The 67,453-nt window shown below is 37.2% G+C and overlaps 3 protein-coding genes across 3 annotated transcripts in view; 1 reads left to right on the plus strand and 2 right to left on the minus strand.

The window, feature by feature from the left end:
* Positions 1–3,059, minus strand: part of MAP7D2 (MAP7 domain containing 2) — a 183,194-nt gene extending 180,135 nt beyond the window's left edge. Inside the window, exon 1 of the mRNA XM_044666814.1 lies at positions 2,973–3,059. Coding sequence (XP_044522749.1) covers positions 2,973–3,024 — 52 coding nt within the window. The 5' untranslated portion in view covers positions 3,025–3,059. The remainder of the gene's footprint in view (positions 1–2,972) is intronic.
* Positions 3,060–13,001: 9,942 nt separating this feature from the next.
* Positions 13,002–13,508, plus strand: LOC123241594 (protein C1orf194-like). The gene has a single exon (XM_044669207.1). It carries the CDS (start codon positions 13,002–13,004, stop codon positions 13,506–13,508), a length of 507 nt encoding a protein of 168 aa, XP_044525142.1.
* Positions 13,509–31,308: 17,800 nt separating this feature from the next.
* Positions 31,309–59,009, minus strand: EIF1AX (eukaryotic translation initiation factor 1A X-linked). Its single transcript, XM_044670136.1, has 7 exons — positions 58,674–59,009; positions 40,851–40,934; positions 39,157–39,260; positions 36,022–36,072; positions 34,840–34,921; positions 34,031–34,122; positions 31,309–32,464 (listed from the first exon to the last, which is right to left on the minus strand). Exons 1-7 carry the CDS (start codon positions 58,687–58,689, stop codon positions 32,459–32,461), a joined length of 435 nt encoding a protein of 144 aa, XP_044526071.1. The 5' UTR covers positions 58,690–59,009; the 3' UTR covers positions 31,309–32,458.
* Between the last annotated feature and the right edge of the window lie 8,444 nt (positions 59,010–67,453).

Consider the following 67,453-nt stretch of genomic DNA (forward strand, 5'->3'; position numbering starts at 1 on the left):
TGACGGTTACACAATTTCATTGAAAGATGAAGATATTCTGCCTTTGACAGGTAATGTTAACAAAACAAATCCTGGAAAACTCTATCTTAGCTCCTCAGGAAAGATATGGAAGCAATTGAGTGTCACAGTGGAAACAGCATGGAGTCTCTAAGATCTGGGCTTTCACAGAGCCTCAGCCACTAGCTCTGTGACCCCGGGGCAAGGGACTTAATTTCTGTTTGCCTTAGTTTCTCATCTGTAAAGTGGGGGAACATAATACCCATACTTCTGAGGTGCTTTAAATGTTAAGCACCTGGACATTCATAAAGATTAGGAATGGAAACATCTGTCAAAAGGCATGTTTACTATGGAAATAGGTTTTGTGAGATAATACATATATAACCCAGTGGAATTATTTGTCAGCTCTGGGGGGAGGGGAAAAGGGAGGGAGACAAGAAGAATAATGTAACCATGGAAAAATATTTTAAAAAGAAAATGATATTTTAAAAGGCATGTTTACATATTTTACAAATTGTAATTGTTTTTAATTGCTCTGCTTGAAAAATAGAGAAATTTTTTTTAAGCCCAAACAAATGAAATTATGGATCACAGAGGTACAAATGGACCTTAGGGATCATTTAATGATCTTATTTCCTAGATGAGGAAAACAAGGCTCCAGAAATGCATCACTTGTTCCTGAAGAGAGCCATACAGTTGATCAATGAGCATCGCCTAGGTTTCTTTCTTTCCTGCATTTGTGGTAGTTGCAATACAAAAATGCCTATCTTAGCTACTTAAATAACTGGTTTTTTTTATAAAGTTACTTTAGACAAAAATCACCCGAACATTACGAAATGATTCCCTACCGCTTATCCTCCAAGACTCTACGTAGCCACTTCAAAAGGGTTAGTGGGGCCAAAATTCTTCTCCAAAATTCCGCATAGTTTCAATCCGATTCTCTTTCTCTCCAGCGAGAGTGTGAAGTTTGGAACAAGTTTCTAGCAACTGCAGTCTGGGGCTGGGAAACTTATTGGGTACAGCTGCCACGTAAGAACTACTGGGGCAGGTCTAAACACCTGAATTCGCCTCATGGCGAATAGCTTCGGTCTCATAAAACCAGAGTCTATTTTAAAGCAAACAGAAGAACTTTGTACAGGCGTACGTGCTGATGAGTAACCGAATCCACAGCACGCCTCCCTCCCGCTCAAGTCGAAGCACATTTGCTCCTATTGGGCTCTCTTCTCTGGAGATGCCGCTTTGTAATGAAACTACGCTTTGCACCCCCAGGAACCGTGAACCATTAATCTAGAACAGCTTCTGCCTATAGCTGTCCCGAAGTTCGCACAACCAGGAACTTAAAAGTAGAATACTAAGCAATCCCACCATGCCTGCACACCATGTTTTTCAATGCGTGTGTGTGTGTGTGTGTGTGTGTGTGTGTGTGTGTTGGGTGGTGGTGGGGCAATAAACCCACATCTATGGCACAGATTACATACATTACACCTCCCCACCCCCACCCCAGCCTGCTTTGGGCCCCTCTCAGATAGCAGCGCTGTCCTTGAGCAGAGCTTCTCAATGCGGAGTGAGGTTCGCTTCAGCCTTCCCCACTATCGTAAGCGACCCTACCGACCGCCCCTGTGTACTTACAATACACACACACACACACACACACACACACACACACACACACACACATTGGGTGGTGCTGACACCTTTACAAAGCGCTAATCTGCACTCCAGGTAAAGACACTGCCCAATCTCCACCCCAAACACACACACACAGTGTTGGCTACACCCTACCCTACCCTGGGATTTATAGCTGCTTGTAACGCGGGTGAGCGCGCACATACGTATACACACAGGCACATACATTGGCCTTTGGAGCTCGGCAACAGGAGGGCGTCTGGGCAGTCGCCCCTTCCACCTGCTAGCCACCGAGGCTAGGAGGTTGAAGGGGGCGGTGGCGAGGGGATAGCTGTTGGTGACAGGCAAAGAAAGGGGAAGGGCGAGTGGAAGGATGTTTAAAAACCCAGTTCTTGGAAAGAAGTGGAAATCAGGCTTAAATCGGAAATATCCTCAGTCCTTGCTCCCCAAGATCCCTCTCTCTGTTCACGCGCACGATCTGGTACCAGGCCGAGTAGGGGAAAAAAGGCATTTTAAGTCTTCCCGGGAGAGGACCAAGGCTCTCTCCATCACCGCAAAGCACTGGTCCATGAGCTCCCCCTCAGGACCGAGTACTGAACCCTTTTCTCCCTCCCCCTTCCCTTCCCCATACGTATGTGCAGGTTTGGGGGTTGGAGGAGGATGAATGAAGTATGGCCTTTCTCTCCTGCTGTGAGTGTTTGTGCGCGCGCCTGTGCGCACACCTCCGGCCCAGGCAGGGAGAGCCGAGCATAGATAGAATAGGGGACCCTCCATCCCCTCCCCGCCCCCAGCCTCCTTTCCTCTTTCTTCTCTTTCACGACCCTTTCCAAGAAGCAATGCGGGTGGCAGGCTGACCCCCACCCCCCGCCTTCCTCCCTTCAGTTCTGCAAAGAGGTGGTCTGGGCAGGCAGGTGGCCAGTGCGGGCAGATGGCCCGCCGCAGGGACCCGGACGAGAGAGCTCGGGCGCACTCTAGACACCAACATCTTTCTCCAACAGAGCAAAGAACAAGGACATGCCTTAACCTCCAGCGGCAGGCAAAGGAAGGAGAGCAGAACAGATCTCCCCCCACCCCCACCCCCCCGCAATCCCTAGGATTGCACTAGCCCCAATAGACCACTCTTACACCTCTCTTGCCCCCACCCCCACCCCCACCTCCAGGGGTCGACTGTGCGCACACACTCCTTCTCTGGTTCTCTTTCTCTCTCACACACATACACACACATCACACACACACACACACAAATACACAGCACCTCACTCCAGCTGTGCCCCACTGCCGACAGGGCAAAATGAAGAAGAGAGAGGACAAACGCCGGGCAGAGCCTCGGAAGTCCGCGCGTCCTTTACCTGCTGCTCGATGGTTTGCCGGAGAGGCCCGCACCACTCCAGTCTCGGCCATCTTCCAGAAGGAATTAGCGATTCGTAATCACACCTTTCTACTCCGAGAGGCGGCGGTGGCTTCGCGGTTGTCGCCGTCTTTGCAGCCCAAGCGGCTTCGGCTGCTCCGGCTCCGTTGGGCCCTGCGGGGCCACCGCACAGGCGCATTCACCAGCAACCTCGGCACCTGATCCACATACACACACCACGCAAACACACAAGGCAAACACATTGTAAACACACACCACGGCTGGGGGCGGGGGTGATGGAGGGGAGGTGGCGTGCCCTAGGGAAACAATACGTAGACTGATGCCACCAGATACATCAGTGAAAATGGTGACGGGACAATCTGGGGCGGGTGTGTCTGCCAGCTGTGTAAGTGGAGCGAGGGGGCATGAATCTGGATAGTGGACTGTCTAGGAAAAGCGGGATGAAGCGGGTGTCCTTTAGAGCTTGGTATACAGGGAAAGAACATTGCGTTTAGAGTCGAGGGACAAAGCTTTGAATCCCAGCTCTGTTACTTCCTCTCTGAGTGACACTTCCCCCCTCTGGTCACCTACATTGTAAAATGTGTGGATTGGGTTTGATAATCTCTCAATTGAGTTTTACTGGCTTCGTGAATTAGATTAGCCTTGTTGCAAGCGATCCACGTAATCAGACCTGGGCCAGAAGCACCTCCAGGAAGAAAGCAGAACAGCCAGTGACCCTACCAGAGGCTTCGAGGATCCCAGGTGCTTTGAACTACCTGCAGAATGCCCGGAAGAGGGGAGAGATGCTGCCAAATTTTTCCACTTCTCCTCAGCCACCCAAAGGGCAAGTGTCTCATAGAATCCTCCCTTATGGCAAAGTAACAAGGTCTACTGAAATGGGAGGCTGCTGTGAGCTGAGGCAGTCATAGAGCAGAAGCAGTGAAAAGAGCATTGGGTTTGAAGTTAGGAGAATTCGTCTTATTATTTTTTTCCTAACTGTGTGACTTTGGGCAAGTCATTTAACCTCTCTGGGCCTCAATTTTCTCTGATGTTAAAATGAGGCACTAGAATACTAATCTCCCAAGATCTCCTCCAACTGTAAATCCTATGATGATGAATGAGCTTTTCCATTGACTGTTCCAGGCAGGCTCGCTTTCCTCAGGTCTGTTCCCAGTAGAAGCCTGGGGGCTACTCGTGTTTATCCTTGGGCTGATAAATTTGAGGCTCTTATCCCTACCCTCAGATGTACAAGATTAAAAAGATCCGTAGAAGTCTTTAGGCATACACCCAGATGCCACCATCTAGATTCTTTGCTATGAGCTTGGAAACAACATTTTGAGTTCCAAAAATATCTGCCTGATGACTGAATTCCTGGCACACATTGAAAGGTATGGAGGAGAGTGAACTAGGGGTGTGGTAAAAAGCCAGAAAGAGGGGATTAAGAAAGACATAGATACAGGCACTTTAAAAAGTAGGCAGGTTAGGGCAAGCGTCCTGAATAGAATTCAAAAGCACTCTTTAGCTACCGGTGCTGGCTAGGTTAAGTAACCAGTAAACTGTTTTCTAAAAGGCAGGATAGTTAATGCTACATAATAATCTCCCCGACCCTGGTCCCAGTCTATTCATAATCTAGACACGAAGAGAACACAAAAGCTTCCCTTAAAGGACCTCTAAAATGAATGCACATTGTGATTCTGGCTTTTCTTAAAACAAAGAAAAACAGATAAACTTTGAGGTGGAATCAATGATTCAAGCACAAGGCATTTAACCAATTAATGAAAGGATGCTTAGGTCTATAAACGTGTGCAATTGTGCTGAAAGGAGATGAAACTGATTTAGTTTGCTTAATTAATGAAAAGATACATTACTGAAAAACATTGAAATCAAGAGAACTGGTTTCTGACCTGGATTTAGGCTTAATCTTTAACCTTAATATTTAACTTTTTTGAGATGGTTTCTTCACCTCTAAGGGGTTATATAGTGCACTCCAACTCCTAAAGGTCCACACTGGTTTCCTTCTCTTCTCAAAGAGTATTTACTCCTCTCTCCAATATGCATAGCAGACTAACATCCTGGGACAATTCTATCCCTTGGAACTGTCTAGGATAACAATCAGAACTCATTCCTCAATGCTTTTTTTAAACTTTGCCTCTAATAATATTTCATTTTCCCCCAATTACTTATAGAAACAATTTTAAATATTTATTTTCTGACATTTTTCTATCTAAATTCTCTCCCTCCCTCTCTTCTCCACTCCCTAAGAAAGCAAGCAACCCGATACAGGTTCTACATGTGTTATCACGCAACACATATTTCTATATTCATCATGTTGTGAAAGAAGGTGCATATCGCACATGCAAGAAAAAAATTATGAAGGAAATTAAGGAAAAACTGGTTTGCTTTAATCTGCATTCAGACTCTTTTAGTTATAGTGCATAGCATTTTTTCATGAGTTCCTCAAAGTGTATTGCTGATAATAGCTAAGTCATTCATAGTTGGTCATCTTACAGTAATGCTGATGCATAATATTCCCTGGTTCTGCTCACTTAATCTTGCATCAGTTCATATAAATCTTTCCAGGCATTTTTAAAAAATCATCCTGTTTGTCATTTCTTATGGCAGAGTAGTATTCCATTACAATCATATCCCATGACTTGTTCAGCCATTCCCCAACTGATGGACATCCCTTCAATTTTCAATTCTTTGCTACCACAAAAAGAGCAGCTATAAATATTTTTGTATAAATAGGTCCTTTCCCCCTTTCTTTTCAATCCTCAGCACTTAATATGAATTGCCCTTCATACTCAACTGCCCTCTTTGTCATAGTGATCCTCAAATCTTAGTTATTTTTCAAACATAGTCCCCCACTGAATGCTCCCTTATTCTCCTCTTCCTCTTCCTCCTCCTCCTCCATACAACCTCTCCTTCCTCAACTTCCCTCTTGTGTTGTTCAGTTGTGTCCAACTCTTAGCGACCCAGTGGACCATAACATGCCAATACTGTCCATGGACTTTTTTTTTTAATTTAGAATATTTTTCCCTAGTTACATGATTTATGATTCCCAACCCCTTTCTCTCCCTCACTCCTGGAGCTGACAAGCAATGGGTTATACATGTATCATTGTTCAAAGGCTATTTCCATGTTATTCATGTTTGCAATAGGGTGATCTTTTAACAACGAAACCCTAATCATATATCCTTATTGAACTACATGATCAATCATATGTTTTTCTTCTGTGCTTCTGTTCTCTGTCTATGGTTGGGGAGTTGGATTATTTCTTGTTCCTATATCCACTTTCAAGCTCTCTCTCTACCACCATCACTCAGTAACCCATCTTTCTTTGAGGTTCAGTTTATATTTATCACTAAACCAAATTTTTAGTAGCTATTATCTACTCACCTCTAGGACACTTTTTCCTCCCTCAACATATTCAGTGACTAGTTCACAGTCTTTCTGCTCTCCTCAGTTCCCTGAAATTCTTCCAGTACCTTAATTTACTCATTTCCCATGACCTTCTTCTCCACCCACTGGGGACACATACGGCAGTGGCCTTTCCTTCAATCTTGTCATCTTCTCACAAGTATTTCATTTCCATGTTCACAAACCGAAATTTCTTTATCTGATCCTAATGTTGTCTTTCAACCTCTGTCCCTCTGCCTTTGAGCCCCTAACCCTGTTCTTTGTCCTCACCACAAACTTCAATCCCTCAGTTTTGTTTTGGTTTTTAAACCCTTACCTTCTGTCTTAGAATCAAAAGTGTGTATTGGTTCTTAGTCAGAAGATTTATAAAGGGGGGAGGGAGGATTGGGGGGATTTTGGGGGGGGGTTAAGTGACTTGTCCAGGGTCACACAGCTAGGAAGTTTCTGAGGCCAGATTTGAACCCAGGGCTTCCCATCTCCAGGCCTGGTTCTCTAACCACTGAGCAGGCCCCTAGCTGCCCATCTCTTTCCCACCTTGACTCCTTACTGAACCAGTTTCTCTCTACCCTGTCCTCTTCTCTTAACTCTTTCTCCTCATTGTATGGTCAGTCTTGCCCTGTCAACCTTCAGTTTTGGATTATGGTACTTACCATCTGCTGTTTTTGCTCCTACTCACATGCTGCTGAACAAAGCTAGAGGACATCACTAGACCCTGCTGACTACTAACTCATATAACAGAATGTCAACTGGACCCTCATCGCAGTAAGATAATTTTTTTAAACCTCTTGAATCAAATCTGGATCTCACACATCATAGCAAGTTCTCCAAACCTTTCCATCTCTCCTCATACTTCCCATCGTCCCCTCTCCCCAAACCTTATCGGCTGAGAACTTTGCCTTTCTCTGAAAAAACTCAGGTCATTCACCAAGAGCTCCCATCTTTTTACTGTGCTAGACTACAGTCAGGAAGCCTAGGGTTCAAAAGCAGCCTTGGACATTTAATTTACTAAATTACCTAAGGCAAGTCATTTAATCTTAACCTTTGCCTGCTCAATTTCCTCATGCATAAAATGGGAATAATAGCACTTTCCTCCCAGAGTTATTATGAGGACTAAGTGAGATAATGTTTGTTAGGTATTGTATAAACCTTAAAAGCTATATAACATTATTATGACATAATACTACATAAATACTATTATTATTAGCTCTGTGACTTCCCTGAGATTTCTCTACCAATTTCCTGGCCAGTCACAATTCTCTTAAGTGGGAAGGAATCAATACATCCAATAAATCACAGCTACTAGGTGTACCAGGGGCAGCTAGGTGGTATGGGGGAATAGAGCTCAGGGCCTAGAATCAGAAAGATCTCAGTTTAAATCATATCTTCCTAGCTCTATGACCCTGGGCAAGCCAGTTAACCTGTTTACCTCAGTTTCTCATCTATAAAATGAACTGGAGAAGGAAATGGAAAACCACTCTAAGATCTTTGCCAAGAAAATCCCAGATGGGGTCACAACAACTAAAAAAAAAAAAAAAAAAAAAAAAAGATTGAACAGTAACAGCACTAGGTGCGCTGAGTTTTATGAGAGGATTTGTGTCTTAGTTTGCAGTTCCTTAGTTTCACGCAGCATTCCGTCTCCTTTCTCCATCCCTCCACAAATGACTATCCCTCAAGCCTGGCATGCTCCAACCCATCCATCCTTCCCCCATCCACCCCCAACCATTTCATAGTTTCTTTGGATTCTTTCAAGACAGTTCAAACCTCATCTGAATTTCAGGAGGTTTTTGTGGGTCCCATCAGCTGCTAATGCTCTCTTCCATTTAATTTTTTTTGTATAGAGCATTTATGCACCTCATTATTTCTATATTGTTTCTCCCAATGGAATATGTAACCCTTGTGGGCAGGGACCCCCCCCCCTATTTTTTGGCCTTTTTTTTATATCTTTGACACAATATGATATCTGACACATAGTGCTACTTGGTCTCATTGGCTATGTACCACTACTTGTGGTACCTTAGACAGAAATGGAGAAGTTCAGGAAAGGGATAGATTTTAGGGGAAAGTGAATAAGTTCTGTTTTGGACATATTGAAAAGGAAATACCCTTTTCATGAAAAGTTAATACTCTTACAATGAAATATTAAAAGAGGAAAGCCTACACCAAATGATGCCTAGCCATGAAAAATAGTATTAATATATGTCTAGGCTGATGCTTCTACCGGATATGAACTGGCATTGACAAAACTCCAGAGAGTCATATGATTGATAGCCCATTTAAAATGAACTAATGGTTTCAGGCTGGCTTTGCTGAGGCCCCACAGGCGAGCTGTCATGATAAATACAAGACAATTTGTTTGGTAAGCCCAAAATGTAATATTCAAAGATTGTAGCTTTTGCTCAGTTTTCAGGACTTAAACAGATTTTTCATACCCTTATTTGTTGGAAATAATTGTCAGAGAAACAACTTTATTAAGAGCAGAAATGTTTCAGAAGTTGATGCAAAAATCTGTATTACTAGCTAAAATTTATATTTTCTAAAGTGTAAATAGTTCAAAATATAAGGTTTTACTTTAAGATTTAGTCTGTGTTTTGTTTGTGCATTTGCTGAAAATGTTATTCAGTATCATTCATGCTGGATAACAATTAAGAATTTTGTAAAAATTTTGTTGAATGAACATCATTACAGCTAACATTTCTAATAGGACCTTGTGCCAGATATTTTGCTAAGCACTTTGAAAATATTCTTATTTGATCCTTTCAATAACTCCTTGAGGCAGGTGCTATTATTATTCCTATTTTACAGCTGAAGAAACTGAGTCAGACAGAGGTTGACATGCCCAGGGTCACACAACTACTAGGTATCTAGGGTCAAATTTGATCTTAGACTTTCCTACCTCCAAGCCTGTCACGATCCACTGTGCTTCCTTGCTGCTGAATTCATCCTTCCTAACTATATATCAGCACTGTTGCTACCATTCTTATACTTCCTAATTATAAGAAAGGTAGCCTGGTATGGTAAAAAGAAGTTTAAATTTAAGATAAAGGACTTGTGTTCTAATCCTACCTATTGTGTTCGTTAGCTGAGACCTTGAGACAGATTTCTTTTTCTTCTTTTCTTTCTTTCCTTTTCTTTTTCCTTTCCTTTCCTTTTCTTTCCTCCCTCTCTCCCACCTTTTTCTTTCTCTTTCTTTCTTTCTCTTTCTTTCTTTCTTTCTTTCTTTCTTTCTTTCTTTCTTTCTTTCTTTCTTTCTTTCTTTCTTTCTTTCTTTCTTTCTTTCTTTCTTTTTTTTTCTCTCTCTCTCTCCCAAAGGACAGTATTGCAAGGTGTCTGTAATCTCCCAACTTTCCTCCTTAATAATATCGCATTATAAGTACCTTCTATGCATTCAAGACATTGCTACTGGACAGCTAAGTGACACAGTGGATAAAGCTCTGGGCCTGCAGTCAGGAAGAAATGAATTCAATTCCAGGCTCAGATATTTACTAGCTGTGGGACCATGGGCAAGTCCTTTAATCCTTATTTCCTCCAGTTACCTCATCTGTAAGAGCTGGAGAAGGTGGTAAACCCTTCCAAGATCTTTGCTAAGAAAACCCCAAAGCTGGTCACTGAATCAGATACAACTGAACAACAAAAATAACAGTATAGTGAATAACAGCACTGAGTATCTAGCTCGGCTCTTCTTGACAATATTACATTTGACAATTGATTTTTGTCTCAGTGATCTATACCCTGCCTCTCCTTTTTCTTTTTTTAATTTTATTTATTTTCTCCTTTTTCTTTTTCTTTTTTTTTTCTTTTCTCCTTTTTCTACTTCCAGTCAGTGAGAATGTTCTGCAAGCATGTTATTGAGCATATGGCTTCTGGAGCTGTGCTCTCTTAAACTTGGCTTCCTATCCCACTCTCAACTATCCTTCCTCCCCTGCAGGAATAGGGGATACCTATTGGTTCTACCTTTTCTTTCCCCCGATTTTCTCTTGTGATACCAAGAAGACAGGCTTCCAGCTACATTCAGGACCTTTTCCCTTCCTTTCTACATGGTCCCAAGAGAGTAGAGGGCTAAATTTGCAGCCTTTACTTGTCTTTCTCTGTCCCTCTCTCTATGTTTCTCTTTTTTCTATCTTTTGGGTTTTCTCTCTGTTTCTCTTCTTTCTGTTAGGAATTCAGAAGTCCATGTATTCTTGTATTCAGATAGGATGTGCCAAGGCAAGACAATTATTAATTTTACTCCATTGTAATTCCCTCTAGGAATAATTATGGACCTTATATTTCTATGGTCATTGTTAAGGATTCTATCCTTACTTTCTGTCTTAGTATCAGTCCTAAGAAGAAGAGCAGTAAGGGCTAGGTAATTGGGATTAAGTGACTTGCCCAGGGTGACACAACTAGGAATTATTGAAGGCCAAATTTGAACCCCAAACCCTTCCATTTCCAGGGTTGGTGCTCTATCCATTGTGCCACCTAGCTGCTCCCTGGATTCGATTTTTATTAAACAGATGTCATTATTAATAGATTTGAACGGTACTGAGCTAATGTTATCCTTATAGCCCACATGCCAGCACTTTAATTAATGCTAAATTAGTGCGACCATTATTTTCTAGAGCAAAACCATGTAGTTATTTTCTGAGGTTTAACTTTGTAGGTCCAGATCCCAGGAATCCTTCTAGCACTCCAACATCCTGTATGCCAAAGGAATCATTCTACAAATATTTGAGTCTTCACTATGTGCTAATTGGTGTATGTATGTTTGTGAGTGTGCAAATATGAACAAAAGTAACAGCAAGTATTTATATATCACTGTATGGTTTTAAAAGTATTTTTCTTACAATAACTCATATGATTAATTCTATTTACAGATGACTAAATGGGAGGTGGAAGATGAGGTGTTTCCCTTCCTTCTGCACATTTGCTTAACAGCCTGATGTGATTCACTTGGTTTACAGGAAGGAGGTAGGTGGTGCAGTGGCTAGAGGACTGGACCTCAAGCTTAAGAAGACCTGAGTTCTAATTTGCCTTGTGTACCTTCCAGCTACATAACTGTGGGAAAGTCATTTAATGTCTCTTTACTTCAGTTTCCTCATATGTTCAATGGGAATAACACTAGCACCTAACTCCAAGAATTGTGAGGATAAAATGAAAATAATACTTGTAAAGTGCTTTTTTTTGTTTGTTTGTTTGTTTTTTAAACCCTTCCCTTCCCTCTTAGAATCAATACTGTGTATTGGTTCCAAGGCAGAAGAGTAGCAAGGGTCAGGCAATTGGGGGCGGGGGGGAGGGAGGGAAGTGACTTACCCAGGGTCACACAGTTAGGAAGTGTCTGAATCCACATTTGAACCTAAGACCTACTGTCTTTAGGCCTGGCTCTCAATTCACTGAGCCACCCAGCTGCCCCTGCCCCCCATAAAGTACTTTGTAAAATTTAGTGATATAGAAATGTTTGCTATTATTATTGCTGTTATTACTATTCTTTCCCAAGAAACTGGAATACGGTAGAGATACAAATATGTTTTAAATGGATTAATTCACTTTTTTAGCACATAAGTTTTCCTCACCATTTTTTAACTTCTAAGAACATTTTGTATTATTTTGTTATTTTGTCTGCTAGATGGTGAGCTCCCTGAATGTAGTTGGGGCACTTTTGCCTCTTTTTGCACACACCTCCAGTGCAAAGCATAAGACCTGGCATAAAGAGGCCCATAAAGTGGGCTCTTAATAAATGTCTCTTGACTGACTGTTAGCATTGCATAGATGAAGATCCCCAAAACTTATGATCAAAAATTTCTGACTGTGGTTCTAAATAGACAATATATAGTAATTCAGAGATGACAGATTCCAAGCTTTTTAGAAAAGATATTCCTTGAGATTTCAGAGGGACACCTCCAGAAAAAAAAAAAAAAAAACAACCCCCAGAAAAAAAAATGAATTGTTCTGCATCAGAGGGGATTTCTTTTACTTTTAGAATCCAAAGGTTAATTTAGTGACCGATAAGAATTTTTTCAATATTTCTTCTGTAGAAGCATATTTTTTTAAAAAGCAGCAACATATTTGTATTATTTCATGATAATAACTGATCCAAGAACCCTTTTCTTACTTCCTGGTATCAAGAATGAATAGGTTAGGGGCAGCTCATGGCACAGTGGATAGATAAGCCTGGGCAAGTCACTTAATTTATATTTGCCTTAGCTTCTTCATCTGTAAAATGGGGATACTGCTAACATCTACCTAGCAGAGTAGTTTTGAAGATCAAAGGAGATAACAATTGTAAAATGCTTACTAGAGTGCCTAGCACACAGTAAATGTCAGCTTTTAGTTGTTGTCGGGCCAAAGCGGGAAAAAAGAGCTTGTATTTTGAGTTCAGGAACTCAAAATATAACAAGAATATCTCTTGTCAAAATAAAGTTACTGCCTTTCTCAACCCTTGAAGTGATCAGGATGAAGACCCACCTAAGGGTAATCTACACTTTTTATTCCCCCAAAGTGATTTGATTAGCTTCTACCCTATGGGACTTCTTTTGAAGGTGAAACACTCAGTAACTTCTGTTCAATCTAGATTCTCTCGTAGATCGGCTACTGTTGCCTGTATTGCACTCCTTCCCTCAGTTCGTTTTATACAATGCCACTTACTCGAGAGCCCACACAGAAGCCCAAGAACAAAAATGAAGATACCTGCGTGGACAAAAGAGAGTCCCAGAAACTCTCCAACACCAGCCCAACCCCTATTATCAAGCAGCTGGATCCTTGGAACCGACTCCATGAAACTTCCACAATTGCCCGTATCAGGGGGAACGTATATTTCTATAACCCGGACATTCCCCTGGATAACTTGGATTTCCGAATTACAACTGTGTACAACCACCACATGGGACACTTTCAGGACAAGGCACAGGCACTAATCCATGAGGAGACCATCAATGACACCCATGGAGTCATCAAATTCGAGGACCCACATGAAATAATATGTCCTTCCTTACCTCCCATCCTTCCTGGAGCAATGAGACAATGGGTCAGTCCCCAGAAGGAATCAATCCACAGTATCCAAGGGTCCATAACATCCCCTCACCTACCAACCAGCAATGGTGGCTATTCTCGCAATAGCAATGGTGGCTTCTTCTCCATTTGATTTAACAGTTACTAATGTGGGTAACCCATGCCAATGAAATCCTCTGCCATCTGCTAGCCTCTCCTGCCTCTCACCTCCATTAAGTTTCTGTTTAGATTAAAATAAAGGTTAATTTATTGCATCCTGAAAAAGAAAAAGGAACATTTCCATTAAGTGAGATTTGCAGTTTCATTATAGAATCTCCTTTTGTTCTACAGCTCATGTGAAAATGTTTGTTTTATTTTTGTGTTTTAAAAGCTTAGCTTTTTAAAAAAAATACATTAGGGGGCAGCTGGGTAGCTCAGTGGATTGAGAGTCAGGCCTAGAGACAGGAGGTCCTAGGTTCAAATCTGGCCTTAGACACTTCCCAGCTGTGTGACCCTGGGCAAGTCACTTCACCCCCATTGCCCACCCTTACCACTCTTCCACCAAGGAGCCAATACACAGAAGTTAAGGGTTTTTAAAAAAATACATTAAAAGTGAAAAAAAAATTAGGGCAGCCCTGTTATCCCTTCCTGAGTTGTGAAGATCTTTCCCTAATGAAATTAGAAGGACAATATGTAGTTGACTGAAAGATTAACCATGTTACTGGTGGCCTAAGCTAACCAGTCACACAGAGATGAGATATATTGGAGGCCAGAAACAATTAATGGAGTTTGACCCTTGCACTTCTTACCTCTGGTAAGAGGGCAGCAGAAAAAAGGGATTTCTTTCTCTTTCATTCTTTACCCTCATGGATCATGCAATCTTGTGTTCGAGTTATGAAGATCAAATGAGTTTAGATAGATAGATAGATGGGTAGATGGATAGAAAGATGGATGGATAGATAGATGGATGGATAGATAGAAGATAGATATAGATATGTGTACAGATAATAGTGTATACATATACATAGATACATATTTAATACATATGTATATATGCATGATTTATACTGTAAAGATGAGATTAACTCTCCCCTGCCCATTTTTAGATTTAATCACCAGAAGCAATACACCTCACTTATCCTTATGTAGAGGAGGTCTGTGACCCATGTGTGTGATGTGGATGATGAATCAGAATTGACTGACTGTCCCCTGGGAAGTCCTAAGCAAAACTTTAGCTGTAATTGGCCCAATTAATTAGCTGTAAAGTGGGAGGAAGGCACAGGAAGTGACAAAAGGAATGGTCTTTAAAAGTGGCAAGAACTTCCTGTGAGAAGGTCTTTCACCTTCAACTTGACCCTGGAGGAGCTCCAGCTGGGGACCTTAGATTTCTCTTAAATTTTCCCTTAGAACTACCATGTGGGTGAGTGAAAAAGGCTGACTTCCTTTTCCTGGTTTTCCTGGAGGTACTAGCCTCTGGAGAGGCCTTCATGTCTCGAAAGAGGTCTTGTGAGTAAAACCCTTGTTTAATTTACCTCTGGGTCCCCTTTCCTGGGGCCTCTGAAACCCTGCCTGGCCCAGAAAGGCCTGAAGTAATTATCTTCTTTTTCTGATTTTCTTACTTTCACTCTTTCTCCTTTTGTAAATAAACTACCATAAAAAGTCATTCTGACTTGAGTAATAATTCCTGGTGACTACACTCTTATAAATTTAGTCCAATCCTTTAATATTTTACTCCTTACAATACAATTACAATAATGTAGAGAAAAACAACTTTGAAAGGCTTAAGATTTGTGATCGCTAATGTAATGAGTGTACTTTATTTCAGAGTACTGATAAAGCATGCTATCCATAACCTAGCAGAGAGAGAATGGAGATGTGTGTCTGGTATATCAATCTACACACACACACACACACACACACACACCTTTATAAATCTTAAATGGCTACCTAAATGGTAACATTTATTATATATATATCCAAAAGAAGATACTCTATCCAACAGGAAGGGGCTTCAAGGTTGTGTGGCCCATGGCAGCAGAGAATAGAGCTGCTGTGGTTTCAAAGAACAAAATAAACTTGGGGAAATTGGAAGTCACCTTAAAGAGAGGAGCAATCCTGGGAGTCTCCTCAGAGATGCTGTGCCCAGTTGGGAGGATCATAAGGACAGCACAAGAAGAAAAAGGACATGGGAGCCCTAAAATATCAGTGGCATGAGTTGCCTCAATCACCTTTTCCTTGCATAAGTGTCTCCCTGCCAGTGTCTTTGAAGTTTTTGCTTACTCTTTTCCCTGGTGGTATATTTGTGGAAGTGTGCTACAGGTTTATGGGAGGGATATATCTTATACCCACTATTCTTACTATAAGCTATCTTAGTAAATGCCTTTGCTTTGAGCTAGTTATGCTTACTGGTTGACTGTTAAAGGTAAATTCACTAGTAAGGTGTGTGAACTACAGTTTTAGGTGTGTAGATCCACAGGAAACCTTTTAAATCCAAGGCCATAGTAGTTAGTGAAAGTGGCCACTTTTCTGGGAGAATCCCTCCTACAATGTTCAAATGCTAAGGAAGGAGGTCCAGAGGAGTTGATCGCCACTAGCTCAGTTCAACACTTCCCTTCAGAAACTAAAGATTTTGGCCACTTGGCTTATCCAAATACAATTCTAAGGTGATTTCAGCTTTGTGTTAATCAAAATCTAAAAAAAAATACAAATGAGAAAGCCAATGCATTTTATCAACCATAATTCGGACGCACCACTTTATAGACATTAGAATGGTAAAAATAAGAAATAAAGACTAATGTCCAGTGTTGGCAGGGCTTTGGGGAAACAGGCTACTCTAAAACTGATTAAATCACTGATGTGAAGCTATCACACAGTAACAGCGTTATTGTAGTGATGGTCAACTGTGAAAGACTTGGCTACTATCATCAAGACAATTCGGAGACTCATGATGAAAAATGCTACCTCCAGAGAGAGAACTGATAAACTGAGTAAAGACTGAAGCATACTTTTCAATTTTGTTTTTCTTGCTTTTTCTGTTGCATTTTTTGCAACACTTCTAATATGGAAATATATTTTACATGATTTCACATGTGTAACTGACATTACTTAGCTTGATGGGGAGAAAGAGAATTTAGAACTTGAAAAAATTTTTCAAGAATATTAAAGCAAGAAAAAAACCAAAACATTTATACAATCTTTTGTACAAATTGAGGTCCCAGAAAGTCTTCCCAGTGGACTCAGTTGTCCACATGGGTAGCATGAAAGTGCCCTAAAGGATAGTTGGAAAGGAGTTTCATGATATTGAATCCTCCAGGGCATTTGGATAAGTTGTCTAGAGCCTGAAAATAACAGGATTGGACAATTTTAGGTTCTCCCTTTCAGGGTCAGGACCAATGAAAGAATTTTGCCCAGTGTTCTCCACTGCATGTGGTTCCCATGTCAGCGCCCATAAGATACCACATGGTGTCTTCTTACTGCTAAAAAAAAAAAAAAACAGGTCAAAGCTGATATGGGGATGGCAAATTTTGGATACCAGGTACTTCATCAATATGGAAAGTAGGGTCATGCTATAATTTTTTTACATTACTATAGTTTCCCCCAATATCCTTTTCCCTCTCCCTCTTAGGAAGTCATTCCATATAAGAAATAGTTTTTTTAATACAAAAAAGAAAAAAAGTACAACCAATAAATGCATTGAAAAAGTCCAAGTGCATGTGCAAAGTGCAACACCTGTGGACTTCACACCATTGTGAAATGGTGGGTTGGGAAGATCCTATTATAGTTCTTTTCAAGGTAAATTTGTTCTTGATAATTTTGCAATATTCATGTTTAATTTTCTTTATGTGTAGTTGTCCTTTTCATTTATATTATTGTAGTCATAGTAGATCTTCTGCTTTCTTGACTCTGCTTACTTAACTCTCCATCAATTCATGTAGATATTTCCATGCTTTCCTACATTCACATACAAAATTTCTTAGAGCACAGTTTTATTCCATTACATTCATATACCATAATTTGTTTAGTCATTCCCCTACAGGTGGACTTAAGCTTTGTTTCCCATTTTTTAGTGATTACAAAAAATACTGCTATATTTTGGTGTTATAGTCTTATCAATTACTTTCTTGGAGTATTAGCTCAGTAATGGCATGTGAGAATCAAAGGGTATGAAAATTTTAGTTACTTGCATAATTCCACATTTCCAAAATGTTTGTATGAATTTGCAGTGTCAGCAACAATGCACCAGTGTGCCTATTATATTCCCACATCCCTTCCACATCAACTTTTACCAGCTTTTGTCATCTTTGCAGAGTGGGAGATAAAATCCAATGTTTGTTTCTCTTATCAGTCCTTTACTAAATATAACTTTTACTATATCTTGGTCAGTAAAGGATGTTTTGTTGCTTTTGCTTTTCTGCATTTTTGGTGAGGTCAATTTTTGTAAAGGTGCCATGCATGGTCAGGTGAGATGTAAAATCCTTTGGGGTCTCATTTAATCAGTGCCAGTGATATTTCACCTTACTTTTTCTAGAGTTCTAATAAAATATTTAACTTTTATGTTTATCTCTTTGATAGATTTGTCTAAACATGAAAGTATATATTTAGGTCCCCTAATATACATTTACTTTCTATTGCTTTTTATAGTTCAATTAATTCGCAAGTATGTAGATGCTATGCTATTTGTTGCCTATGTATTGATATTGATTTATGGTGCTTTTAAGCATAAGTTTTCCTGCTTATTTTATCATGTCTCTAATTATATAGCCTTGTCTGAAATCAGGATTTCTCTGTTTTTTTTAGTTTACCCAAAGCAAAAGATTTGGCTCTATTCCCTCAACTTAAATGTATCTGAATAATTATTCCAAGTATATATTTTTTAAGCTTAAAATTTTTTTCAGATTACATGTTGGTACAATTTTCAATGCATTTGTTGTAAATAACATATTTTTGGTTTTTGCTTTTTAATACATTGTTATCTTGTTTTATCCTGTTCAGTTATGACTGTTATAGATTTCTATCCATCATCTCATATTTCTTCCCCTCTTTGCCTCTATTACCTTATTTTTTTAAAGCCTTACCTTCCCTTTTAGAATCAATACTGTGTATTGGTTCCAATGCAGAAGCGTATAAGGGTAGGCAATGGGAGTTAAGTGACTTGCTCAGGGTCACACAACTAGGAAATGTCTGAGGCCAGAGTTGAACCCAGGACCTCCCATCTCTAGGCTTGGCTCTCAATCCATTGAGCCACCCAGCTGCCTCTCAATTCTCTTTTCAAAGGTAGTAAATGAAAAGTTATTTAGGACTCATGACTTATACGTGAATTGTTTCGTTTCTACTTTATTGACTCTCTTCTTGCCTCTCCATACTAGATTTTTACTTTTCTTTCCCCTTAATTTTCTCTCCCCTCTACTAGAGTTTGTTTTGCTTATGATTATTTCCTCAACATATTTTGTCCTCCCTCTTAATCTCTCCCTCTCCCTCTCCTATTTCCCTAAGTTTAATAAATAGAATGCTTGTTTACACAACCCCTTCCTCCATGTTTGAATACTTTCCATCTCATATGCCTCTATTTTGAAGTGTTCTGCCCTTCCTCCTCTTTTCTTCTTCAATATGGTCCTTCACTCAAAGCCATGGAAACAGAATAAAACTATTCCTAGGCTTTCTGCTTTATCTAGCAAACTAAGAAGTTTAACTGGATTAACAAGTCATCTATTTCTCCTTGTACCAATGACTGTGATGCTGTGTGTTGCTAGGCATGAGGCCATATCACCTTACTCTCCAGTGTTCTTGGCCATTCTACCAGCTACATCACCCTTGCAAATACCCTTCCCATGTCTTCCCCCTTTTTCCCCCACCCCTCCCCAAGACTACTGGAGCTGTCATGGTCTGGGTGCTGATCCAGACCTGTCTCTTGCCTTTGTATTAACCATACTTTTCATCTACAATTGACATCTCCATAAGTCTTCTGCAGAATTCTGGCCATCTTTTTGTGCAGTCTTGGATAGGATGGAGGCAATCATAGATTCTCTTAGGTTTTAGCATTGTTTCTTCTGATAAACATTCACAACATTATTGGAATGTTTGTAATGAACCTGGATTGTAACATACTACCAACTTCCCACGAACTTTGTACTATATCCTTTGAAGATCCTTTCCATATTATGGCTTTTTGTGTTAATGATTGAATGGACCAAGTCTTTATTCCACTATTAGACTGAGGCTATCAGGATATTGGTTATGTCCAGCTCAATACAGATACATAACACTGGAAGCTGTTGTTCTATAAGAGCTTTGATAATGGCCATTGCAGGAGTGCATATGGTGGACATGACAAGATTGTAATGTCTTGTCCTGAAAAGTCTAAGTCTCTTACTGAGATGGGGGGAAAGTGCCAATATGATCAACCTGCCAGTTGGAGGAAGATCAAGAACAACTTGGGATTGCATCATATTGATCCTTTCAAAGGTGGATATTTTCATTGGTACAAGGAGAAAGAGGTGACTTGTTAATAGTTAAGGAGGTAAGATGGATAGCACCACAGTCATGTCTATCATGTCCAGACTGATAATGGACCAAATACCTAAATTCTGCTTTTGTAAAGGCATCAACCTCCTTACTCAGCTCAGTAAACTGCAGCTGATGGGCATTATCATACTCCAAAACAGCCCTATGGAATGAGATATTGACCAAATTCCTTCATTGGTCCTGACACTAGAAGAGAGAAGCTTTGATCAGTTGTCTCCAAGCCCTAGACAACCACTCATTCAGGACTACAGCTACTGCCTAGGAATCAGTTTATATAGGAAGATGAAGTTTTTCTAAATGTTTAAAATTGTTAGGCAAGAACCAAACAAAACTAACTCTAGCAATACTTTTAATCTCCCTATCAATCTTTTTAAGCTTGTCAGGCTTATCCTATAGTCAGTGAGAGCCTATACACTCATTACCTCATTTGAGAGGTCTCCTGATAATTGATTACAAGGAGTATATAGTCACATAGTGTTACTTGTCTGGTCACCCAATTGCCTGAAATTCCTTACATATAGCCCTTATTCTATTTCAACCATGAAATTAATCAGTCATCCCAATCCAGTTTTGAAGATTAACATTAAATGTTCTAGACCAGGCTTTGATCAAGTCAGTCCAGAAACTCTGACTTAGAATTGGAACACAATGAAAAAACTCTTAGGGATGGCAAAATTCAACAAAATGCACATGATTAAAAGGATATGATTTCCCAGAAACTGAGGCAGTGGGAATTCTACTAAACCTCAGGAACTTCAATTTGCTATAAAAGCTGGGGATCAATCCAAATCCTGAGAATTGGCCACTTAAAGGGAAAACATCCTATGTAAACAAGATGTTGTTCCTCACACAGCTTGACTGTCTTCTTGGTTTTAAAAAACCCAAGCAAAACAAAGATACAAATTGAAGAAATGTTTGGATGAAAGCCTAACTAAATGTAGAGTGCATTCAATTAAAACAATTACCAATTCCTTGGCTTTCTAATTTATCCTAATGAATTGTTTTTCTAATTTCCATTCAAAGCTACATATAAGCCTGGGTTAATTCAGTATCTATACTTGTTATGGCTATCACCATGTAAACATTGGCGTGCCAATGAAAAAAACATTCTATCTTTAGCTGCTGAAGAGTAAACAATACATCAATGTATCTTTGTTGGAAAAATATTCAAAGTAGATTCAAAGCCCCTTGCCTTCATGAAATAAATGTATGCCCAAAGAGAATGGTGTCATTTTTAATCTTTATGTAAAATATTTGGGACTTGGAAAATTGTGAATGGAGGATAAGAAATGGTAGAATAGGTGTTGATTTTTTAGGATTTAATGGCAAAGCTAATTTTAAGTAATATATAAATTGCTTCATGAGCATAAAAGAGATTAGCCATGGGAAAGAGTCCACAATTGCTAAGGTTGATAACACATCTTTAAAGATAGGAATAATTTTTATTTCACCCTCATTTACATATTTTATTGGCTTCTATTTGTACACAACTCAAATGTTTCTGTTTAACCAACTTAGCAAAAACACCAAAACCCATTCCCCAATTGATAAATGGGCAAGAGACATGAATAGGCAATTTTCAGGTAAAGAAATCAAAAGTATCAATAAGCACATGAGAAAGTGTTCCAAATCTCTAATAATTAGAGAAATGCAAATCAAAACAACTCTGAGGTATCACCACACACCTAGCAGATTGGCTAAAATGAAAGAAGGGGAGAGTAATGAATGTTGGAGGGGATGTGGCAAAATTGGGACATTAATGCATTGCTGGTGGAGCTGTGAACTGATCCAGCCATTCTGGCTGGCAATTTGGAATCATGCTCAAAGGACTATAAAAGAATGCCTGCCCTTTGATCCAGCCATACCATTGCTGGGTTTGTACCCCAGAGATCATAGATAAACAGACTTGTATGAAAATATTTACAGCTGCGCTTTTTGTGGTGTCAACAAATTGGAAAAGGAGGGTATGTCCTTCAATTGGGGAATGGCTGAACAAACTGTGGTATATGTGGGTGATGGAATACTATTGTGCTAAAAGGAATAATAAACTGGAGGAGTTCCAGGCGAACTGGAGAGACCTCCGGGAACAGATGCAGAGCGAAAGGAGCAGAGCCAGAAGAACTCTGTACACAGAGACTGATATACTGTGGTAAAATCGAATGTAATGGACCTCTGTACCAGCAGCAATACAATGACCCAGGACAATTCTGAGGGATTTATGGTAAAGATGCTACCCACATTCAGAAGAAGGGCTGCAGGAGAGGAAACATATAAGAAAAACAACTGCTTGAACGCATGGGTCGGGGTGGACATGATTGAGGGTGTGGACTCGAAACTACCACACCAATGCAACTACCAACAATTTGGAAATTGGTCTTGATCAAGGACACATGACAAAACTAGTGGAAATGTGCAATGGCCATGGGTGGGGGGAGAGCGGGGGGCGAAGGGGAAAGGAGGAGCATGAATCATGTAACCATGTTAAAAATGAAGATTAATAAATGTTAAAAAAAAAAACTGCAGACAAAACAAAAAACAAAACAAAAAAAAACACCAAACTCCTAAACTCCAAAAAAAAGACACCTCTGATTTCCCCTTTTTGAACTATTACTATTCAGTTTTAATATTCACAAATTCAACACTTAAGCTGGACAGGCAGTAAGGTGGAGTGGATTGAGAGTGGGCTTTGGAGTTAGGAAAATTCCATGAACCGATTCCTGGCTTTGACTGGCTTAGTGATTTGAACAATTCTCTATGACTGAAGTTGCAAAGAAGCAGCAAATTTGCAAAAGTATTAAGAAGCTCCTTATACTGATGAAATAAAAACATTAACAATTGTTTGTCCAAACTCAGAGCCTATTTAGAAAATTTTCTCATCTTAATGACATAATTTAAATGCAGATTATAGGGACTTTTTTTATTGAAAACAAAAATCCAGAACTACTGAACTTTATTTACTTTCTTATTTACTTCCTGAAAGGAAACAGACTCTGCTGCTAAATTGGAGTCTTAAAATTAAAAAAAAGTAGCATTCAACAATGCAATTTAATTCAATCAACGTTTATTAAGCTGCTACTATATGCCACAGGCACTGTGCAAGGCACTGGGGATACACAGATGAAAAAAGACAGTTCTGCTGTTAAGGAGCTTACAATCGTTAACAGACACAGAATCTGGATTTGGTATTTAGGGGAAAAAAGGGAGAACCTACCTCATTCCAAAATCCTTCAGCTAATTTTACACATACTAGCTTCTCTACCTGGGTTCAAGTCCTGCCTCAAACACATTCTAGTTGTGTGACCATATACAGTCAAGTGCTTCTAGATAATTCTTTGAATATCAAAGAAGGTGCTGATCTGCTTGCAAGAGTTTGTTCACCAGTTCTCTACATCAATGAATCCCCAAGTCTGGACAAAATAATAATAATAATGAATCATGTTTCCTGCCAGCTTACATACTACCAAATTATTAGTTTCTCTTAATAGCTTAAGACACTTATGATTCCATTATTGGAAGAAAAATCTTCTAAAAGCATATTTTATCATCTGAACAAAACTTCTTATTCCCCTTGAGCATAATACCTGGCACACAGTAGGTGATTAATGTATGTGCTGAATTGGTAGGCAGGAGAAATGGGTTCTGCCACCATCTAGTTCTTTGAATATCCTTGGGGTTTTGGTTAACTCATTTGTAAAAAGGAGATTAGTCTATATTATCTCTATAGGTTCATCATATATTATCATTTGACATTTGCCCTTTCCAGTCGCCTACAAACTTAGTTCAAAGCGTTTAAAATTAATATTAGCCAAATTACAAGTGGATCATGTCAAGTTTTGCTGTTAGTCATGAGAATAAAAACTAGAAACTAGCATGGCTGTACTGGCACATTATCTGGGGCTTATTTTTAGTGGTCCAGCTGGTTTCATTTGAGATCTTATTCAGAACACCAGGAAGAAAAAATTTCCATTGTTTCATGAAGGTATAGCAACAATATCTGATTTACATCAGTTCATATCCAATTCTTAACTCAGTTCATTAACAGTGCCTATGTATTTAATTGAATTGTCTATCAAGATAACAAAGTTGAAAAAGTCCTGTTCTCAAGAAACTAATGGGAGGAGACACATCTAAGTATTTCAACATAATTAGCCTCTTTGGTTATCTTATGTGCTTAATTTCATGTATTTAAAGATAATCTTCTGCAAAGGGGTCCAAGACAAACAAAAAGCTAAGAACCTCTACTTTAAACATTTCCCTCCTCACTCATTAAAAAAAAAATTTTTTTTCAGGAAGGATAGTGGTGCTTTTAGTGCTTTAGCACTAATAATTCTGCTACCTGAAATTTCCATTTTCAAAAGACCCTTTTGTAGCAGTAAAGCACCAGATCATTTATCTCTAGAAGATCATTGCCAAATTTAACAAAAGGACTGGGCAATTTCAAAGACTTGGCTCCATCAGAATTAAGACACTTTTGGGAAATGCTTCCACTAACAATTAGAAAATCTAGTCTAGTGCATATACTAACTTTTAGAAGATGATAAAGGAAATCATCTAAGTTAAGAAAAATTAAGTAGATCTGATCAAAAGATATTTTTCTTAATTCATATGCAGCTTTATTTCATTTAAAGTTCTAAAAATTGCATTTCCTGTAATCAATGGGTCAGATAGAAGAAAGTAGTTACATTTAGACATGGTATAAACTAATTTGATATTTCAGCCTTGCTTGAAGGAGGGCACAAATATGAAAACATGTCTTCAGGGTGCTTAACACTCTATTTATGCAGGTAGCTATAGTACAAAGTAATTCAACCCAAACAAGTATGGTATCTAGAAAACGCAAAATGCTAAGAAATAAAGATGGAGGTAGGAACAAACTTGTTTCTACACTTGAGCGTAAAAATAAGATCACAAATATACGAGATAAAATATGTGAAAAAGGAGTTCCAACAAAATGCTCCAAGAAAATCTGAGAAAGAACTCTCAGCTGGAAGTAGGGGGAGGGGTTGTTGAGAGGGAATTAAACCTAAACTTGTTTTCAAGAAAGAATTTCTACTGAGGAATGTCCTAGGCAATTGGATGGATGGGTGCCCTGAATGTGTTGCAGATCCTGAATTATCTAGATAGAACATACTATGTAAAGGACTGGTACAGGGGCCAGAAAGCCAAGAATCCAATTGCTGAAGGCCTTAAATGTGGAGTTTGCATTTTACTTTACAGGCAACAGGCAGTTACTGACTTTTTTGAATTATGATGGTCAGGAATTTGGGGGCGGGGGGCATTGGAGAATGGAGGTCAGTAGTAGGCTGTTAAAACTGAGCTGATAAAATAAGTCTTGCATTGCTGCAGCAAATTTGAGGACAGAATGAACGTTAGAGAAATTATGGAGGTAGAATCCATAAAGACCTGGCAACTGACTGAATGTAGTAAGTGGAGTCAACTTATTGTCCAGGGAGTACGAATATTAATGTCAACAGAAGGGGCAAAAACTTATTAAGCGCCTACTATGTGCCAGGCTCTGTGCGAAGTACTTTACAGTTATCTCATTTGATCCTCACAATCCTGGGAGGTAGGTGCTACTCTGATCTCCATTTTATAGCTGAGAAAATTGAGGCAGACAGAAGTTAGTGACTTGCCCAGGATAACATGGATTTTGTGTGAAGCCATATATTGAACACAGGTCTTCCTGACTACACCCAATTGACTATTATCCTTACCAATAAATGTCAAAGGCCATAAATAAGCAGTTTTCAGAAGAAAAGTTCAAGCTATCACTAGCTAAATCTCAAATCTCTGTTCTAAATCTCAAATAAAGAAATAAAAATTAAAATAACTCTGAGGTTCATATCATACTCCATATCAGGCTGGAAAAGTCAACAACAACAAAAAAAAAACAATTAGAGGGGCTGTGGGAAAATAGGTACATTAATGCACTGCTGGTAGAACTATGAACTGGTCCAACCATTCTGGAAAGTATTTTGGAAGTGGAAATAAAGACTTATTAAACTGAGCATACTCTGATCCAATGATATTAGTCTGCACCCTAAAGAGATGATTCTTAAAAAAAAGAGGAAAAGGACTCACATATAGAGAAATATTTATGTAAATTCTTTTCATGGTGATGAAGAATTAGAAACTGAGAGAGTATCCATCAACTGGGGTAATGGCTAAACAGTTATCATACATAAATGTGATGGGAAGAAGATAATGAACATTTATAGAGTACTTACTATATGCTAAACACTTATTACAAATATTACCTCACTTGATACAACAACCAACTCTGGGCAGAAGGTGCTATTATTTATCCCTATTTTATAGTTGACTTGGCCAAGGTCACACAAGTAGTAAAATATAAACTCAGATTGTTTCAACACTAGGCCCAGCTCTTTGCACTATACTGCCTCTATGACAGAATACTGTTTTTACTCCAACTGATGAATGGGATTGATTTCAAAGAAACCTGGGAAAATTTGTATTAATCAATAGATTGAGCAATTTGGAACAATATAATCAACCACATTTCAGAGGATTCATGATGAAACATGCTACCCAGCTTCAGATGGAATTTTTTACATGGGGAATGTTTTGCTTGACTATACATATGTACGGAAGGGTTTTATTTTTCATGCTTTCCCAATTAAAGGAAGGGGAGGAGACTGGGAATCTAGAGATAAAAAGTGAATCAAAAAAAAGAACCTAGGTGTCAGTAGAAGCCAACAGGTTATAGAAGGTTATAGAAGAGGTAAGTTAAAGTGTTGAACACTGTAAATAGGTCAAGGAGTGAGAGGCTGTCAGATTTAACAACACGGTCAAGTGATGGGGTCAAAACCGAGGAATTAAAGATGGGTAGTGTTGAAATTTAAGTATATGGAATACAGGTATTTAACTTGAAAGAATGGCGAGATACAAGGAGACTTGGCTGTGTTTACAGGCAAAGAGGAAAGAGTTAGTAAAAAGGGAGAGGCTGAAGATAAAGAGGCAGAGTCTTGTTTAAAGGTGAGCAAGTAGCAATTAAATCAATTACCTGGAAGAGTCAGGAGGAAATAGGTTAAGTAGAATGTATAGCCTTGGCAAGTAAGGCTAAGTTTAGTCTAAAATTTCTGAGAATACAGAGGACAAGTGCTAGATTTTGAAGTGAAAGGGGAAATGAGGAAGGCTCAAGACTAAAAGCCTCAGACTGAAGCATTTTAAAAAATGCACAGAACAGGAAATTCAGAAGGAAATACAAATTTGAAATTAATATATTAATATGTACTAAGTAACATTAACATTAAATCAATATTAAATTCAGATGAACCAAATAAAAATATTTAATAGCTGCAGTTTCATATATAATCAGTCTTTTATAGCTCTGCTTGGCATGAGCAAATGTTCATTCTGGACATTGTGAAGTTCAGAATTTTAAAAAAACATTAAAAAAAAAAAAGACCAATAGCAGCCTCAGTTTTCACCGTAAGACAAGTCAGGGCCATCTGGTGAGGGTAATGGGTAGAGTGTATAATTAGATGGGTAGAGTGTATAATTAGAACTTGCTCCCCAGAACTCTCTTTCCCATGTTCCCAAGTTCCTTCTCACATTACATGCTTATGTACGTAGGATATATATTGATGTGACCCCATCCCTCACTCTTTCTCCCTGTTCGCATATGGGAAAACTGCTTTATATGGCAGGCAGGAGAATCTACACCAGGTTTTTACTTTTTGTTAGATAATTAGGTTTGAACTATTTCTTTTAGTTTATTTTCTTTCTACTTCAAATGATTATTAGTAAACTTTATATAAAATATAATACACGGGAGTTTTATTGGAGATTTTTTTTTTTTTTAAAACCTTACCTTCCATCTTGGAGTCAATACTGTGTATTGGCTCCAAGGCAGAAGAGTGGTAAGGGCTAGGCAATGGGGGTTAAGTGACTTGCCCAGGGTCACACAGCTGGGAAGTGTCTGAGGCCAGATTTGAACCTAGGACCTCCCATCTCTAGGCCTGGCTCTCAATCCACTGAGCTACCCAGCTGCCCCTCTATTGGATATTAATTTTAATCTTATAAGGGGTAATTATGGGAATTAATTGGAAAATAAAAGAAAGGATCTCTATGCAATGGTGAGAGACCAATTAAGCTTATATATAATGAAGAGAAGTACAAAGGACAGCTCTGAAAAAAGACATATTTACTTACACATTATATTTATACTTTATATGGAGGGAAGGCTTAATGGGCTTATATGACCTTGGACAAGTCACAAATTCTGAGCCTCAGCTCTCCAAATGATACCTAAAAGTCCTTTCCAACTCTAAAATCTCATGAGGTAGCATATGAATTGGATCTTGGTTGACTTACATTGTGTAATTTTTCTATGTTTGCAAACAAAACCAAAATAATTAAAAGAGCAAGTTGGAAACAAACAAGATTAAGTAAGAACAGCTCAGTGTAGTGCTTTGAATTGATCAGGAATTAGGAGACCCAGACCTTACTTTTAACTTGTATAACTTGATTTTTCAATTACAAACTAGAAGATAAACTAAATAATCACTTAAGCATTCATTTCTTCAAATGATCTTGACAGTCAACATACTACTTACTTCAAGTAACTAAATCAAGCAAGGTAAGAGTTTAAGGTAATCTGACAATTCAAAATTTCAAGGACTCCAACCAGTATAAGTTAAACATTAACTTACCTTTACTAAACTAAGTTAAAGTTAAACAACATTTCTAGCAGAACTGAAGTTTCTTTCAGTCTCTATAGCAATCACATATAATTTAAGAAATATATAAAACATTAATCTTTTAATAAATTTTACTCAATAATTTTAATAGTGAATGCTATAAGCTACCATATGAATTTGATGGCCTCCCTTGTAGTATACCATATACTAAATCAGGATGGCTCTCTTTAAAACCTATGTGATAAAAACCTGAATAGTACATATCACAAAGAAGAAAACCCTAGAAAATAAGCATTTCATTTTCAAAATTAGATGCTATTTAAAACTTCTATACAACATAAAAAAGAGTAATTAACCGCACATAATTTGTCTACTTAAAAAAAAATAAATCTAGGTGTTTTATTCAAAGCTTGGAATTACTATTCTAATAAGGTTGATTTAAGTCAGTACCACCAGCTTATACTTACTGATGTTAATTCAACATCATAATGCAATATTTTTGTGTAATACAGATATTAAGTTAAACTACCAATCACAAATAATTATTTTTAAAAGCAAGTATATTTATAGCCACAATGCCATAGATATGGTAGGTGAACCAAAGGTAATTCATTACTAAAGTACAAGTATTTCTAAACATGCAGTGTTTACAAGTTCCATAAATGAATTGATCTCTTCAGAAAGAGTCAAAATTTCAATAGCATTTAACAGTCAAAGTATTAAATGTTGGCACAGTCTTTACATAGGAATCTCTATAATTTGGCCATCCAGTCACTTTAGTGATATAGCATATCTACACTCTTACTGGGAGGTAAGGAAGAAAGAGCAATAGTGCAAAAAAAGTGCACTTAAAGATGCACTCTAATCAAATGCCATTATCAATAACAAAGACAATTTGACTATTTCTCAAATTCATCAGCACCATACATACTGCCAAAAATATTCTTAAATTTCTAAGTTTTCTCTGTGCATACCATAATATCTACGTATACATTGTTTCAGGAATCAAAGAAAGCAATAGAGAATTCTTCTGAACACTCCCATTTCTTATAAAAAAGTTTATCAGAAAAGAAACCCCTTACAGAAATCCCACAACCAATCCAAAGTCTTCTAACATGAGTTGCTTATCAACCAAACCTTAAACTCTTATCACTTCAATCCTAGATCAAATAGACAGCCCTAGAAACAATATCTTACTGGGCATTGAGAGCACTAAAATTAAGTGCCAATGGTAATGGACATTAATCTGAGCATAGCAAGTAGTTCTAGATATTTGTTATGCATAATGGGTTAAAAGTAGCCACAGCAAAATTCATAAATCGGTTTCATTTAGAGTCTTATTGAGAATCTTTTAAAGAATCTATGCCTTCCTTATAGGAATTGTCAGAAAAATGCAATAATATATGGTGGGAGATGCAAATGCAGAGAATGAAAAAATACCTGATGAAATTCATAGGTATAATCATTCACATAAAGGTGCTTTCTGGAGTTCTAAGGTAAACTATGATCAACTTGGAATCTATTGGATCAATCTGCTAATCATACTTCCCTATCAAGAGGATCTATATATTACATATTCAGCAAGGAATTAATGTTACACCCAACAGCAACTCATCTAGTCATTTGGAAAAAATTCTCCACAGGCAGTATGTCTACCTTGGGAATGTGTAGATGACCATCACAAAAAAGAGCCTTTAGCACCATTTCCTATAAGTATTAGTAAGCAAACCAAAAGTTTCAGCCCCATATATCCAACCAATCACTTGTCTCACCTATTAACTAGTGATATTTAGGTATATACAATTAAAGAAGGCAAACTGAGTTATGTTTATGCTCTATCTCCTTTGCCTAGATACAGAATAAAGAAGTTTTGTTATGCCTTCTTCCCTCACAGATATCTTACCACCAAGACCTGATGTTGATAGCAAAGGAAATAAATAGTAAAGTTGGTATGGAGTATTTTGGCTTGTTTAAAAAAAAAAAAAGTATAAAGCTTTCCCCCCATTTCATTGTATTTTCCCTCACTTATAAGATCACAGGAGACCAAAATATATGTAAGTTTCTCAAACTACGTTTTTGATTTTCTTCCTTAGAATTGCATAGAATAAGAATGTGGCTTATGGTATCCTTATATAGTCCAGCCCTTAACATGACTTCATGACTATTAGTTGAGAGGCAGCATGGTGTGGAAAGAACACTGGATACAGAAGAGAGACCTAAATTCAAATCCTGGCTCTAACACTTACTAGGCTTTGTGATCTTGGCAAAATTGCAAACTTTGAGCCTCAATTTTATTATCTACAAAGTGGGGATAATAGTTGCGCTACCTACCTCACAGAATTATAGTGAGGAAAGTACTTTGTAAATCTTCAAAGCACTATATAAAAATGATTTATCACCACTGGTAATGATTAAAAAGTGAAAAAAAACAAAAAAAAAACATGGTGGGAGAAATAAAGATCTATAATTTGAGATAGAGGCAGAGTGATAAGAGTGCCAGTCTTGACATTAGGAAAACTTGGGTTCAAACCCTGCCTTTAACATAGGTCAAGTCATATAAACTCTCAGTGTCCCAGGCAACTCTCCAAGACTGTAAACTGCATAACAGCTGCCTATCTGTAATGGGAGAAGAAGTTTTATACACCAACTGAATCACAGGTGCAGGCCAAAAAAAAAATAAAATAAAATAAAAATAAATTCCAGTAAGGTACAAAAAATATGTATGCATAACAAAACACATCCTAAAACACAAAGTAAGGCTAAAATATGTTAATCTCCACATAATGATTTAGTCTTTATTAGACTTCTTAGGGGTGGGCTCTTCCATTCAGAAACTGGAGATTGTTTTTCCATTGTTTTCTCCACCCGTAGGGTTTAATTTTGGACAAAAGCTTCATTTTTAGAAGTTGACATCAAATTTTCATTTATACATCGTAATTTAAATGTACATAAACTATCCAAAATTTTATCTTGCAAGGTACATGACTTCTGAAGGTTAAGATAAAATGACATTTAAAACATAACCCCTTTGTACTGTAAAAATATTCTACATGTTTACCTTCGAAAGATAATTAATCATTTATTTTTTTTTGTTTTGTTTGGGAAACTTTCTTGGCATGTTTAATACAAAAAAAATCTGCAACTAATGTATGACAATATCTGATGTTTAAAGGTAATTGAGTGCCACCCAGTGTTCAAATTCTGAAACGACTACAAATTCAAAAGCTACTTCAAACAAATTTTAAAACACCTGCATTTTTGAAATGCTTCTTTTAAATTGACTTCTTTATGGTGGCAACAGAACGAGATTACTGAGATAATGTGTGTAATATCAAAATCAGTATAAAAATAGCCACATGCTATTAAAATATGAAAAACAGACCCATGCATTATGACTTTAAATGCAGATTTCTGCCTCCCTTAAATTTTATCAAAAACTCAGTGAATTTCTAGGCAACTAGAAGTTACAGAAAGACTCTGTACAGTGAAAAGACACAAATTCAAACTAGGGATTTAATTGTAATCCATGATAATCATAGGGCAAACAATTTATTCAAACATCAATTTACTGGAAGTGAGGTGGTCAAAATAGGAAAGGCAGTAATGCATTTAAAAAAAAAAACCAACCGAATAGATGTTATGTTGTTTTTTTTTTACCCAAATGTTGAAGATCTAATTCACCAAAGAGACAAAATGGGCTTAACATTTCGCTTAAGGTAATTCAGCATTATCAGTTTTTAAAGAAATATAAATATTTTAAAACAAACATTGAAAATAAATCAGTCTGGTTTAACAAGCTGCACTCATGCTAATGAAGTTTCGTTCTTCTTAACAGGATGGGACTTGGCCAAAAATCCAAATGAAAATACCAAAGTAGAACAATCCTCAGAAAAATCGGAATGTAAATGTCGAGTTCAATTTAGATCTGTAAATAAGAGAAATCAAAATGAGAATTTTGTTTGACAAAATCATAATCATTATCTTATAATATATATTATTTGATGATCCACATTAATATTTATTTACACAAGAAATTATGTTGGAATGTAAAAAAGCAACTGATTTGCTTGTCACTTCCTGCTCAAATATCTTCAATGACTTTCTGCTGCTTACAGTTAGTCAAAATTTTTGGCCTATGGGAGGGGGTTGGGAGAAGGGAAGGGAAAAATGTAACCATGGAAAAATATTTTAAATCAATTACTTAAATAAAAAATTTCAAATAAAAAACCAAACGAACTTTTTAGCCTATCCTTTAAGATCCATGATTACAACCTATCCTCTTTCCAAAACTATCATTCCCTAACACCAATCTTTCGACCCAGTCAAGTCAGTTTCCTGACTCAAACAAAGCAAGATTATTCTTACATTCACATTTTTGCACATACTTGGGATAAAAATATTCTTTTCCTCTATTCTAATTCCTTTTCAATTTAAAATTTTATGACTCCTTCAGGGTCAAATTAACTATTTCCCCCATAAAAAAACTTTTCCATAACACTCCAACCCTTTAGTTCACATTTCAGCAGTTCCTCTCAAATATAGCAATAGGAGAAAGGAAATGAAATAGTTTGCTCTTGGGCACTATGGCATTGGAATGAGAAAAACCATTCTCTTTTATACACCACCAATACCTTACCCAAAACTATTAATCTGTTAGTTTTCAATTTAGAAAGACAGGTTTAGTAATTGTGGCACTACTCTTCTATTTTTATGAAGCTTTGTGTCCACTTCCATATATGAGAGAACAAGGGAGAAGCCTGTGCAAATTAAAGTCAACTGGTTATTAGCAGTAGATATTAGTATGTCCTATGAAACAGAACAAATACATAAAAGAACATTAGTGCCACATTTATAAAAACATTTATATTAAAATTCTAATTCTTTAGTAAACATGTTACATAGTATTTGTTTTTTAATACTTTTATTTAAAAGAGTTGTCTGTTGAGACCACATTACACTTTACATAGATAAAAGCTAATAAAAAATTTAGTCAATTAGCTTTTTATACCACTTTTATCTTGGGTGAATATATTGATTGTATTAAAAAGTTATTATGAAAGACTTCAATAAATATTTGTGCTGAGAAAAGGAGTATGGTGCAATAGTAAGAATAAGAAATTAGGAAACAAGGACAGACTGGATTTGTCATTAATAGGAATGTAACTACGGGCAAATTATTTAACTTTTCTGAGCTTCAGTTTCCTTATTTGAAAATGGTAATAAAGATCCCTGATCATCTATGTCAGTGTTCTTTTGAGGGTCAAAAAAAAAGGGGGGGGGTGATTAGAGCATGGAAATTTACCAATTGTCTTGCACTTGGAATTGTCAAAAAGAAAACTGACCCTTTGGGGTTAAATGTTTTATGGGCATTGAAACTGTATTTTAATAAGTTGACTTTTGAATTCCTCTGTATCTTAAATCTTGGGACATATTTAATGAAAAGATATGAAGATCAAGAGTTAGTTTTTTTAGATCATTTGAATATACATACATCATCAATGTCTTCATCATCATCCCCGATATCATCAAATTGGATTTCATCATCATCTCCAGGACCAAATGTGTCTGTTTCGTTGATTTTGGCTACAAATAAAACATTAAACAAGCTTTATACTACATATCAATAAAAATGCATTCTCATCAATCATTCAATAGCATAAATAGGTAGTATATTTACAAGACAAAAATTCCAATTCAACCAAGATGTAAATACTTCTCACTAACCACATAAAAGAAAATGCCATATTCCCTTTGAAGTTTATAGCAATGGTATTTATTTGTAATATTGTATGTATATGATAGTATCACAAAAAAAAATCGATTTTTCTTAATTTGAAAATAACCTATTAAAAAATAAAAAACAGAAATCCTACTGGATTTTATTATACTAGGATTAGCTCAAATTCTATAAGTACTGATTGTCCAATAAAAATTCACATCAACATTTAAATTCACTGTTTCTTGCTCAGCTTAGATATGCACTAATTCTTTCCAAAAGAGAAATCTTAAAAATCTTACTCTGTCGTTTTCCCAAATTAATCACTTTTGGAACATTGTTCCAAAGGCCAGAGATAAAGTGTGGGAAAGGGGTCCCACAAAATAATACCAGAAGTGGCATTCTAGGAATCACTCTGTTTCTGTTTTGTAATACCTGTCTAACATGCAAAATAGAGGTTTGTACTTAAAAATTGCACAGGTAATTATAAAAATGAAAACGTGACAATTCTTTTGATTTTTCTTTACCTAAACTGTAGCAAAAACAAGCAGCTGCAGAAAGATTTATAAATATCATTTTCTTACCATGCTCTGGAAGTTCCCCATATGCCTTTAAACTTCTTGCTTCATCTGCATTGTATTTTAGTATAACATCAGCTTTGTTATCCTTTAAAATATAGACAAAACACACTCAAAGTTGGCTAAATCAAACTATCAACAATTTCTTGCAAACTGAATTCTGAAAGTATAAGACTAATGGTAAATTCATTTCCTTTGTTCTGGAATACCATCTCTTCCCTTGTAAAGCTTCCACCTTAACACTTGCCCTCCTCCTTCCCCTTCCTTTTAAGATTCCCTCTATATATTCCTAAATGATTTTTCAAGCAGCAGTAAAGTATCTAATGCACATATTTGATAAATGTTAGAACTCTTAATGACTAATCTTGGTTATAAACCATAGAAGAACTATTTCCCTTCTCTTTTTAGAGAGGTAAAGGATAGTTACAGAATGTTCCATAAACTGAGACAATTTTATGACTTTAAAAAAAGTTTGCAAAAGAATCTGAAAAACAGTAGTATGAAAATGTTTAGAATCTACTTCCATAGAAAACAAGTTTTTTGGTCTACCAATCCTGATCCCAATTTCCTAGTGCCCTCTCATATATTTAACTTTTTTCTTTGTATTTTGTCTATTTCCTGTGGGAAAAAATGGTATATGCATTTATTTCCTTGTAAGAAGCTCGTAGAGAATAGGGATTATTTCATTCTTTGTATTTTTATCATCAGGGCCTAGGTGAAGCCTACAAACAGGAGGTACTTAATAAATGATTATTGATAAATATACTACCTCCTACAGAGTAATACACTTACTTGAAAAATAAAATTAGTCCAATGAATAAAGTTTCATTTAACTGTGGCTAATTATCTGTTATAGAAAGCAACTAATCTACAGATTAATCAAAGTGATGAAATGAGTTCCATAAGAGCAAAAAAAAAAAAAAGAATGATGATTCCTGAGACTCATATTAAAAGTGGAAAGGCATGGTTAAGATGAACATGTGTTTTGAAAGAAGTTATGAAAATGAGTTAAGAAAAGTTTTGTGACAAGGAAATTAGAGTAGTCAACACACAGAAAAAAATTTTTATCATAAGGTCACTGTCAGAGCTCTTTAGAATCATTTCTCTTTAAGTTTTTAGTTTCTCCAAAGTTGTTGTTTTTTAAAACAAGGATGTTAGCAAACAAGTGAAATAACAGAAAATAATCACCTGGTAGTCTCGGAGGCCAACCAATATAATGTCTGATGTATTTATCCAAACCTATGAAAGACAAATAGTTTATTGTATCACAAACACTAAATTCAAGACAATTAAAGAACCAAAACCAAGTTTAAAAATGGAATGTTCAACCAAATTATAAGTTTACTCAAAAGTTTAGGGCAAAAATTTGAAAAGAAACACACAAAAACAAAAATAGTATTTGATCAATTCAAATTTTCTTATTGTTGTGAAAGAGATACAGGCTAGAGTAAAGCTAAGACACCATCTTATCTATTTGGTGAAAACTGGAGACATTGATCAAAATCTGAAAATGATGATCATCTTTGTTTTTAAGGGTGACACGCAATCAATTACATTGAATTATAGAATAGTATAATACAGTAATACTGTATTCTTCCTCTTCCTCTAGTAGTATAAAAAATGTGTTTCCTAAGGCAGGAAAAATAAGATGAAGACTTCAGAGTAGAGGGAAATGTTCTTCATACTAAGTACAGACTATTCTCCTAAATAGTAGAAATTTATTTTTTCTATGCAGGAAAAGGAGAAAAAGTAAGAAATAGAAAATAAGGATGTTCTTCTGATATTGCATTTAATTTCTGGTGTAAACAAAAGGTACTTAGCTTTTTTTTGTAGCCATCATAGGAAAGACAAATTAGAAAAATCTAAGCCATTGATTATTTAACAGCAGTGGTTTTGAGAATAAAGGAACTATGTAAATTAAGAAACCAATGTTTTATTAATATTTTTTCCAGCAATGTGAAAAAAAACCAGTTACTTTAAAATTTTACAAAATTTATTTAAAAAAAGAAGAAGAAAGATTCTAATGTGGATCTCAGCTAACATGGCTTCTTCCAACCTCTACGCTGACAAGAATTCTACTATCACAAGTTCGTGGCAGCATATTCTAGTTTTAGGTTGGGCTCTATAACTTCTTGAATTTAAACAATAAATTATGAAATACCTGTTGCAACTTCGGTCAGAGAATTGTTTTGCATTGGAAAGAATAGTATTATATAGGAGGGAACATGGAGTCTACCCTTAGTAGCTCTTGGAATTTTAAAACTGCCTCCTTTTAATATAATAAATCTGATGAAATATTTTAAAAATGTATGCTATACAAATGAAATGTGTCATAGTATGATAATTATATTTACACACCTTTAACTTTTGGGGGGGGGGGTCTTTACTCTTTTAGAATTAGAAAAAAATATATAATTTAGAAAATGTAATTGATCTACAGTTTTTTTTTTAATTTTTTCTATAATATGCAAATAACTCATTGAGTATTTTGCTTTAAACATTTATGGATTCCACAAAAACCACAGTACTGTTTGTAGGGTCTTAACATTTACAACTAGGCAAGCCTTTTAAGATCACATCTCATCCAATTCTCTCATTTTGCAGATGACTCCCAGAGAGCACAACAATTTGCTCAAGGTTTCGGAGATGGTAAATTTGCAGAACTGAAAGTTGAGCTTAGGTCCTTAGTCCAAAACCAATGCTCTTTTACATACTGGCTGCTTCAAAGTTAGCAGTCTTTTACCTTCTAACACATCCACCATAAGTTACTTGCATAAATGTTCAAATTTCTAACATACAAACAATTTTTAAAAGCTGATTATTCCTATGTAGCATCTTTGCCTGATATTTCCTTAGCTGATTACTGCTATTTTGGGGACACATAAAGTATCAAAATTGTGCTTTCTTGAGTTTAAGCAGTGATTCATCATACTTATGTTTAATCTTTTGTTTTCAAAACCACTTTAAATACTCATTTAAAGGGATGTGTTTGATTTTTTTTTTTTAAAAACCAACATGCTAGCCATATGGTTGCTAAATCATATCCTATTTCAGAAGGCTTTTTTAACCTGGAGTTTTATGAACTTAGTAACTGTATTTAAATACAATTGTTTTCTTTTGTAGGATCTATATATTTTATGCATTTTAAAACACAAGTGTCAATGACTCAAAAAAACCCAAACCCAACTGTTAAGGGCAAGCAATTTTCTTTGTTAGTGGCTAAACAGATATGATCTCTAATTTTGGGGGGGTTTATTCTTAGACCTAGGAACTCAAGCAAAATAGATATCTTAAGATCCATACCAGGATAATACATTAAAGGTGAGGTAAGGTCAGTGATTGAGAAATGAAAAAGAACTTGGATAGCATTTAAATTCAACTCCATTTTATAGATGAGGAAGCTATGGCTCAGGCTGGCCAAGTGACTTGCTTAAAAAGATCATATTGATCCACCCATTTTGAAGAACAATTTAAAACTATGCCCAAAGGGCTATAACATTGTGCACACTCTTCCACTTGGCAATACACAAAGACCAGAGAGGTCAAAGAAAAAGGAAAAGGATGTATATGTAAAAAATATTTAAAGCAGCTCTTTTTTGTGGTGGCAAGGAAACCAGAACTTATGGGGATGTCTATCAATTGAGGAATGAGTGAAAAACTTGTATGAGTATGATGGAATATTATTGTGCTCTAAGAAATAATATGGGGTAGGAGGTGATTTCAGAAAAACCTGTTAGACATAAATTAACTCATACAAACTGAAGTAAGTATAACCAGAAGAGCAGTGAACATAGATAGTAATAACAATATTGTAATAATAATTAACTGTGAAAGACTCAGCTACTCTGATCATTACAATGATCCATGACAATTCCAAAAGACCATGATGAAACATGTTCCCCATCTCCAGAGAGAACCCATGAACTCAGCACAGACTGAAAAAATTTTTCCCTTTTATTTTTTCCCCATTCCCCCCCACAATGTGGTTAATGCAGAAACATTTTGCATGATTTCGCATGTAAAAAGGATGGATTGGTTGCCTTCTCAATGGATGGGAAAAAGGGTAGTGAGAGAATTTGTAATGGAAAAGTAAAAAATTTAAAAAAAATCATATTGGTAGTTACTAGTAAGCTAGGATTTGAACCTCAGTTCTCTAAGTCCCAATCTAGTACTCATTTCACTCTGCCATGCTTCAGGGACTTATGGAAATCTGGAAACTTTTAGCAATAAATATCCCTACAGGATTTCCAGTGCTGAACTACTTTCTCCTAATTAGTAATATTATAAAACAAATATCCAGTATATTCCTTTCCCCACATATACCTTTTTTCTTAATTTCCCTCTGATATGACATAACCTCTTCACACCATCAAAACACATTGCTTCTAATCTTCCATTTCCCAACATTTTGATCACCTGGGCATATTCTGAAAAATAGTGGAAGAGAAATAACCAGATGTTAAAAGAAAGTTCTCTAAAGATCTCATATTAAAAATACCTTCCTAATACTAAAGGTTTATATTAAGAAAATTTTTGCTACTGAATAATGATTATGTATTATTCATAGGATGCATTAGAGGTACTACTTGGAAGTGTGCGTTTGTAGCATTTTGCCCAGGACCCTAAAACTGTGACAAAGAATTAATCTCTTTATTAAAAACTTTAATACACACTACATTTTCTTTCTTAATTTTAGTTCTCCCTCTCTTACCCAGGCTGGAAGTAGAGGGGCTACTCAAACGCCTGATCCCACTACTGATCTGCATGGATTTGACCTGCTTTGATTACGATGTGGACAGTTTGCTGGCTAGCTGACAACTTGCCATACTTTTTGGATTTAGTGTGCACATCTGATCGGCTTACGTCTTTGCAGCTCATCTGTCTAGAGCTCAAGCTATCTGTCACTTTCAGGTTCCTTAGGAATAAGGAAGATAGCCATGTGCCATCATGGCTGGCCATACTATTTTCAGATAAGCAGTTTAAAGGCTTTGTTTTGAAATTTTATATGAAAATGAAATGGCAATTTAAAAATTATTCTAATTATACATTAAATTATGTTCACAGAATGACTGTTTGAATACTTGTAAATTGTTAATTAAGTTTTGTATGATTTGCTATGTATGCTTGAAAACTAAAACTGGAATCTTAAAACTCAGGCTTTTCAAATTGGGCTCCTCTCCCAATTAGTCCAAAGAGTAAAACTGTATTACATTTCATATCATGAAGGGGTGTATGTAGTGACTTTTCTAAAACATAACACCTATTAAACTAATTTGCTATAGTGCCTTTCTTTTTTTTTTTTTTTAAACCCTTGTACTTCGGTGTATTGTCTCATAGGTGGAAGATTGGTAAGGATGGGCAATGGGGGTCAAGTGATTTGCCCAGGGTCACACAGCTGGGAAGTGGCTGAGGCCGGGTTTGAACCTAGGACCTCCTGTCTCTAGGCCTGACTCTCACTCCACTGAGCTACCCAGCTGCCCCCTATAGTGCTTTTCTTTTAATAAACAGGTGGGCCCCTCTAGCCACAGGAACCCTACAGTCTAGAGTTATCAAACAGGTAGCCTGTAGGCATTCTGCCAGAACCAGACTTATAATATAACTGGGAAATATTTAACAAATTTAGCAAAAAATTATTCAAAGTAACAAAAAAATCCAATAAAAATAACATTAATTCGTGGTTTTCTGAGTCAATATGGAGCCCAGAGAACTTTATGTATGGTTAGTGGCCCTATTTCTATTTGAGTGCGACACCTGAGAGTCCATATCAGAAGGGAGGAAAAGTGAAACATGAGGTTAAATGACTTGCCCACCTAAGGTACTACAGGAATATATATATATATGCATGCTAATAATAATAATTTTCCACTTTTTCAAGTGAAGGTGATTTCAAAGCAAAAATTTCATTCAGCTCTAACCCCTGGCTATCTAATAATTCTTGACTTTTAACAATGTTTACATTTTTTAAAATGTCTCAATTTTTATATTTTTAAATGCTTTATTTAAAAAGTAAAACTTACCCTGTCCATCTTCTTTGAACACCAACTCTCTTTTTTCAGATTCATTTTCGTTCTTTCCTCTGCGTCTATTTTTACCTCCCTTTCCTAAGGATTAAAAAGAAACTATAAACACTTGTATACAATAGAAAGTAAGCATAGCTAAAATAAGTTTAATAAATCAAAACAAAAAAAACATTATTTCAGATATATACTTAATTTTCTTCATGTCCTAGAGAAAAGAAATGAATACAGGTGCTCCTAGAAATGCAATTCCAGGACTTCTGGTTAATATGGAGGGATGAAAAGTTGTAAAAGAACTCAGTTCTAGAATATTCTAGCAAAAATCAGCAAAGGTAGCTCCATATTCTTCAAACCAAAAAGTATAGGGGAGAAAGAGTCTGGAATACTCCCATTTCAGACAATCTGTATAGGTTGGAAACTTGTTTGTGAGTGATCAAAGTCTATACTTACCTCTCCAGGGGAGGTAAAAGCAAGCAGCAGGAACCCAGGAAATGAGATTAAAACCAAATAGGCCCTAAATCTCTCATTCAAGAATGCAGAAGGGACTAAGTCCCAAATCAGGAATTAAGGACTGAAAATGAGAGAAGACACTGAGCTCTATGAATAAATATTATGAGTCGAGAAATGCCCTTGAAAAAATCCAGAGGCAAACAAACACCAAGCAAAGCCCTAAAAGAGGAAAAAAAATAAAGGCTTGGTCACAAGGACAAGAATACTAGAAAGAGATGAAGCCAAGAGATTTAAAAACATATATTGTTATAAGAAAAACATGAGCTTCTGAAAGAATTGGAAGATTAGCTTAGAATAGGTAAAAAAAATTTAATCTAGTAATGGATCCATGAAAAAAGAAATATTAAAAAATATTTAAAAAAAAAGAAATATTAAAACAACAGCAAAACATAAAAGAAAGAAAACAAGATACTGACTATCAAAAACAAATGACCTCGGGCAGCTGGGTAGCTCAGTCGATTGAGAGCCAGGCCTGGAGACAGGAGGTCCTAGGTTCAAATCTGGCCTCAGACACTTCCCAGCTGTGTGATCCTGGGCAAGTCACTTGACCCCCATTGCCCACCCTTACCACTCTTCCACCAAGGAACTAATACACAGAAGTTAAGGGTTTAAAAATATAAACAAAACAAAACAAAACAAAAACAAATGACCTAGAAGCAGGCAGCTAGGTAGCCCAGCAGAATGGAGATATGAGAACCTGAGTTCAAATCTGTCCTCAAGACAATTCTTAGCATTATGACCCTGGGCAAGCCACTTAACCCCCAGTGCAAAGCTCTTACAATTCTTCTGGATACTTAGGATTATAGGATACTTCTGGACACTTTAAGACAGAAGGTAAGAGTTTATAAAACAACCCTGCCCTGCCCTCCTAAATGACCTGGGAAATAGGTCAAATAGAGATAATTTAGATATTGCTGAAGTCCCTGAAAGCCATGGCCTAACAAAAAAAAAAAAAAAAAAAAACCCTGACTATCATATTCAAGAAATCTGAAAACTGTCTAGAACCAGATGAGAAAGTGAAAATAGAACTTACCAATCACCTCTCCCAAATGAAAACTACCAGGAATGTCAAAGAAAATTTCAGAGCTTTCAGGTTCAAGGGGGAAAAAAAACAAAACCAGTGAATGTTGCCAAGTGCAAGAACAAATTAATTACAATGAGGAAAGAACACATCCAACTCAGAAGCAAACATTATAAAGGAAAGAAAATCTTGAAATATGATGTTCTAAGAGAAAAAAGAAAAAATTCAAACCAGGAATAACTTATCCTGAAAGACAGTATCTCACATTAAAAAAAAAAAAGGTCCTTGAAAGAATTTTGTATTCCTGAAGAAAAAGGTTAAAGATGGTTTCTACCGCTACTAATGGCTAGCATTTATATTGATGTTACACTTGAAGGTTTACAAAAAGCTTTATTGTCTCATTTTATCCTCACAATAATTTTGTGAAATAGGTTTTCTTTCTTTAAAACAAAACAAACAAACAAAAAAACTTACTTTGGGGTTTAGAATCAGTACTGTGCACTGGGGTTCCAAGGCAGAAGAGCAGTAATGGGTAGGCAATGGGGATTAAGTGACTTGCCCAGAGTCACACAGCTAGAAAGTGTCTGAGGCCCCATTTGAACCCAAGACCTGGCTCTCAATCCACTGAGCTGTCTCACTGCCCCCAGTAGGTGCTATTCCTTTTTTATAGCTGAAGAAGAGACAAGTAAATGAATGTTAAGTGACTTGCTTAGAATTATACAACTGTCTGAATAGATTAACTTGCACCTCCCAGACTCCAGGTCAGGCTCTCCTAGTCACCTCTCTCTGAAATGCAAAATTAAAGATAGAGAGAAATTCTTTTAAAAAAAAAAGTGCTAATACTAATAAAGGAAAAGACTAATTTTCTCTTCAAAATTCACATGTCTTTTAGGGTCTTAGTAAATTAAACAGAGGGCTTGGATGTTGTTTTGTTGTATTTATGAGCTTTGAATGGAAAGAAAAGGGAGATGAAAAAGAAATACAGTAGGGAAGAAATGAGAAAGATGATGGGACTTAATTCTCAATACTCAGTATGTAAGGATATATAAAACATCGAGGAAGTGGTAGGAGGAACAGTTATCATAAGAACCTCACTTTTATCTAAACCAGAAAAGGTAGGGTTGCTTATTTATGAATACTTGTGCATGTACACATATACATGCAAAAGTTTGGTGTTAAGTAACAAAATGAATCCAGCCAGGTACCTATAGGGAGAGGGAGAAAGGGGTTCAAAGTTGAAATTGGCAAAAAATATGTACTTCTTATTTAAGTTCACAGATCCCCTGAAATCCACCCACATCCCTTGAAGTCTGTACACTTCAGGTTATGAATCCCTAATATGCAACATTGTAAAAACAATTTTGATGAAAGACAAGAATTGGATCCATCCAAACATGATTCCAGGGGACCAAATAATTCTACCACCTTCTGACAGTTTAGGGAACTGATATACAAAAATGAGACACTCATTTTTGGATACAGCCAATATTGGAATTTGTCTTACTTCACTATACTTATTTATTAAAAAGATTTTCCTCCCTCCCTTTTTTCCAGTTTGGCTAGGGGATAGGAGAAGGGAGGAGTGACCAACAGAAAGAGGTATGTGACTGGGAGAAAAAATAAATTGATAATTGAAAAAAAAATTTTTTTTAAGGAATTGACATTAAAAAGGGTAAGAACCAGTCATTGAAGCATGTATGCTATTCTACACCATTCAGAACCACATAATGCTGAAGTTTTGATCTCCACAGTGAAATACAGAATAGGGCAACCTGCTGGTTCCAATGACAAATAACATCCTCACTTATCAGTGAAAACCTTGGAGAATAACAAATCACAGAATTATCATTCATTTATTGTCATTAAGCTTCAAACAGTTAAGATTCGAACTAGCCTTGTGTACAATTTCAAAATAAAGTTCTGTAGCTTTTTCAAAAGAAATTAAAACAAGATTCGTTTGAGGTTGTAAAGACTAAACAGGTTGGTAGGAGGAAGTTGGGGACAGACATCCAGGCCAGGGGAAAAACAAATAAATAAATAAGCGAACAAGCAAGCAAGCAAGCAAGCAAATAAACAAACAAACAAACAAATAAGTTAGCCATTACATCAGGGAGGGGAAAGAGATGGGGAAGGCATCTCAAAACTAGAATCTATGACATATAAATTCTCTCTTAAGCTGTCACTTGTTAAAGTACAAATGAGAGAGAACTATTCTTCCAATATTTGTTAAGCACCTACTGTGTGCAAAGCACTGGTAGGTACTAGAAAAGATACCGAAGGCAGTCTAAGGCTAAGACAAATATACAATAAAATACACAATATTATCAGATAAATGTAACAGAGAGTTGTCCCCAAAAGAACTATGGGAACCCTGAGAGAAGAGGCTATTAGAGGCAAGGGAATGAGAATCATCCCTAAATTTCAGAATCTTCAAATCACTGATGAGATAGGACTTCTTTATCAGTTTATCCAGAATTCCTACTCAAATATCTCTTTCACTGAGCTCTATATACAACGTTGCATGCTTTCCCCAAGAAAACAACCCATCTACCACACCTTCAGATGGCAGCTACAAACCATTCAATGTACTAGGTAAAATTTAAATAATTATAAGATTTTGTAGATCACTTTGTTATCTTCCAGACAGTGCTACACTTAAAACTATTCCAGAACATGGAAAATTGTGAAGATCATATGAAATATCTGTAAAGCACTGGGTAAATTTTAAAGTACTATATAAATGCTAATAATAATAATAAAACCAGGACAAAAACTAAAGCTTGATTGTGTGCTTGAAGTACTATACTAGGTATAGGGGGAAGATAAAAGTTTGGCTCTTCACAGTCCTTGTTTTTTTGTAGCCTAATAGACAGGAAGATGACTTAATTAACAATACAAAAAACAGAGATAAAGTGCTAAGCATCAACAAAATTTTATAAGGTCCACGACTGGCAAAGATCTCTTTAATCTAAAGCAGTGATTCCCAAAGTAGGTACTACCACCCCCTGGTGGGTGCTACAGGGATCCAGGGAAAGCGGTGATGGCCACAGGTGCATTTATCTTTCCTATTAATTGCTATTAAAATTTTTAAAAAATTAATTTCCAGGGGGCTGAGTAATATTTTTTCTGGAAGGGGGGGGCCCCAAAAATTTGGGAACCATTGATCTAAAGGAATATCAGGGAAGTTTTCAATTAACAGTTGGCATTTCAGAGAATTACATAATCTTAAAAGAGTTGGATCACATCCAGGAGGGGAAGGAAAGAAAATGAAATATGTAAACATGGAAAAATATTTTAAAATTTAAAAACAAGTTGGATTACAGAGACCAACTAGTCTAAACTATATCTAAATAGCACACATTTCTATTTCTACAAAAACTCTTGACAAGTAAGCAGCTGTTCTTTGAAGACTTTCAAGTGATAGGAACTCATCTCCTGAGACAACCCATTCCATCCCTAATTCTTTCCAATACACTGAGACTAACTAAATGTGCCTCTCTTCAATTCTACCTACTTGGTCCCAAGTGCAAAGGATCATAGAAACATATTTAAGGCAGAAGGAAACTTAAAAGGCCATTTAGTCCAAACCTCTCTTTTTGAAAATTTTTGAAGAAAATTTGTGCTGTGAAGCTGACTTACTCTGAGTGACACTATTCCTATGTGTTAGGGGTGATGTTTAGCCTTTAAATACTAGGTCTGGAGATCAATTAGAATTGATACTAAGACAGAAGATAAGGGTTAAAAAAAGAAAAAAAAGTTTATCACTCTTATGCTAAGCAGATTTTCTACCAGAAGCAAAACAAAGAAGCCATAAAAAAGTTTAAAATAAGAGAAATGACATGGGCAGATCTAAAGATAAAGGAAAATTATTCTGCAAGTAGGGCGGGACTAGATAAATCCCTGCTTCTGATAGCTAGGGAGAGGGAGAGTAAAGGAAGGAAAATATGTTAAAAGTAGTAATGAAGAATGGTGTACTAAGCTGGTGGCATGGGACTTTGAGATAAAGGTCTCAACTGAGAGATGCTTTGGGTGGTCCGAGGTTTAAATCTATTTTCTCTCATCTTATCTTCAGGCAGCTATAGAGCAGTAAGGGTAGATGGACTGTTGGGTCTGGATACAGGAAGTTTAAAATCTGGCCTCAGATACTTTCTAGTCATGTTACTCTGGGCAAATTACTTAACCTCTGTTAGCCTCAGTTTTCTTAACTATAAAATGGAGATAATAATGGTATCTACCTACCTCGTGGACTTGTTGTGAAGATCAAATAAAATAATATTTGTAAAAAGCAGAGAAGAGAGGCTCAGGGGCTTGAGAGCCAGGCATGTAAACATAAGATCCTAGGTTCAAATCTGGCCTCTGTGACCTTCTTGACTGTGTGATCCTGGGTCACTTAACCCCAATTGTCTCACCCTTACAGCTCTTCTGCCTAAGCACCAATACTCAGTATGAATTCTAAGACAGAAGGTAAGGATTTAAAAAATGCATTTAGCACAGTGCCTAGTACATGGTTAATTTAATAATACTAAATAAATGCTTATTCCCCCCCCACTTCACGTAAAATGTAATATTGTAACATGCTCACTGTCGCTTACACAAAATCTCTTTTTATAGTTGGGTATATTGCTAAGATTTATGCCTTTCAAATTTCTTCTAAATTAAAAAGTCACTTGTAGATGAGCAAAAGTTCTAATAATCTAGCAAATCAAAATTAAACTTTGATGGATTTCACTTTTGAAACATACTTACTAAAAGGTTGTACAACACATAATGCAGAGAGCAATCAGATAGACTGGGTTCTGATGTTAATATCTTATAATAGGCAAAGTTATTTAGTGGTCAAATATGTACACCATATACAGGGTTACTGTAAGAAAATCACTTCATAAAGAACTACAGTAGCATCAAACAAATCTACAAGGTATACATGTTGATGACCCATGACATTTAATTTTTAAAAGTTACTTAAATATCAGTGAACATGAATATTTCAATATACAAAGAAGTAATGTGGGGAAAACTTTCTGTTACAAACTAAATGTATATGTATACCAATTTAGTCCAATAGTAACAAAACTGTCTTGCCAGTTTGTGTCCTCTTCTGAATTTCTCTGTATCCTGTATTTTAAAAAAATATTTACTGATGTTCCTTTTTTTTTTTTTGAGGCTCATTATCACTAACCACTAATATGCTCCTTCCTCCCCAATAGTTGTTCTCTTCTGCAACCAATAAATATAGCCAAGTGGAAAAAAAATCAATACATTTTCTACATCTACAAATATTTGTCTCATTTTGCACCTCTGTTAACTCCAAGGTGAAGAAATTTGTAAAAGACTGTACAAAGCATTCTCAGATTTCTTTTATTTATGTTATTGCTAATGCAATAATATCATGTTAAATTCATATACCATGGTTTGGTTCAGGCATTTCACAACTCATGGGCAACCATTTTGTTTCCCTGGCTACAATAAAGTGTCCCTATATTTCTGTTCACAAATCCTTTTACAGTCTTGGACCTCTTTGGAATTCATGCCCAATAATTGATGGATCAAAGGGTATGAACACTTTTAGAGACTTTTTGGACAAAGTTTCAAATTGCTTTCCAGAACATTTGGACCACTTCACAGCTTCACCAAACAATGGACCTATACTCCTATGCTCCTGAAATATCCTTCAACTGCCAGTTCCCTCTTTTATCCCAACAATTGCCAATTCCCTCCTATCTCAATCTGATAGATGTGAGACAGACTCTCAGCTGTTTTAACTGGTATTTCTTTTTTTTTAAACCCTTACCTTCCATCTTAGAATCAATACCATGTTTTGGTTCTAAGGCAGAAGAGTGGTAAGGGCTAGGCAATGGGGATTAAGTGACTTGTCCAGGGTCACACAGGTGGGAAGTGACTGAGGCCAGATTTGAATCAAGGATCTCCGTCTCTAGACCTAGATTTCCATCTACTAAGCCACCCAGCTGCCCCCTAATTGTATTTCTTTTAACAGTGATTAGAGCACTTTTCATATGATATACATTTTTCTTTTGGAGAATCTGCCTGTTCATATCCTTTTCATTTATCTGTCTATTAAAGAATGGCTCTTATTCTTATATATTTGCATCAGTTCCCTATCTTAGCTATCTGACCTTCATTAGTTGCCAAGATCTTCTTCCAGTTAATTTTTTCGCATATAACCCTATCAATCATGCAGCAACAAGTACATACTATCTATAGGTACTAGGGATACAAAAATAAGTTTACTTACCTTCTACTGAGTGTATAAAATATATACAAAGTAATTATTTGGCAATGGAGGAAATGTGAAGAAGCATTAGCAACTATTACCCTCTTGCTGTAGCTTTTTTATAGGTCTTCCCCCGCTTTGAAAAGGGTGGGCAATTTCAATGTTGTCTACTCCAGCAGCTGACAAATGATACAGCATTTCCTATTTTCACTATGGAGCCTGGCATTTTCTGCACAATTTAACTACAGGCTACAAATGTAAATGTACTTCCTTATGTCCCCTCTCCAAGCTTCCTTAGTAGAGAGAGAGAGAGAGAGAGAGAGAGAGAGAGAGAGAGAGAGAGAGAGAGAGGGAGAGAGNCCTATTTTCACTATGGAGCCTGGCATTTTCTGCACAATTTAACTACAGGCTACAAATGTAAATGTACTTCCTTATGTCCCCTCTCCAAGCTTCCTTAGTAGAGAGAGAGAGAGAGAGAGAGAGAGAGAGAGAGCAACTCTTATTCTCCAAGTCCCTCAAGTTTGCAACCTAGGAGTCATTCTGAAGTTCTCCCTGTCCCCACATCCCATCTGTTGCTAAGGTCAGTTGATTTCACTTCTTAAAACCTCTTATACATCTCTTTCTCTGCTTTGACTTTACCATCACTCTGGATCACTGACCGCAATAGCCTGCTAATGGAGCTATCTGTTTCAAGTCTCTCTTCTCTACAATCCTTCCTCCACTCAGTTGCTGAAGTGATTTTCCCAAATGGCAGGGTTGATCATGCCCCTCTCCCTCTCCTCAACTTGATAAACTCCAGTGGTTCCCTATTTGCCTCCTCTTATCTTTCTAGTTTTCTTACTCCACCCCAACATATTCATTGATTCAATGACATTGGTCTCCTGGCCATTCCATGAACAAGAAACTTCATCTCTCAACTCCAGGTATTCTCTCTAGCTATTTCCCATTCTTGGATGATGTTCATCTGCTCCAACTACTTACCCCCCCCCCCCCAAGTTGTAACTAAGATCCCATGTTTTAATTATTTGGCAATGGAGGAAATGTGAAGAAGCAATAGCAGCTATTACCCCTTACTGCAGCTTTATAGGTCTTCCCTGCTTTGGAAAGGGTCAGCAATTTCAATGTTGTCTACTCCAGCAGCTGACAAATGACAGCCTTCTCCCACACCTCTTAATTTTAGTGTCTTCCCTCTGTTAATTATTTCCTATTAACTATGTACATGCTTTGCTTTGTATCTTTTTTTTGTATGTTGTCTCCCTTATTAGACTGCAAGCTCTTTGAGGAACTGCCTTTTGCCTCTTTCTGTATCTCTAGCAATTAACATCTCTAGAGTAGGAGTTTAATAAATGTTGTGAATGCAACACACTCTGTGTAGTCCTGTTGTTTGGGTTTTGATCAGTATGGGAACCAATATTGCATATTGCCTTTTTTGTTTCAATGAAAAGGGGATATCACTTGGTTCTTAAATTCTGGCTCTTAGGCCACAAATTTATGCATTACTGCTCCAATGTTACCAGACACCTTTTAAGTCCTACTATAGATTTTCCTGTGTTAAAGCTCTGGTTTTTATCTTAAAGGGCGTCTCTGAGAGAATGGGAAAGTTAAAATATTCTTGGGCCAACTTATCTATCTATATTATCCATATATTTTCCCTTTATCTCTGGCCCCCAAGGAATTTCTCCTTTACGAAAGTTGTATCCTTTTCCATCTGTGTTTTTTAATTCCTTTTTCCTAACCTTGTGGAACTTGAGAGCAAAAATTACTTTCATGAATCACTTCCTCTAAAACAAGTTGCTTAGTGTCAATTACATACAATTATATACAATTATACACTAAAAAGTAGTGAATAAAGACACCGTAAAAGTATTGAGTTACATACCTAACCTCAAGGACTGTAGTTATCAAGTTGAGGAAGATTAAGATATATAAGAAAAAAATAATCAGACACTGTAATAAGTTTTAAAGGAATGATTCTCTACTTTAGGAATATAAAGGAATACTAAAAACATAAAGGAAGTGGTATTCAAGCTGAGGACTTAGAGGTTAAGACTTTGCTAAGAGAAGAAGATATTCTAAGTGGCAGGCAAATGGTATGAGCAAGGATTGAGAAATTAGAGAATACCTCATAAGCCTGTAAATGTAGCCTTTAAGCAAAGGAGTATCACTGAAAGTTTTTAAGGTAGGAAATGCTACGGGGATCAAGGGAATCTTCAGGAAGGTTAATTTGGTGGTACTAAGTCATATAAAGGGGCAGCTGAGTGGCTCAGTGGATTGAGAGCCAGGCCTAGAGACTGGAGGTCCTAGGTTCAAGTCCGGCCTCGGACACTTCCAGCTGTGTGACCTTGGGCAAGTCACTTGACCCCTACTGCCCACCCTTACCACTCCTGGGCCAAGGACGGTCCCTAGCCCGGATGAAAAAACGGAGGAGGGTTGGGCGTGGGGCTAGCAACCCCACCCTGTAAAAACTACATCTGCTAAAGAAACTGCAACCTAAAGTAGGGGCAGCTGGGCTAGCTCAGTGGATTGAGAGCCAGGCCTAGAGACGAAAGGTCCTAGGTTCAAGTCCGGGCACAGACACTTCCCAGCTGGGTGACCCTGAGCGACTGTGTGTCCCATTGCCTACTGGTTGTGGCCCTATGCTCCTAGAATGGAGTCCCAGGATAAAAAAAAAAAAAAAAAAGTCATATAAGATTTTGGGAATGTTAGAGACTTCTTTTCTGTTGGCTTCTTAATACTAATTTCAAACATTAACAGTAAATCCCCATTTAAAATAATGCATAAACTTCATTTAATCCCAATGCCCCTTTTAGCTGGAAGAGATCTATACCTACTTCCCTCTTGGATCTTGAAAGAATGGTCAGTTTTGACTACTAAATCAATGTTGGTGATAGCTGAAAGAATATGGCATCATTAAATTGAAAAGGGCAAATGTCTTAATTTCCAAAAGAGAAAAGAGAATAGAGTCTGTAAATCACAAGCCAGTAAACATGATTCTTGGGGAAAATTCTAGGATAGTTTGGTGAATGAGAAAAAGAAATTGTTCATTATAACAAATAGCCAGCATTGCTTCATCAAGAACAGGTCATACAAGGGGCAGCTTAGGAGACTTAATGGATTGCGTGTCAGGCTTAGAACAGGAGGCCCCTGAGTTCAAACACAACCTCAGATACTTCCTAGCTCTATGACTCTGGGGAAGTCACTTAACTCCAATAGACTAGCCCTTACTGCTCTTTTGCTCTGGAACCAATATGTAGTATTGATTCTAAGACAAAAAGTAAAAGTTAAAAACAAAAACAAAAAATAGGTCATACCAAAATAACATCATTAGCAAACTACTAGATGAGTGGAATGGTACAGATCATAATTACCTGGGCTTTAATCTAATTATCTACTATTCTTAATGAGATGCATTTGATGCTAATATAATCAAAACTAGTCAGAAGGCTATACTCAAAGGGAAGTTATTCATGGTTCAATGTTAATATGGCAGAAGGATCCAGTAACAGCTCCTCAGGTATCCATGCTCAGTCCTATGCTATTTATCATCAATAACTCAGATAAAGGTATAGATGACATGTTAATCACATTTGTGAATTACACCAAGCTGAGAGGGGTAGGTGACAAACTTGATAATAGTTAAGACTCATAATGACCTGAACTAGCTAGAGTATTTATTGAGCTGAATTTAATAAGATGAAATTCAAGAGAGGTATATGTAGTCTTGCACTCGGGCACACAAAAAAAATCAACTTCACAATCATAAATAGGATAGGGAAAGAATGGGTATATTACTGAAAAACCTAGGTGTTTTAGTAGACTATAAGCTTAGTGAGTTAGCTGTGACAGCCAAAAATGCTCAAATTTTAAATTAAAATTAAATTACATTTTAAATCTTGGACTACATAGAGGCATGAGTTTCAGGAAAAGGGGAAATGATACTCACTATGCACTGTCCTTTATCATACCTCAGTTCAGATCATTATGGTTTAAGAAGAACTTTGAAAAATTGGAGTATCTAGGTAAGGGCAAACTGAATAGTTAATTAAAGGGCCTTGAGTCTGTGTACTGTAGTCAAAGATTATTTCCTTTTAAGGCAAAAGATATAAATTAAAATTCTGCCTCTTAAGTTATATTGGGGAAAATCACTACACTGCCTCATGCCTCGGTTTCCTTATCTGTAAAATGGTGGGACTGAATTAGATAACTCCTGAAGTCCCTTCTAACTAAATCCTATGAGTCATCCCTGACTTCCTTAATCCTTGCATCAAGCCATTGCCATATCTTTTTGGTTCCATCTCCACAACTTCTCTTCAGCACTGGCACCCTTCCTCCTCACTGACATACCTTCTAACTTCTAGTTCTATATAATTGCTCACCTAGGCTACTACAATAGCCTCACAACTGGTATCACTACTTCTGGTCTCTTCTTTAGAAATCTAAAATGCAGATGTGACCTCACTGAAAAAATCTTCAGAGGCTCTGGATTGCCTGGCATAGCATTTAACTATATATAGCTGCAATCTGGCCCCTATATATCTTTCCAGTGTTATTTCGTATTATTCCATCTTTTTATACATTCCAATCTAGCTTTTCTTTGTATACAATATTCCTTTCCTTTGTATAATTTCTTTCATGAGTAACCTTCACATGCATACCCTCTCCTTTATTGTAATAGCCTACTGGTTGATCTGTCATAAATCTCTTCCCCACTGAAGCCTATCCTCCACTCAGCTGTCAGTGGTGATTCTAAAACAATGGTCTGATGATGTCATCAACTCAAAACTTCAATAGCCCCTATACCCTCCAGGATCAAATAGAAAAATCTAGCTTGGTGTTTAAAGGCCATTAATATCTTCCCTTCCACCATCACCTTTCCAGCAGTCACATACCTTATTCACCAGCTCCCCACCCCACCACCAATTTCCTGACTTTGGACATTTAACTGGCTGTTCTGAGTGCCTAGAATGCTCTCTGTCCAATATCCACCTCCTATTTTCCATGGTTTCCTTCAAAAGTCTCAGCTAAAACCCCACCTTCTAAGCCTTTCCTGATTCCTACCCTACTTTAATGCTACTGCCTTCCCTTTAAAATTGCTCACATATGGTCTCCCTCATTAGACTGTGAGTTCCTTGAGAGCAAGGACTATCTTTTTACCTTTGAATGCCCCAGTACTTACTTTAGCACAAGGCCTGGCACATAGTAGGAAAATCTGGCTGGCTGAAATTTACTTCTCTGTGTTTATCTTTTATCTCCCCCTCAAACCCCTCACACTCCCCATAAAATATAAGCTCTTCTAAAAGCTTTGTACTCATAGCATCTAACTCATAGAAGGCATTTAATAAAAGTAAAAAGAGAAAGAAGTTATTAGCAGTGGTTGTCAACTGCCAAATTCAAGGATCCCTTTTTTCAAGGCAAAAGAAATTTCAAGATCCTTCATTAGTATTCACTAATTAAGAAAATACATCAACACAGCAACAGAAAACTACTTGGAATTATTTTGTTATTTTAAATAAACTTTGTTTTATTTATCCCAAATCTAACCACTTAACAGTAGTAATAGAAGTCTAGACAAAGATATCCTTATTTATCATATTACATAATACTAAATATTTTGTTTGGGCTAAATAAAGATTAAAATGCCAATTCTTAATATGCATTGGGATTTTGTATTCCATGCAATAGCTTTGTGTGGGAAGAAAAAGTCCTTGATACACAGACTAGAAACCACCAAGCTAAGTGTATAAAAGACTTCATGTAGAAAAGAGCATTTGAAATGAGCCTTAAGGAATAAAAAAGAAAAAAAGTATAAAGACAAGAGAAGTAGGAAAAAAGTTCAGTTTGTGCACAGAGGTGATAGTAGTAGGGGGGTTGGGAATGTAGTAGAGTGATGAAGGTAGGTATAGCTGAGACTTGGACAAGAATACTGGTCAGGAACACCTTGTCCAAGTCCCACCTCTGATGTAGTCCAGCTGTCATCTTAGACAAATCACTCCTTGGTGTTTCAAGCAATTCTCTAAAACTATAAATTGCAAGCAGGCATCAATCTGAGTCATTGGAGGGAGGTTCCTCACCAGTTGAATGAAATTACAAATCTGGTGGGTAGAAGGAAAGGTGACAACTAAATTATGGAAGATCTAGAATACCAAGAAAAGAAGCATATCTTTAATTGGTGAACCACTTAAGATTTCTGAGTAGTATGAACTATTTATAAGAAAGATAGGGAAGGTGTTAGGATGAAAGGGAAATGGGAAGATTTAATTATTATTATTATTCTGAATAATAATAGCCAATATTTATATAGGCCTTTAAGGTTTGCTACATATTTTTAAAATATCTCTTTAAAGTAGAGAGTAAATGAACCTCCCAAAAGAAATATTTTAAAACAGGACGATGAATAGAAACTTTCAGAATTTCTGAAGATAATAGTAGCGAAAATAAAGGATGGGTTAGAGATTTTACTAGGTACCCAAATGATATCTGAATTCATGATAAAAATGATTTTAAAATAGCAATTGGAACTTGGGAATAAAGTAGGTCTGGAGACAAGGTCAGATGGGGAATGCCAAAAGACAAGTAATGAAGTTAGTCAAAGAATGGTTTTTAAGTTGCTAAGTCAGCAGCTCCTTCTCTCACAAACTTTCCAAACAATTAGTTACAATCAGATCTGCTTTGGGAACTTAGCTAGTGTAGCTGTTAACTCGATAAATCTAATTTTCTTCTGACTGTCAGCATGAATAGGACAAACCTATTTCTCGAAGCAGGAAGCTATGATGGCACCCTAAAATCCAGGGGAACAAAGAAAGGCAACCTGAAAGGCAGGTTTCAGATCTGATTTGGTTTGAAAACTCTAGGCAGACCAAAGGTTCTAAACTTGAGCTCCAGGAACTTGGACAGGAAAAATATTACACCTTTATTTTCACTAACCTCTAAAATGAAATTTATCATTTCCCTCAATTATTTAGGGAAAGACTTCAACAGAACACTGCCAAAGGGACACATGGGGGTGGAGGGGAGGTTAAATATGCCTGCTCTAGTATCACAAATCAATGGGAACAATTTTAGTTACAATGTAAATAACTAAGAGTTTCAAGAAGACTTAATCAGTTTGTGGATTTGAATTTTTCAAATATACAAGATATGTATGGTGCCCAACATCCAAATTCTTCATTGGACATCAGACTAACGAGCAACAAACTTGCACAGCTAGTAAGTTATCAAGTGACATATTTCAGAGTCTTATAGTGCCTATCTCAAAGTCCAGTGGCATCTGTAACCAAAAGGGAGGAACAGTACATATAGTGGACAAGCAAGAAGCTTAAATCCTCAGCCTAACTGAAAAGGGTAGACAAGCTGGTTGACAGTCTTCATCATTGCCTTCTCTCAACTCAGCTTTTTTTAAAACCTATTATTACTGCACTGTCACCATAAGCTGATTTGCTGGCAATTACTGAAACTCAGCAAACAGGTAAAGTGGTGGAGCATAAGGAACAACATTAACTACTCTTTTAGGAGGCAAACCAATGTGAGATTGAGCATGTATCTCATTAAGTGTTATCAGAATTGAAGGACTCTTCCTTAACTTCATTGACCTTCCCATTCATCTTCTTGATGTCTTCCCACAAGCCATCAGAGTATGGAAAACCTGAGTCTTCCTTGCTGAAGGTTCCCAAAACATCTGACAGCTTGGTAATCCCATACTAGTTTCATAACAGCACCACAGTGTTGAATCCAATACAGACTAGTGATCCTTGTTCTGAACTCAGCAACTGGGATTGATGTTGATGACACAGCGATCTTGAGTTGATCAAGAGAGAGAATATTCCTCCAGCTCTATTGGTGTGGGACCCTGTGCTTGGGGAGTATTATGACCACTATCTCTGGTCCACCAAGAAGTGCATCTACCACTCTCACCTCAGGCCCATCAGGCAACAAGCTGAAGCCTTTTCTTGTTTTTATCCTGTATCCTTCCATGTTGTCTCCACCCTGCATAAACAGTCTATGATTTATTTTAACTAGTGCTAGAATGGCATCTACTTGTTTGTCCATTTATGGTTTTCTTACTAATCAGATTGGTACCCCACCAGCTTCTTTATGTATTGTCTTTTCCCATTAGATTATGAGCTCCATGATGGCAGAAAACTGTCTTCAGCTTTTGGGTTCTCTGTGCTTAGCATAGTGAATGGCGAGTAGTTAAGTGTTTAATAAGTATCTAATGACAAACTCAATTTTACTAAACATCTGCATCCCAAAACAATTGCACTGTCTTGTATGAGAATGTCAAGACTATTCACCTACAACTTCATCTACACCTCAAATTCATATTCACTATGATCAACAGCAACAAAATTATATCCACAAAGTTTTTGGATTCTCATGTTACAGAAAATTAATGCATCTTTTTCATATGGACATCTATCCTCAGAAACTTAATTCTTGAATACTATTATTCTTGGAATAAAAAAAACCCAGCAAACTGCTTGGGAAGTGACCCTTTAAATGAGGAATTGTTATACCTGGCATATTTCTTTACTACCATATAAAAAATGCACATGTTAAAAAAAAAGTAAAGACTACTAAGATGACTATAGTAGTAAGAATGAGAAGCAAAGAACTTGAATCAAGTAATAATAGATATCCAAAACATTAGATAAACACACTGGAGAAGATATGGTCAAAAATCACATGAGAAAAGACTGGAAATCAACATTGATAAATTAACAGATTTTTCAGATTATGAAAGCAAAAGTCAAATAGAGGTTTGAATTCTGCCCGAATTCTCCTGTGAAATCAAGGAGGCAAGATTAAATGAAAAACAAATCTACTGAAAATTCTTTCCTGAATTTTTCCCTCTTTCAAATGAGATCTCTTCACTACCTACTACCATTCCTATTCAATCCTGAAATCCATTTTCTCCCCTAAATGAACTGAATACAAAAGTCTTACCACATATTAAAAGCAACGTTTTGCATGGTCCCAACTAAAATCACATCTTTCCTTAGAAGCCTTTCCTGATCTGCCTTAATTATAGTGTCTACCTCATACTGATTTTCTGCAATTCACTTTTGTATGTACATAATTATTTTCATGTTGCCTTCCCCCATTAAACTGTGAGCTTTTTGGAGGCAGTTCTTTTGCTTTTCTTTGTATCCCTGGGATTATTAACGTAGAGCCTGGCACTTAGTAGGCCTTTAATAAATGCTTTGCTGACTTGACGTTCTACTTTGGACAGTTAAGACACCTATCACTAGGGGGCAACTAATAGTTATTTTTAAAATCACAATATGCTACCATACTAACTGAAGTACTCTTCGTTTTAAAAGAAACGCTTTTATTTTCTTCCCCCAAACATAATCAACTGAACTGAAACGTGGGGAGGGGAGGGCTGAAGTGGGAATAGGAATCCTTTGGGGGTTAGGGGTAGGGAATCAAGAGGAGAGGAGAAAAAGTGAGAAAAGACTAAAACCAGACTAGGTGATTAACGAGAAGCATATCGAGAAACCAAGAAAAAACAGTACTGGGGAGGACAGCGTTCTCTACCAGAGGAAGGAAGGTTTTAATGGTCCTAAAAGGAGGCTTCATTTTTGAAAGTTGGAGAGTGCAAATGCCAACAACTCTGCGCGGTCTCCCGGGTAGCACGGCTAAACACGGGGTCGGAGCCGGAGGACCTTGCCCTTTTAACCTCCCCCAGGTGCCCCGGACGGAGTTAACCCAAGTTCCTGTCACTCAGGCACCTCTGAGAGCCTCCGTTTCACCCCAAGGCGGGGAGGGGTGTTGATACCCCACATTTATTCCCCCATAGGCCCTACCAACATGGCGTCGGCACTGTGCCCGTCCACGACAGAACTCGGAGGTGGGACCATAACTTGCTCTCTCCCTCCTTCCCGGGTCACTCGGGTTCTTCGGGTAGGCCCCGAACTAGGGGCTGGGAAAGGTCGCCGTGGACACGGAGCCCACGAGCGGCCTAGGAGCGGACGGGAGGAACCAGGCCTAGGATGAGGGAAGGGAGGCCCGGCGGGTCGGCTACAGTGTCCAAAGGGGCGAGATCAGGAGGAGGCGTTACCTTTATTCTTGGGCATGGCTGCGGCGGCCTCCGCGGGGTCTCCGTCTCCCTCCCGGGCGGTGGCTCTTCCAAAGGACGCGCGGGCGGGCTTCGCCTCTCCGGGCGAGATGGAAGGGAGCCGCTTCGAAGGAAGAAGGGAGAGCGAACACCAGGTCGCAAGCTGGAAGCTCCGGAGGGCACGGAGCGGGTGGAGAGCGAGAGCGCGAGGGGCCGGCTGGAGGAGTGTCACGTGCGCAGGAAAGCCCCTAGTTGCCCAGTATGTGTGAGTCTCTCGCGCGACCTCCCTCGTCCCACGCTCTGGAATCAGCAAATGGCGTCGCTGTGAGCGTGCGTCGCTTCGCCTCCGCCGCCGGCTCTCGCTCCGGGTCTCTGGCGCGCAGGCGCGGCCAACGGAAACGACTCTTTAGAACGCGCAGGGACGAGAATCCTTTGCGTCTTGGCGCGTGGAATGTGTCGTATTCGAGGGGGCGGGGTCAGAGAGCCCACACTGCTCTTAAAGAGCCTTCCCTTTTCCTAATGTTATATTCAGTCTGTTACCCCTAGCATCTCTAGCCATGTCTGTATTGTATCACAACTGTTGTTTCTGACCTAATGATGTGACACTTGGAGTCTTTTAGGTTTCTTTAGGACTTGGGTGGACATTCTCAATAGGCAAACAAACAGATGACTACAAACCTCACGGTCCTCCCGCGCCTTCTGCATCATAATCTGCTGACCCTCCCCACGCCCAGTCCCAAACCTACGTTGGCTGGTGGCTCAGGGGATGAAATAAGGACCCTGGCTCTTGATTCCAGCTGATTGACACCTTAGCAGAACCCTGTCTATTTCTAAATATGGCGGGTTTATGTTACTTGCAACGAGTTACCCACAGTATCTTAATTTAAAGTCTTCACCTCATGATTTATATATACCGTCAAATAGCTTTTAAAGATGATTTCTCAAGGGCCCCTCCACCAATAAACATAACCATTATACATTTTAGGAGGAGAGCCCAAGAGAAAGATTGGGAAGTGAAGTGAACAGAACTTTTCTAGTGAAGATTCTCTAGCTCAAAAAAATTAGAATTATTTTAAAAGTAAAAGATACTACAATTTTAAAAGATGTAATTTTAAAAGGACAAATATAGCCTTTTTTTAAAAAAAAAAAAGCCAATGAATTACATGTGTTGAAAAGTTATGTGAATACATTAAAAGTCTGAGTTCAGAAAGGAATCTGGAAATCTGATTCTCTATTGATGATTAATAATTTGGAAAGACAGACTAGAAGGCTTCTAGCAATTAGGAAATAAATGCCCCTATATGATAGTAAATAACGCCTCAAAAAATGAACTAGAAATATAAGAAGATATAATATTTTGAAGGCTGAAAACATAATTCACATCTTTTTTTAGTTATAGTAAACTCAACAAATCTTTATGTGAAAACAATATACATTTAGTGAGTAATTTTGCTCAAAACATTTAGTTTAATAGATGATCTCTTTTTTTTCTTCATACATTTAATTCAGACATTTAAGAAATGCCAGCTATTGGGCAAGTCACTGTGCTAGGCATTGAGGTAAAAAGATAAAATAACATAATCCTTTAATTGGAATTTACAATCTAGTAAGAAATGTGAGATAAATACAAATAAACACATAGTATACAAAACAAAATATAAATACATTGGAAAGATTAGAGTCTTGAACTTCTTGGTTTGAGAATTCTGACTCTGCTATTTAATGCTTTTATGACTGGACAAATCACTTTGCCTCTTGGGGGTTTTGATTTCCAGTTTTATAGACTTGCCATAATTCCAAGGACTAAGAGAGCACTCTTCTTTAAGGATATGTATAGGTGGGTGGGGGTGTGTGTGGATGAGGACTGTGATTCTTTATTCCTTTGTGATTCAATTCATTGTTGATAAGTCTACTTCCTGCCTGAATGTGGCTGCTTTGACAATATATGTTTAATAAACTGATCTGATTCTGAGGTGGCATACAAGCAGGTTATAATATATGTATGTATATGTATATATAAACAAAGATGCATATACATATATATAAAGATACACAGAGATAGATTATATATTTGAAGATACAAAGTATATACTGTATATACACAGAGGTATATCTATAAAAATGTATTATATATGTACATATATAGCCATACCTCATTGTATTATGCCTTGCTTTATTGCATATCACAAATATCTTATTTTTCACAAATTGAATTTGTAGCAACCCTGTACTGAGTGAATCTATTTGTACCATTTTCCCAATAATAGCATTATACTGACACTATGTCTCTGTATCACATTTTGGTAATTCTTAAAATATTTCAAACTTCATTTTATCCCTTATAGTGATCTGTAAATAGTGATCCTTGATGTTATTATTTTTTTTTTATCCTGGGACTCCATTCTAGGAGCATAGGGCCACAACCAGTAGGCAATGGGACACACAGTCGCTCAGGGTCACCCAGCTGGGAAGTGTCTGGACCTTTTGTCTCTAGGCTTGGCTCTCAATCCACTGAGCTAGCCCAGCTGCCCCTACTTTAGGTTGCAGTTTCTTTAGCAGATGTAGTTTTTACAGGGTGGGGTTGCTAGCCCCACTCCCAACCCTCCGTTTTTTCATCCGGGCTAGGGACCGTCCTTGGCTCAGGAGTGGTAAGGGTGGGCGATAGGGGTCAAGTGACTTGCCCAAGGTCACACAGCTGGAAGTGTCCAAGGCCGGACTTGAACCTAGGACCTCCAGTCTCTAGGCCTGGCTCTCAATCCACTGAGCCACCCAGCTGCCCCTCCTTGATGTTATACTATTTATTAATTGTTTTGGAGTGCCATAAAGCTCTCCTAAATAAGGCGGTGAACTTAATTGATAAATGTAGTATGTGTTCTGACTGCTACACTGACCCACCATTCCCCCATCTCTGTTCCTTTTCTTGGGCCTCCCTATTCCCTGGGACACAACAATATTGAAATCTGGCCAATTAATAATCTTACAATGGTCTCTAAGGGTTCAAGTGGAAGGAAGAGTCAATTGATGTGGCAAACATTATTGTCTATTTTAAGAAATTGACATAGCTACCCCAACCTTCAGCAACACCACTCTGATTAGTTAGCAATTACAAACATTGAGGCAAGATCCTCTAGTGGCAAAAAATGTATGATTCTCTGAAAGCTCAGATGATAATTAACTTTTTTTAAAGCAATAAAATATTTTTAATCTGGTTTGGAAGGGAGCAAAGAGACAACCCCATCCAACTAATACCTGAAAAAGAATATGTATCACACCAAGTAATCATCTAGCTTCCAGTTTAAAGGCTTCCAAGAGGGATGGGGTAGGTACTTCCTTTTATTGCTAAGAAGTTTTTTTCCCCCTTATTTTCAGGATAGATTTGCCTCTTTGCAATTGCTCACATTGCTTCTAGTTCTACTGTTATCAATGTTCTTCCTGAATCCCAGAAATGAATATAGTCCACTAGATGTAGTTTCACGAGGGCAGGTTACAGTAGGACTATAGATTCCTTATTCTTAGAAATTATGTCTCACTGTAGTCCAAGATTGGATTAGATTGTGTAGCTACAATATCATACTGTGATTCATTTTAAGCTTGCAAGTTAGTTAAACAATCAAGCATTTATTAATTATATACTATATATTAGGCACTGTGCTAGGGTGCAAATAAAAAGAAAGGAGCTCTTATTCTAATGAAGCAAACTAGTAGAACTATCAGTCTGTATCTGACTACTCTAGTCTCCTTTGCTGCTTCCTCCTCCTTCAAGCTACCTAATCCACTTAACAGCTAGGTACTAGATCTTATCTTCTCCCTCAATACTATTTTACTCAGTGATTTCATCAGCTCCTAAAGATTTAATTATCACCTTTATACTGATGATACTCAAATCTACCCATATATCCCTACCTTCTCTGCAAATTTCCAATCTGTAAAAAAAAAATCCTGGGAATGATCTTTTTTTGGGGGGAGGGACCCAAACTTTATTATTTTTTTTTATTTAAATATTTTTTTTAGAAAAATTTTCCATGGTTACATGATTCATGTTTTTACTTTCCCTTTCACCCCCCTTCAATCTCCCCCCCCCCATATCCAACGCACATTTCCACTTGTTTTAACGTGTTATTTCCATATTATTGATAGTTACATTGCTGTGGTCGTTTCAAGTCTACATCCCTAATCATGTCCACATCATGAACAAAACTGCCTTTATTGTGAATGCCCAAGTCACATAAATCAGTGGTCTGCAGACATACCTAGTATTGCTGGCGCCCCATACTTTTCAAATTGACAGATATGTATACTTTATGCAAGAGTCACATTACACAAAATCCCTTTCAATAAAGGGCCTGAAAATGTAGTGGGGATGGGAATGCCCAAAGGGTCAAGTACAGACCTCTGGAGGGTTTCACCGGAGAACTACTTCCAAGGTGACATCTGAGCATTGATAACTGAGTCTGGTCATTCTACTATTTCCAAATTAATCTAATTTTTTACAATTATCTTTCCCTCAGCTCTCAATCTTTTCCATAATAATAGCACAGGCGACTCTCTCAAACACTTTGCTAAAATTTAGTTGCCAAAATATCCCCGATTTACCTATTTTTGTTCTTTCTTTTCTAGATCTTCACTAGTCATCTCTTCAATCAGTAAGCATTTAGCTGGCACCTTTGTGCTAACTATGTGCTTACATTGTCCTAATGGCTGGGTGGTACAAATACAACTGACACTGACTGACAGTTATTGCTCTTAAGGAACTTATATTCTAACAGGGTTCTTGAGTAAGTAAAGACAAGATAGACAAAACAAATAATGATTAAGGGTAATTGAAGGAAGTGGCATTTGAGTGGAGTGTGGAAGTGATCTAAGAAGTGACAGAAGGGTGTGAGTGAAAAATCCCTTTCCCCTCATAGGAGGATTAGGTGTTAATGTTAGCAGAAGTCTTGAGTTAATCATAATTGTCATTCTAAGATACTTAAATAATGTTAGCATAAGTGATGATTTCAGTAGACCTTTTTCTGATTATTTTAAGTTTTTAAGGTTTTGAACTAAAGTAAAGAACAGCTTTAGCATAGTTAATCATTGTTAGCATCAGCCTCAGTTTGAGCCTCGGTCTTTAACTTGCTATATCATGCAGCCTCAGCAATGATGGTCTCCAACTTGTGACTTTGCCTTCATTAGCAGAGAGGCTTTTGCCTCCGTTAGAAGCCTGGTGACACCCCTTCATCTTTGTAAACACTCTAGTATACATTGCCGGGCTTTTACCCTGCTTTTAGACCTGGTCATCTTAGTAGACATCATCCTTGACATCATCAGACTTAGAAAGTAGGGTTCAGGCTCCCCCACACCCCCCTTGTCTATCAAGTGACTTCTGCCAATGAGAAGTATTTCTGATGACTTCAACCAATGCTCATCTCTCTATTTTTATCATTGTCCTGAATTATTTCTGTATTTTAGGGTTTATAGGCCCTTACTCCTATCCCCCTTATTTTTTGGCTTTCTTCATTAGCTCTGACTCATTCTGAGTTTAGCCTGCATGACAGAAAATCAACTCTTAAGATGGAGCTGATATTTTCTTTGTATTTTTATGAAATCTTAGGAAAAAAGGGGACTTTAACTCATACACTGGCCAGTATCTTTTCCTCTCACATAGTCACAACTTTAAGATTCTCCTCACTTTTCATCCGTATTATAACACTAGTGTCTTTGCTTCAAGTCTCTTCCTACTTCATTCTCTCCTACACCTTGTAGCCAAAGTAATTTCCCTTAAGCACAGGCATGACCCATTGACTGCCCAATCAAAAGACTCCTGTGGCTTCCTAGTGCCTCTATAATATATTCCCTATTTTGTTGAGTATAATCCCTAAGTGGCTCCTACCTCATTTGAAATTGCTTCCCTTCCTGAAATTTGATATCTAGCCAAACTGGTCTTCTGTCTATTTCTCACTCATAACATAAACTTTATTTTCCATCTATGTATCTTTTCAGTGGCCATATCCCATGCCTGGAATTTACTTCCACTGTATTTCTACCTCACAGAATCCCTCTTCTGTTAAGTAATTTAAGCACTTTCTACTGCATGGAATTGTTCTCGATCCATGTATATATATATATATATATATATATATAGCGCATATATTTATAAACTTTATATTTTTCCAGTAGCCACTAATCTGCTTTATTTTTATTTTTTTTAACCCTTAACTTCTGTATATTGTCTCATAGGTGGAAGAGTGGTAAGGGTGGGCAATGGGGGTCAAGTGACTCGCCCAGGGACACACAGCTGGGAAGTGTCTGAGGCTGGATTTGAACCTAGGACCTCCTGTCTCTAGGCCTGGCTCTCAATCCACTGAGCTACCCAGCTGCCCCCAATCTGCTTTATTTTAAAAATAATATATTTATTTTCCCCAATTACATGTAATAACAATTTTAACATGTTTTCAAAAATTACGAAATCTAAATATATTCCCTCCCCCACCCTGAGATGGTAAGCAATTTGATCTAGGTTATATAGTTATGATCATACAAAACTCCATAATTGGTCATGTGATGAGAGAATACTCATATAAGAACAAAAACCCCAAATAAAAAGACACATAAATAAAATAAAGTGAAAAATAGTATGCTTTGATCTGTATTCAGAATCCATCTGTTCTTTCTCTGAAGGTGGAGAGCATTTTTCATCATAAATCCTTCAGAATTGTCTTGGGTCATTATATTGCTTAGCTTAACTAAGTCTTTCACAGTTGATCATCATACAGTATTGCTGCTACTGTATACAGTGTTCTGGTTCTGCTAACTTCACTCTGCATCAGTTTATGTAGGTCTTTCCAGGTTTTTCTGAAATCATCCTGCTCATCATTTTTTAATAGTACCATAGTATTCCATTATGATCATATGCCATAATTTGTTCAGCCATTCCCCAAACAATAGACATTCCCTCAATTTCCAATCTTCACCACCACCAAAAAAGCTGCTATATTTTTGTATGAATATGTCCTTTTTCCTTTTTCCTTTTTAAAAAATCTCTTTGGGAAAAAGATCAATTATCTTTTAATTTTACAGCAAGTATTACTGGATCAAATTTAAATTTAAAATTTTAATTAATTTAATTTTAATTAATTAAATTTAATTAAAGAGAAACTTGCTGTAAAATTGCTATTAATACATATTTACCTGTGATTTATTATCCTATAGAAAACTCTGTTTAGAACCACTGAGGTAATCTAAATCCATTGTCTATCTTGTAAATCATTACTAACCACTGTCTCTGCAAAAAGCTTACCTAATCCCTTAGCCTATGTCATTTCCCCTATAAAATCAGTGGTTCCCAAACTTTTTTGGCCTACTGCCCCCTTTCCAGAAAAAATATTACTTAGCCCCCTGGAAATTAATTTTTAAAAAATTTTAATAGCACTTAATAGGAAGGATAAATGCACCTGTGGCCATCACCGCTCTCCCTGGATCGCTGCAGCACCCACCAGGGGGAGGTAGTGCTCACTTTGGGAATCACTGCTATAAAGTATATACCCCAAATCATTAAACTTTGTCACTGATCAGCAAGAGGCAATGTGTCTGTCTGTCAATGAGACTCTCCTGTAATCCCAGAATCATTTCTCTCATCCCAATATGTTGACCCATCAGTAATTTATCAAGTAGATCTCTACAATAGAGTTAGAAAAAATAAAACAGATCTGACTTTATTTGTGTGAAAAGTGCTTTTAACTGTGTTTATATAGTTGCTGTTTATTTGTTTAGGCAAGTAGACTCCCAGTTGATTCTCTAGAATCCTCTAGGTCAGTGATTCCCAAAGTGGGCGCTACCACCCCCTGGTGGGTGCTGCAGTAATCCAGGGAGAGCAGTGATGGCCACAGGTGCATTTATCTTTCCTATTAATTGCTATTAAAATTACAAAAAATTAATTTCCAGGGGGCTAAGTAATATTTTTTCTGGAAAGGGACAGTAGGCCAAAAAAGTTTGGGAACCACTGCTCTAGGTATACCATCATATGATCTTTCTTTGCCTATTTTTCCAAATAGTTTATATAGTACTAGTATTAATTGTTTCTTAAATTTCCTTCCTGCTTCTTTCAGATCTAGTTATGGTTTTCTGAAAGTTTCAGTTCTTCCAGTGTGGTTTGATGGTATGAAAGAGAATTCAAACTTTATTTTTAATGTAATCAATCAGCAACCTTTAATTTAATCAATTAAGAATTTGAAGTGCCCCTACTTAGCACTTGGTAGGTACCTTTGGACAGTGCTAGGCAAACTGGGAGGCTGTTATTGGTTCCCATGAAGTGGGAGAGAGACAGGAAGTGATGTGGAAAAAGGACTATAAAAGGCGAGAACAAGAACATTGATTCATTCTTCCTTCCTTGGCTCTTTGGTGAGGACTCTCCCTCTCGGTAGAATCTTCGGTGGGATACTCTCTTCAGTGTGAGTGTTGGTGAGATTCTTGGCAGTCTTGGCCTCATGTGAGCTGAAGATTCTTGGCGAACTTTTCAGCATCTCCTGTCTCTTCGGATTTCGGCTTCCTAATTAGGACTTTGGAGTCTGGTGAGACTCGTTTTCAAATCCTCATTTGTGGTCTGGAGACATTAGGATTAGGAGTTAGGGTATTTGTAGCTAGGCAATTTTTCTACCTCTATCCTATATTTCCTAATTTGATATATCTATCTTGTTGTAAATAAAAGCTACTTACAGGCATGTTGACTGGAGAAGTTAATTATTTTTGTAAATGGGCAATCATAATTCAATTATTTTAATTCTTATATTTAGTCAAACCAATTC

This window comes from Gracilinanus agilis, chromosome 3 (genome assembly GCF_016433145.1).
Source record: "Gracilinanus agilis isolate LMUSP501 chromosome 3, AgileGrace, whole genome shotgun sequence".
Lineage (NCBI taxonomy): Eukaryota > Metazoa > Chordata > Mammalia > Didelphimorphia > Didelphidae > Gracilinanus > Gracilinanus agilis.

What these genes read in the sequence shown, in the direction of transcription:
- EIF1AX (XM_044670136.1), bottom strand. An exon ending in GTTCAAAGAAGATGGACAGG is followed by an intron (nt 39,261 to 40,850) that starts GTAAGTTTTACT and finishes ACTATTTTTCAG; the next exon opens with AATATGCCCAGGTGATCAAA. An exon ending in TGGGGAACTTCCAGAGCATG is followed by an intron (nt 34,123 to 34,839) that starts GTAAGAAAATGA and finishes TTTTATTTGTAG; the next exon opens with CCAAAATCAACGAAACAGAC.
- LOC123241594 (XM_044669207.1), top strand. Translation starts at nt 13,002, where the DNA reads ATGCCACTTACTCGAGAGCCCACACAGAAGCCCAAGAACAAAAATGAA.